The sequence below is a fragment of the Ornithodoros turicata genome, chromosome 1 (genome assembly GCF_037126465.1).
Source record: "Ornithodoros turicata isolate Travis chromosome 1, ASM3712646v1, whole genome shotgun sequence".
NCBI classification, from domain to species: domain Eukaryota; kingdom Metazoa; phylum Arthropoda; class Arachnida; order Ixodida; family Argasidae; genus Ornithodoros; species Ornithodoros turicata.
Genome location: NC_088201.1, coordinates 89,714,188 through 89,786,276, shown reverse-complemented (window position 1 = coordinate 89,786,276; position 72,089 = coordinate 89,714,188). Strand labels below are relative to the sequence as shown.

At 47.4% G+C, this 72,089-nt stretch overlaps 1 protein-coding gene and 2 long non-coding RNA genes across 4 annotated transcripts; 1 reads left to right on the top strand and 2 right to left on the bottom strand.

Moving 5' to 3' along the window:
* The first annotated feature begins 10,889 nt into the window (after window positions 1–10,889).
* LOC135366122 (uncharacterized) lies at window positions 10,890–13,113 on the top strand. The gene is made up of 3 exons (XR_010414101.1): window positions 10,890–11,030; window positions 11,903–12,059; window positions 12,662–13,113. It is a non-coding gene; the product is annotated as an uncharacterized LOC135366122 (long non-coding RNA).
* A 29,026-nt stretch (window positions 13,114–42,139) lies between these two features.
* LOC135378425 (uncharacterized) lies at window positions 42,140–43,542 on the bottom strand. The gene is made up of 3 exons (XM_064611457.1): window positions 43,435–43,542; window positions 43,243–43,372; window positions 42,140–43,035 (listed from the first exon to the last, which is right to left on the bottom strand). Exons 1-3 carry the CDS (start codon window positions 43,540–43,542, stop codon window positions 42,140–42,142), a joined length of 1,134 nt encoding a protein of 377 aa, XP_064467527.1.
* Window positions 43,543–47,632: 4,090 nt separating this feature from the next.
* On the bottom strand, window positions 47,633–48,440 carry LOC135366102 (uncharacterized). Of its 2 annotated transcripts, none has more exons than XR_010414098.1 (3): window positions 48,274–48,440; window positions 47,839–48,005; window positions 47,633–47,745 (listed from the first exon to the last, which is right to left on the bottom strand). It is a non-coding gene; the product is annotated as an uncharacterized LOC135366102 (long non-coding RNA). The 2 variants fall into 2 exon arrangements; XR_010414099.1 differs by having other exon boundaries at window positions 48,277–48,440.
* Window positions 48,441–72,089: the final 23,649 nt, after the last annotated feature.

Genomic DNA, 72,089 nt, shown 5'->3' with positions numbered 1-72,089 from the left:
AAGATATATATCCCTATATGTCTTAATAAACTCCCCTTTGTGTTTTCCTGTAAGCTCTTTGTCGTCTTCTGATTTTTCCTGCTTATTTCATTCTCGTGGTCAACCGCCCTCCTAAGCTTCTAATCTATATATATATATATATATATATATATAGATACTCATGGAACGATGCGGCAGCACCAGAGGACACGTGTTTCGCCGTGTTTGCGGCTCGTCGGCCCTGGGTAGCTGCGCATCGTTCCGAATTGGCAAACCAGGGGTCACTCAGCGGGCGATATACACCTGGGAGGGTGACTGAGCACTCCTCAATGCCACAGTGCAAGCCAGTGAATTATAATGCAGGGGAAAAAGCCATTAAAGGAACAAATAAATGATACTAGACGTGTTTGTAATTCAAACTTACAGATTATAACATGGCTTCTATGGCTGCACGCAGAAAAACAGATACGCAGCTACCCAGGGCCGACGAGCCGCAAACACGGCGAAACACGTGTCCTCTGGTGCTGCCGCACCGTTCCATGAGTATCTGTTTTTCTGCGTGCAGCCATAGAAGCCATGTTAATCTGTAAGTTTGAATTACAAACACGTCTAGTATCATTTATTTGTTCCTTTAATGGCTTTTTCCCCTGCATTATATATATATATATATATATATATATATATATATATACAGGGTGTCCACGCTAAATCTGAACAGGACTTCTCATAACTCGACCTGCCGCGGAAAAACTGATGCAGTTGCTTGAACACTTGTGTAAGAAACAGGTGCTGCATTGCAAGATCCATGTGTTTCTTATACAAGCTTCTCAGGAAACAGATCAGTTAGCCTATGAAAGCACATCTTGTTGGAGATCCTGTTCACATTTAGCGTGGACAGACTGTATATGTGTACCAAACCCTTGCAAACTTAATTCCTGGTGTACGCATGCTTATATCTCCGTGAGTGCGCCAAAGTGCTATAATGAGGCAAAATTCATACCACCGAATAATTGGCTCACTGATTCCTTCGCATCGAAGTCCGGTTTTTCGCTGTGCGGTCGGCCCCATCGCTGGCGTTCGTCGGTACACGATGGGTAGCCACCTTGACTGATGAGGAGGGCAACAGCGGCTGTATGTTTACACATTCCAGATGGGCCAATTTTACAACTGCATATTCCTCTGGTGATCCTCCTATCCTGGTTCAGTTGCAAAAAGGGACGCCAAGGTTGTCACGACCCGAAGCGTTCACACAAAACACGGATCTAGACATATCACACCATGTGGAATGTGAATGAAAGCGAGGCAATTAACGTTCTATTGCAAGTCTTCACTTACCTCAAGCTGTATCTCGTAGCTGTGACGCCTCACTTGCGAATGGCATTTCGCTGAAACCGTGGACCCTCCGTCAAAGAAAATTTCCTGGGCGCTGTACACATAACGCGCATGCACCAGTTTCCTGCCCTTCTTGAGGGATTCTCCGCGGAAGAACCTGTCTACTGATGTCAAAGGACTGAAGCCATGCCGCAACACGACTACCGGCATGCCGAAGCCAAACTTTGCGCAAAAACGCCACGCAAAACCGTAACCACCGCCCGCACGACTGCGGAAAACTAGCGGTGGGCCTCAGTGTTCCCACAATCCTACTACCCAGATTTTCCGGAGATGCCGATAGGGGGCAGGTGACGCTAGCGCCACCAAGCCACTGCAGGTGGCGGTGCAAAAACGGTACCTGTGCTGTTCTCATAGATTTCTCGTGAAAAAAACGGGGGGAGGGAGGAATATGTATAAAAAAATCCCTTTATATTAACGACGTTTTAAGAGACACTTCTGCGGAGATCACACGCGGATGACTGTTAACTGCTTGCAAATAGTAAGTCCCAAGTAGTTTTGCAACTATACATGAAAGATGCGAGCAAATTCACATTACCCCAGCGCATGTTATCAACGCAACCAAAACGTTTTACTATAGTTTACTATGTTTTCCTCACAGCCAGCATACAGCTACGAAAACCTCTCTTACAGTGCTGAGGGAACTTACATGCAAGCGTGAAGTGTGCCTTTTAAACAATAATCGTAGTAGCCTATACTACTATGTATGCACAAAGAAGAAATATTTCTTCATGCCGCACTGCCACACTTTATCAGCACCATTCAAATGTTACCATTCAAGGTTTTCTGATCAATGCAGCTCGGCTGTCAGGAGAAGTTTCTCATACATGTGCAATACACAGTGTTCATAGCCCTGAGATCAATGCTTCCAAAAAGAATCGATAGATTTGGACGGGGGGGGGGGGGATCATTTCACAGTCGTTTCAATCCTTGCTCTTGTACAGCTCGAAGCAGAGTTAACTGGAACGCCGCTTCGACCGGCGGAGCAAGAGGGGAGCCACCCTAGCGACCTTAAGCAGAAATAAAGGGAGATGGCGTTTCGACATTTCCATTCCAGTCGGAGGGGTGTTCGCTGTGGTGTGCCGAACAGTGCCCAATCAAGCTGGCGTTATCCAAGCTGCGCCTGTTTGTGTTTTGGGCGATTGTGTCTGAGATAATGCGGAGAATCGATGTCATGGCACACGCCTGGAAACAGGATGGCGCATGGGCACGCGTCATCGGAAACGCTCATTGCGTGATCGAATGAAATGAATAACAACTTCTCTCTTTCGAAAAATTTACTGTGCTCAGAATAGAGGATGCGAAGAGGCTTGAAATAATTAACGATGGTAATCGCTAAACCATCGTAATGAGTCTTTAAATAATAACAAAAGAATGCTTTCATGGTGTAGCATATCGCGTTTCTCGGGAGTTTCTCGGAAGAACAGCCAATTAGTACACACAAATTTTTTTTGTGTGCATGCTGTCACACAGTGCAGGGAGTCACCTTGAAGGTTTTCTATTACTGGTATAGTGAATGATGATCAGAGCTAGACAAATTCACCATGACCCTTGTCCTCACTTCAGTTTTCATCAGTAGAGGTTCGCCCCAAATTTGCCTCTCCCACCTTTCGTAAATCGCATGTTGATTTTTTTTTTTTGCCCCACAACAATCGCTTTTCTGAAAATTTTTCTCATCTGGATCGCTTCACCTTAATTTTAATTGTGGAAGTTTAAAAGAGATGAGAGACGACTGGTTCGCACATGCTAACCTGCCGCGCGCCATCTGGATATAATCGATTCTTCGCAATCCCTCAGTCAGTGTCGCCCAAAACAAACGCGCGCAGCGTTGATAACGCCAGCCTGATTGCGCACTCTTCGGCACGCCACAGCGAACACCCCTCCGACTAGAATGGAAATGTCAAAACCTCCTCGCCCTTTATTTCTACTAGACGCCGCCAGGGTGGCTCCCCCCTTGCTCCGCTGGTCGACGCGGCGTTCTAGTTAACTCTGCTGTAGTTTCAAGCTGTACCTAATATAAACACAGTGTATTCATAAGGGTGGTATTGGACGGTCACAGCCCAGTGTGCCGAATCCCAGTTCGCTGAATGCAAGTTAAGCGGATTATTTGTGAGGGGGAAGTTGAACCCTTTTCGTCGAGTTGGGTATGGCGGAAAATGACCTAGATAAGGAAACGCACGAAATGGACATCATCTTACAAGATAAGGGAATGCCCGATGAATCATAAAATCACTTACTGAACCACAACCGGAGAACTACAAACCCCAAGAACACACATGGTCCTCAACATGTCCGTACAGTGTCATCATATCCTCGACCTTCGATGTGTAGCGCAAGAACGTCCTGAGGATGACACTCACGCATTACCTGCGAAGAGTCCTTCAGCTACGTCCTGTGCTCGTACGTGTGGGTAGCTCTGATGAGAAATATTACTTTGTTCAGTTTAGTCACCTTGTTTTTGTGTGTTCCTTCTACGTTCCCCGGCCTGGGGTTTATTTTGTGACTAATTCCTGCCACCAGCTCGCTTGTTTTCTCACCCCTTTCAGTAAGAATGTGTGTGCTGTTTTCGAACAGTTTCAATAATGCCAAAAGGCCGAAAAACCATAACGCCGAACTGTCAGAAGGCCGAAAGGCAAAAGGCCGAAAAATCATAAGGCCGAAAGTCAAAAGGCCGAAAATCAGAAGGCCGAAAATGGAAAGGTCAAAGAGACAGAAGACCCTGAATGGGGCTGTTCTTGTCATAAGATTATAAAAAAGTTTCCTGGCTCTTGTATCAGAAATCGAATAATTGGAATGCGTAGCATTTGGTGCTCAGAAATAGACTGGCTAGAGGAAAAAAAAATCTACAACATGTTTACTACAAAAAGAAAGTGCCTCGTGGATGAATACCAGTGAATGACTTGTATCACCCACTGAATGATTGTAGAGGAGATGGTGTTTCTCTACATTTGGTGACCGGAACGTGATTTGAACAAGCAACCGTCTGAATCGCTTGCTATACAGAAATAACTCAAACCCAGTTAATGACCATCGTGAATTTTTCCCCTACATAGGATATCTATGACAAGATCTGTGGGATTTTTTTTTCTTTTTGCTTCGCCTAACTTCGCCTAATAACGGTCCCTTTAATAGTATGGAGTAACACTGGCTTGCATAACAAGTTGTAAAAAGAAGAAAAGCGTGAACGTTTCGACACCTATTCGGGCGTCATCATCAGCACAGGAAAATGAAACGGGGGCTTAAAACGGGAATCCTTTTAAACCCTTGTAACAGACTGGTAAGGGCCCCTTGTGACTGTTACAGGCATTTATCTCGCTATGAATGTGCCAAGATTCAAGGAATTTTCTCACCCCCCATCTGTGTTCAAAGGTCAATGTTGTCGCGTTGTCAAAATTGAAAGTATGTCCTGTTCTTAACACGTGATCGACAAGTTCGGTGCGTTGATTCTTTGCTGGTGGTTTTGTCAATTGTGCCTTGTGCTCCTTCATTCTGGTGACCTTCTTCCTCGCAGTTTCCCCTACATAGCACGTGTCGCATTGTTGACATTCCAGTTTGTATACAACCCCTGCTTTGTACATGTGGGGCACAGAGTCCTTGGGATGGCACAGAATGTTGCGTAATGTTTGACGGGGCTTGAAAGTGGTTACAATACCAAATGGCTTTAACAGCCTTCGTACTGACTCTGATAGGCCACGTACAACGCAATGACGTCATCCCATTTCATGCATTACTCAACAGTGTTCACCCCAACATCCAGTTTACCCTAGAGGAGGAGGAGAATTCACAGCTTCCTTTTCTTGATGTTTTAGTATCACGTAGTGACTCAGGTGCAATTAACACCAGTGTCTATCATAAACCCTGTGATAATGGATCGGTTTTAGATTTTTACTCTGACCATGCGCCCGAACACAAGCGTGCTGCCATCAGGTTCCTTTTTAATCGTTCTGACGCGATACCTAGCACGTATCAAGCTAAGAAATCTGAGCAGTTTTTAGCCACTAACATTCTATCTAAGTGTCATTACCCCGAGCGTTTCATCAAAGACACGGTCTCCAAAATGTGTTCCGTCTCAGATAACCGACCTGCCCCCGACAATATTGTATGCATTCCTTATGTACGTGGCCTATCAGAGTCAGTACGAAGGCTGTTAAAGCCATTTGGTATTGTAACCACTTTCAAGCCCCGTCAAACATTACGCAACATTCTGTGCCATCCCAAGGACTCTGTGCCCCACATGTACAAAGCAGGGGTTGTATACAAACTGGAATGTCAACAATGCGACACGTGCTATGTAGGGGAAACTGCGAGGAAGAAGGTCACCAGAATGAAGGAGCACAAGGCACAATTGACAAAACCACCAGCAAAGAATCAACGCACCGAACTTGTCGATCACGTGTTAAGAACAGGACATACTTTCAATTTTGACAACGCGACAACATTGACCTTTGAACACAGATGGGGGGTGAGAAAATTCCTTGAATCTTGGCACATTCATAGCGAGATAAATGCCTGTAACAGTCACAAGGGGCCCTTACCAGTCTGTTACAAGGGTTTAAAAGGATTCCCGTTTTAAGCCCCCGTTTCATTTTCCTGTGCTGATGATGACGCCCGAATAGGTGTCGAAACGTTCACGCTTTTCTTCTTTTTACAACTTGTTATGCAAGCCAGTGTTACTCCATACTATTAAAGAAACATGTCGCCTGGCTTTTGGTCCATCTTCAATAACGGTCCCGGAAAGAAGGGTCCCACTGGCAAAAGGCGGAAAAAAAGGTCCCGCAGGCATGGAATGGTTTTGCCATCGCTTGTGCACAAGAGCACATCTTTGGTGTGACAGATGATGCTCCTCAGACATAGATAGTTATTATGTTTTGTGAATACGGTGTTTTATTTGCTCTTTATTTTTTTTCTTGCTTTGAATTGCCTAGTTGTAGGACCTGACTACCCCGCTTGACTAAAATTCCTACCCCAAATACTCGGCAATAACTCGATCGGTAGCTGGCTTCGGGTAGTAGCTTCGGTTGGCGCTTACACTTGACGTCATTCTCTTTTCCGGCTTTGGCCGGAGTTCTTAGACCTAGGTCAGTGAACTTTTTGTCTGTGTAACCTACTCTAGCCTAAGCATGGTACTGGTGAAAAGCTTCATGTCCTTCCGTTAGCGCTTACACTTGACGTTATTCTCTTTTCCGGCTTTGGTCGGAGTTCTTTTTGTCTGTGTAATCTACACTATCCCAGGCGTGGTCAGGAGGAGGCCTCGAATAAAAGTATGCTGGTTATACCAATGGGGTGAGGGGTATATGTTTACTGAAAAAAAAAAAAACTAATAATGACAACTACAAGGAAAGGTCAGCCAGGTGCGAAGCCGGTTTGCTACTCCTTAAGCACAGAAAAGAACACGGGAGTGACAATAAAAAACTTGTTTCAGCACTAGTTCATACACTGTTCATCCACGGTATGCACGGATGTACTAAGAGTATTCAGAAGAATGTGCGGGAGAAATAAAATAACGGCTGGGTCCGGTACCATTTTTTCCTGTCTTACTATAGCAGTGTGACATGTAATTGCCCGCTGTTTTTGTTCTTGAATAAATCCAAGCGTATTTGTGCACTAATGTCATCTGTCCCGCACCGATCGAGTTACTGCCAACTTTGGGCTAGCAATTTTAATCAAGCGGGGGTAGTCATGTGCTACTACTACGCAATTCACTACGCAATCAATAATTTGTAATGTATTGAATGTCTAAATAAAGCACTTATCTATCTAAAAATTCAAAGCAAAAAAAGAAAGAGGAAAATAAAACACCGTGTTCACAAAATATAATACATATATCACTGTCACACCAAAGATGTGTGTTTAAGCGATGGCAAAGCTATATCGCCTGCCTGCGGGACCATTTTTTCCGCCTTGTGCCAGCAGGACCCTTCTTTCCGGGACCGTTTTTTCCGGATCCCGATTTCTTCCAGAATAGTCATCAGTTGTCCCAGGTCATTCACTCGGCTACTCACCCTACTTATCGAAAGGCCGAACAATTAGGTGCGGTTTTGAGTCAGAGCTGATGATAGGGAAGTGGTTTTAGGAATGACCGAGGTTGAAGCCGTTGTTGAAAATGGGATGAGAATGGGAAATGTCATCGCATAGCTCGTAATTTTTCATTTTAACTTATTGCCATTGTGTAAAATAAACACATACAATAACACAGTGGTTCATATGTCTACTTTTCCTTTTTGGTTTCCCCTAAGTGATCGAAAGTACGTTATTAACGCGAAGTTCGGTGAAATACTGTATTTGCTGTATTAACTCTCAACAAGTCTATCCTACTTAATTTGTAGAGCTAATTTTTTATCACAGTTGGAATAAAAGTTTTCGTATCCTGGGTTCCTTATATTTCGGCCTTTCGATAATTCGGTTTTCTGACTTTTCGACTTTCTGATAGTTCGGTTTTCTGAATTTTCGGCCTTCTGATTGTTCGGTGTTTTGATTTTTCGGTCTTCTGGTTTTCGGCCTTGTGATTGTTCGATGTTTTGATTTTTCGGCCTTTTGATTTTCGGCCTTCTGATAATTCCGCCTTATGAGTTTCGGCCTTATGATTGCCACCCCGTCAGCTCTACGTCACTGTCTTGGGAAGACCTACCGCAACGTTATGGTTGGCTATGAGGCCTCTACAGGGTGTTTCAGTTAAATCCCTGGGCTAAATTCGCGAACGGGTACACCAATCGAAGAACTTTACAATTTTTACAACTACCTGTCCGATACCATCTACAAGCTGCGCACCATGTGAATGAGTGGGAAGCGCTCATTATTTAAATAAAAAATCGAATGATTTTTGTGAAAAATAACTTCTAATGAAGGGCGCCGTCGGCATTAAAATAGGTACTACACCTTTTAGAGAAAAATCTGCCACCTAAGCGGGTCGTTTGTTGCAGTAATTAATTGGTTTCGGTTTATATATTTTTGTCGCAGCTGGTTGCGGCGAGGCGCAAAAGGTCGCTCCTCCACTCCCTTATCCACCAATGAATTACGTCCTGTTGGGATCCGGAATCCAATGGACCTTTTCCATATTCGCGTCGCCCCTGGCGGCGGAATGTCGAACGTCGTGTCTTTCCCCCCAATAGTGGTGACGCTTTACGAACTGCCACGTACGTTGCGTGGGAAAGTAGCAAGAGAAGATTGGAAAAAGAATACGGAAAGAGTGAAAGCGCATTGTACTCATTACCAGACCTCAAACGTCCGCGTAACCTTGAAACCGATTATCTCCCCACAATGAAGATGACAGTCGCCCGCAGGTGGGTCCATGGCGATGTTTTCCGCTCAAAAATGCCGGACTCAAGGGCTGGGCAGCGCATACGCGTTGTCGGAAATGGTCCATTGGTAGCGTAGCGGAGGTAGTCAGGCAGGGGTCCGTCTCCAACAACGACAACAGAGGTTTATTATATGTTCGATGTGTAGACGAGAATAGACAACTAGCTGCTGGAACCCAGCGCTTTTAAAGAAACAGACCGAAACTGATGTCACTTTTACATAATGACAGTCGCACTCGTGCGTCAGGTCCGGTTCACCATATCCTTGGGAAGAAGGCCACGTCTCTCTTGTTTCGGCTAGTTTCGGCTGCCAAGGTCTGTCTGGTCAGTGGGAAGAATGGGCGACTTATCGCCGTTCGTAGACATAATCCTCCCGGAATAAAGGGTGTGTCTAGACGATCACAAAGGGTATGTCTGGACGATGGTGCTCTGGAGTCGGGAAAGTCTGAGCTGCACGTGACAATGCAACCAGGTGGCTCACTGAGTCGCATCGCCGCGACCAGCCGGGATAAAAATATGTACATCGAAACCAATAAATTAGTGCAACAAATGACCCGCTTTAGTGGCAGATTTTTCTCTAAAAGGTGTCCACTGAAAGGAAGTACGGAAAACGGGTACTTCCCATTTTAATGCCGGCGCCACCCTGCTTTAGAAGATATGTTTTTTCGCGGAACTCGTTTGAATTCATGAACACCTCCCACTCTTTCACACAGCGTGCAGCTGTGCGCGTTACCGCTTCTCCGCGAGGTTCGTACACCTCTTATGCGCCTCCCTCTCAAAGGAAGGGGTGGATGACCATCTCTTCTCGTGTTGTGAGCTGTAAATCTGCCGTACATGAGGAGAGTAGACATGGGAAATCTACCTTTTTCACTCCATGAGAACACCTTTTCGAATAACAGCCTAAGAAGGCATGCCAACATTTGTCTTACAGCGTCTGAGGAAAAGCCAGGGGCAACACAACCAGGATTCGAACCCAGGTCACTGCTCAGTCTCGACGAGGAAGGATAGCACTGAGGTGCCCTCTTCTTTTTCTTTTTTGCTGTGGCATGTTCTGCAACAAATCAGCTGCTACGAAAGAGTGCCCTGCAGCGAGAGGGAGGCCTCTGTTCCGCACACCTTCAAAAATTATGCTGTTACCGAGACCCACTGTAGCTTGATCAACGAGTGCACACCGTTAAATGTAAACGATGACAATAATAAAACGTCAGCTCAATGGTTCCACTGACAGATGTATCAAAATCTAACGTTTCACCTTCTTATTGTTTCGCCAATAAACGATACAGCAGAAATACCAAAAACATGACATCGTCAACGGCAAAGACAAGGAAAACAGGCGGCGATCAACAGGAATTCGGAAACTAATGCTGGAAAGAGCTATATGTGGAAACCGCGTGATGTGGGCAAGCTTACGCTTGTCCCATCCTACAGTTGGCAATACAAAACAGCTATATACAAAGTCTATACACAAAGGAGAGCAGTTATGTACAAAATCTATACACAAAGGAGAGCAGCTATATACAAAGCATACCATATTGTATGCCACATTTTTTTTTTGCGATGCCATTTTCCACTTTTACTGTGGAGTAGGGCGGCGCAAATATTTTGGCTCTCAGCAGTTGATTGGGCCACCTTAAGGTACCTAGAGTCGTTGCCGGTCGCACGCGCAGAGCGGAAGGAACTAGCATGATTTCGGAAATTAACTGCCAAATTTGGATTCGCGGTGCCGGCTGTCCTTTGGGGGCCCAGATGTTGCGAGCATGGCTATTTCTCAGGCAGTGAGAGCCGGGCTGCGTGCACACATCGTCCGTGAGCAGTCATTATTTGGGTCCGTGGAGTGCTGTCGCCGCTGGCTTACAGCGACTCGGCTCTTTGATCATGATCAAGGTGAGTGGCATATCAAGTTCTAGTAAGCCCACTTGGACTGTACTGCTCCCCCGTAGCGACTCTTCCGGAGTTTCAGGATTGTTCGCAGGGTATGTCACGTACAAAAAGCAATCTTCCTTTGGAGCGTTGTTATCTGGTATGTAAAATAGAGTTTGTGTAAAAGAGGCTACCTCCATAGGTAGTTATCTTGCTTGATGACAATACACACATATCTCATACTGTTACCCGGGCCACCGTACGCTTCCTAAAACCGTTGCACTCAGCGTAAACAATTGGTTTTGTTGATTACGGAGATATGCTTTCAAATTTGGATCCGTTGTTGCCGGCTGGCTTTCGGTGGCCCAGACTTCGGAGACGCAGCTATATTTCAGGCTGTCAGGGCAAGTCTTCGTAGCCGCATCGCCTGTGAAGAAGCCCTGTACGGCATTCTGGAGTGCTCTCGCCGCTGGCTGACGTCTACTCAACTTTTCCGTCACGTTCAGGGTGTGTGGCAAGTCATGTTCTAGCCAGCTTGCTTGGACTGTACTGTCCTCCGTAGCGACTTTCCCGTGTCTGGATTGTTCGGATGGTATGGGCAGTACGAAAAGCAAGCTCTCCTAGAGAGTCTTGTTATCTAGCTTGTGGGATTATAACTTGCAGTGTAGTGCAGTATAGTGTCAGTGCAAAGTGGACTACCTCCATAGGTAGTTTCAGAGGCTCAGAGGCTTGGTGCTCCCTATCACGTGTCGAGCCCGTCTCGCCGTCTCATATGGTTTTTCAGCAAGTAATGGTACCATGGCAGTGTCGCTATTCTCTCTCGTCAGATCTTGATGTCGGTGACCCGCACCGCTTTTCGTTTCATCTGGGGTGGCAGTCTAGAATGGGTGTAGCGTGCCCGCATGTGCCTGCGGCGGGAGGACGTGGCCTTTGGGTTCCACATATGGAGACCAAAAGTGTCTTGCCCTTGGTCTTGTAGGTATTTTCGATGTACTCATGGAGCCATTCTACCCTGCGCATGATCCATTGCAGTACCTCCTGGGTCCTGATATCAGGTTTTTTCGCTGCTTTTTCGCAGAGTAGGCCTCGATCTGAGTTTGTCACACCTCACCTTAGAGAATATGTCTCCCCCATGCGACACCGGTGTGAGTCCTACCCTAGTGAATGCATTTCTACGTGGTCTGTCAAGCGCCTGTACAAGTCGCTCTTGGAGCTACTTCCCATGCCTCCGGCTACTGTGGGTCTTGCTGTGCCCTGGATTCGGTGGAGTGTCATTCAACTGATCTTCCAGCCCCCCATCCTGCATCGCGATAGGAAATAGTTCCTTCTGCTGGCAGTTGAGATCGATTACCAGGTGCAGATTTCTCGCTACATTGCAGCACAAGGTGGCCGCGTCCGTACTGTGGCAGAAGTGCTAAATCTTGTTCGAGCAAGGATTCACTGAGCCCTTCGTAGAGAGAGAGAGACCTGCGCTGGGAGCTGTGCACTTCGCAAGGCGGTGGCAGACGTCTTCGGTCCTCTTTGAAGATGACAGAGGTACGTATGTGCTTCACTTTTGGGTGGCTATGTAGATTGTGCCGTTGTCACAAACGCAACCTTCCGCGAGTTTTCGATCGTTGCATGGTGACGTCCAGCACACATATTATAGTCTTTGACATGCAGTGATCTGCTCTATAGTTGGCATCTACGTAGTACTGTTGGCATCTACGTAGTCCAGTCATGTAAGCTCAGTGACGAGAAGACTAGGACGTGGAGAAGAAAGGACGTGGCGCAATGGATGCTTGCGTTGCGTAGTCTGGTCAACAAAGCATGGTTGCTGTGAAGTGGTTTGACAACCGACCTGTCACGCTTCTTTCTAACTGTGTTGGTGTAGAACCCCTAACTCAAGTGAAGAGATGGGACAAGAAGGAATAATGTAACGTTATGGTGGAGTGTCCAGCCATCATACGTGAATACAAGAGGTCTATGGGTGGGGTAGACCTGCTGGATAAAATATGCTACAGTTACAGGTTCCCCATTCGCTCAGAAAGGTGGTACATTTATATCTTCTGGCACAGTGTGAAAATTGCTGCAGTGAATGCCTGGTTTCTCTACAAACGACATATGCAACAACAAAAGTTGTCTTCTATGCAACACAGTGCCTTCCTCGAGGAACTTTCTGCCAGCTTGGTCCTCTACAGGAAAAGACCTGGTCGTTCGTCACAGGAGAACCTCCCCATCCGACGGCCCCTGAAGATGGCGCAGCTCCCCATGCGACGGCCCCTGAAGATGGCACAAGATGTACCACGGGACGTGAGAACTGATGCCACACAACATTGGCCCATTTGGGGGGAAAAGAGAAACAGGTGTAAGGCATGCACATTTACACCTAGGCTACACGTACATTTCATGCTCAAAGTGCACCTTGCGCCTGTGTATCAACAAAGATCGAAATTGTTTTATAAGCTTCCACGGACTTTAGATAGCTTTCCCACTTCTATTCCCCAGCTTTTCATGTACTTTTGACACAGTTGTCTCACCGCACTGACTTATGCATTATTCATTTACTGCCCACCGTTGCAGATGTGCAACGACCTGTAATAAAATATCGCAAACACGTGTGTATTCTTTTAGTTTTTCTGCACTTGTAAGCATGCTACAAGCTGTTATTCCAAAAATATTTGTTTTGCTAGTGCTTTTTGTTGTACTGGGAACTACTGGGTAAAGGGAACCAGTCAGTGTGACTGGTCGTCTGCTCCGGTTCCAATACATGTGTGTCTTCTGGCTGTGTAGAGCCCTTCCGCAGCTTTGAACTGTATAAACGCAATACGTTTCATGATGCTGCCATTTCGCTGTGGGATGATGCGCTTCGTAGAATCATTAGAGCTCCCGCGAGGCGAGTCTTCTCTCAGGGGGGTCAAGTATGTTTTAAAAGTCTGTCAGTCCGGCGAAATTAGGTTGCTAAACCTAGCCCATATAGGGATAGCAGAACAAGTGACAGTTGTTGAAATTGGGAGAGGGGAGGCATGATTCCAGCAGAAGCCGGATGCGATTTAAGCCATGCCTGTCTTATCTCTTTCTACTATCCATGTGTGGGCTGAGTTTAGTCACCTCGATATCCTTCCGTCGGACTGACAACAAGGCCGTGCAAAAAGTCGTGGAGCGTTAGGCTGTTTACACTCCGAAACGCATGGTGTTCGGTTATTTTTTCCGATGGGATAGCTCCTCAATATTCGTGTCAATTATCAGGAACTTAAGTAAATTCGGCACACGCTTCACATTGGTTGGGTAAAAAAAGTGACTTTTGGCAAATTTCCGAGTTCACTTCGCAAAAATTTACATACTTAAACTTAGGTTATATGACATGCACACCAGGAGGTGGCAAACACCTAGTAAGAACAAATGCAGTTGACCGCATGATTCTAGGTGGCGTAGTTTTGTTATTGGAAATCAATGACACGTTTTCTGGGACACCCTGTATATCCCAGTGCATGGGCGTACTGAGAATTTCAAAGTCGCTTGTGAAAATAGTGCGCTCTTTAGTAATAGGTCGTAATGATTATTCTCAGATATCATGATAGGAACCTCTGATTACCCGCACAGTGCACAACGTCCCGCCTCCAGAAAAGGATTTTTGCCCTTGCAAAAAAATCCTGGGAGCGCCTATGTCCCAGTGCAATCAAAAGTCACACCAAGAATTTTGACGTCTGGTCTCCCTGGAACCCAGAAGGAGCCCCGCAGGAAGGCTGGAGGTTCAAAAACAGTGCTGCACTTTTTGATCTATTTAGTTTTGCCCCCGAAACAGCTCCGCAATTTTGAAACGCCTTCAGGTTATGTCCTAGGGAACACTCGCGAGAAAGGATCACAGCGATATCGTCCGCGAACGCAAAAACAGGTGGAGGGCACCCATTGCGCAGTGCCAATGTAACAAGGGGCCCTATTCCGAGGTGCCTCGCTCGCGCAATCGAGTCGTTTGCAAGCGACGGCACGTGGTGCGTGATGTCATCGAATGACAGCGCCGAGAATTTGGTATTCCAGTGCTCCCAGACGAGCCGCGCGTGAACGATCCTGTCGTTTGACCGATGCGCACGCTTGTTCAGCGGGGAGAGCTCAGCAGAAGGGAACGTGAAAAAGAGCAACTTTCAACACGAACCACCAGAAGGCGACTTACGCCTGGTTCTGACCCTCATAAGCTAGCAACGTGTGTAATGATTTTTTTTTCTACATTCTATAGCGGCTTCCCGCTCTAGCAAATGTTTCCACGGCTGACAGTGAATACATGCAGTGAAAAGCAGTCGGAGGTGCGAAAGGCAAAGGCAAAGGAACCACTGACAACCTCCCAATCCGTTGAGCAGCTACCACATGTAGTTCCGGACCACCGATGGTGTCGGTAGGCGAAGCGATCGAGGCGGCGGGAACGATACCTGTCACTTGTGGTATTTCGGGTTACGTCTAACGATCGAGCGCTTGGGTTATTTACTATCGTTCAGCCCGTCGAGGTGTTCAACGTCACTGTCACGCGCATCCCAGATGACGACGACAAAGCGATTGCACGAGCGCGTTCGCAAATATAACTTTGTGCATTTGAGATAAAAGCAAACATAGACAATAAAAGACGACGCAAAAAAAAAAAGCGGTGCTTGTTTTTCTTTTTTTTTTTCGTATAATTTCCTCTATCTGCGATGGATTCATTCACCGGTACGCGCTTCACGTCCCACCTCAGAGCAGTTTCACATTGTGCTCGACTATGTGGGGGAGCACCGTAATCTCTTTACGGGTGGGCTGTCCGCTGGCTACACATCGCAAGACAGAAATAGGGAGCGGTGCGAGCTGGCTACACGTTTGAACGCCAGCGGTGGTGCAGTGAAACCCGTTGAGAGGTGGAGAAAGGTGCGTAAATTAGCATCAGATACGAAACACCAACAAAAATCTCAAAATTCGCGGCAGCAGTGACGACTGCAATATCCCCGTGATCGGCCCTTGCGACACCGCAGCCCACTCCAGGGCGACCTTACGTCATGTAGTTGGCTCTTTTGAGGCGACAGGCCTAAGGAACTCATTATGACCCCACCAGCGCTCTCGGACATTTCCACCATCACGATCACGTTCATCATCGCCATCGCCGCTCCGATCATTCCCGTCATCTCTCATTGTCATCACTCATCATTGTCACCACTCATATCAGAACCCCTAGCTATGGGGTAGCTTTCCACTCATAGAGTGGAAAACCGCCCCCCTGCATCATCAGAATATATATGTTGTTTTTGTTGCAATATCCCACTACTTGATTGAAGTTGTGTTCAATGGGAACTTTTAGACGTGGACCAACTGGAAAAGCGCCACCAAAGCCAAGGCAGCTCGCATCTCACATCACACGCGGGAGACGGGAGGAGGTCCCCCACCGAAAGAGAATCGCTCTCTGAGCTATAGGAGCGGCTCGCCTCTGTGATTGGGCAAGTGGCGACGACCGGGATGCAGGAGACTCGGGATACGGGCACTGCCGACCTCGGAGTCCGCATCAACGATCATTTATATTGCACCGCCCGAGGCAGCTTCTGCCTCACAGAGTGATGAAGGCAGGTCGACTTGCACATAAGTTCCGACCGTGTTGGCCTCGATAGCAGCCACGCGAAGTAACTTGCAGCCATCTCCGTTGAATGCTCTGGCTACTCGACAGGCCAAACGACTGGGTCCGAGAAACCGCTCGTGCACCGACACTCAGCCGATAGCATCGTTCACAAGCGACACGTTTAGAAGGCAAGGAAATACCAAATGCTCGATGCCGTCGATACGTGACATCACGCATCACGTGCCATCGGTTGCAAACAGCTCGATTGCTCGAGCGGTGCACCTCGCGATTCAATCACGCTATCGTTAGACGCGCCGTCGGAATATCAAAAGTTGCATGGGTCGTTCCCACAAGGTCGATCGAGAGCGAGCGATCCTCGCCTACCGACAGTGTCGGTCACGCGCAATCGGTAGCTCGGAATAGGGCCCCAGAAGCGAGCACAGTCTCTCGAGTAGAGGATTCATGGCGACGGCGTACAAGGCGGGAGAGAGAGGACATCCTTGATGGACACCACAGGTTACATCGAAGGGGGACGACAGGCCGCCAGCAACAGAGACAACGCTTCTTGCGCCTCTATACAACGTTTCCACATACCTGACCCAACCAATGGCGAACCCGTATGCCCTCAGCCAAGACAACAGGCATGTGTGTCGCACACGATCAAATGCCTTGGATTGATCGAAGGATCCCAGTACAGCGAGATGTATTGGCATCAGAATGGAAGACTAACCGCAGGACCAGCACAGCGGAGGCATGGCCCATCCCCATCAACTCCGTGGCTATCTGCGCTAGGCGCCCAGCCAGCACGGATGTGCACAGGATTTTCATCTTGAGAGGTGTGTGGACGCATCTGCTGGTATTTCTGGCTTTTTTTTTCTTTTTTCGATACTGCCACAGCGATTTCCCGAGACCAGTGCAGTGCGTCTGTCCTGTGTCGTCCTTATTTGTTTTGAGCACTGTTTTAGCGATTTTATTCCCGTTCTTTTGAAATGAGGAATGTAACGTTTCACGGACCTCCCGCCGTAATCTGGATGGGAGGTCCGACGTCTGTATGACCCTTCCTACAGGTCAACAGGTCCCCGCCAGCCCTGCCAAACGACAACGGGTGGAGAGCCCTTGCTCGGGTGATGCCGACAACCCACAAGTCGTGAATGTTCCCGATAACACCATGGGCACTTCGGTACCGGCCGCTTCGCAGCAGAGAGATGAGACAAACGATGCCAACACTGCCACTTCTCTTCATGACCCGTTCACCACTGTCACCTACAGGAAGGACCGAGCCGGTGGTATTCCCGTACTGTTTCGACCAGCAAATAGTGGCAACTCCTTCTGGAAGGTCAACCCTAATGTAGTCGCCAGCGAAATACGCCTGCTAGCCCAACAACAGGTTATGCACCACCGTTTCCACCGAGATGGATCTCTCTTCGTCTCCGTCCAGTCTGAAGCGGCTGCCAGCAACCTTTTATCAGCTCAGTGTTTAGCTGGAAACCCTGTATCACCTACAGTACCTCAATCGTACGCCAGAAATATGGGCAAGATTTATGCTGCACCTAAAGACTACTCCAATGACGATCTCGTTCTCTACCTGAAAGACGCAGGGGTTATATCTGCAAGGCGACAGGTTCGGCACTGCATGGCAGAAGATGGCGGAGATGTGTTCACTCCGTTACGCAGCGTCATCCTAACTTTTCAACCCACAATACCTCTTCCACACCGAACTGCCCTCGGGTTTCAGACCTTCATCGTTCACGAATACATAGAAGGCCCCATGCAGTGCTATAACTGTCAACGCTTTGACGATATTGCTCGAAATTGCAGAGGAGCTACTAGGTGTGGCATATGCACTGGGCCTCACCGCCAATCAGACTGCAACAATAAGAGAGAGCCAAATTGTGCTAATTGGAAATCCGGCCATCCTGCATCATTCTCTTTATGTCCCGTGAAGACCGCCGCCACTAAAAGACATCAAGATCGGATATTACGCCTTCCTTCTGACGCTCCCAGCCATGTCCAGCCAGCTCCAATGCCACCGTCACGCCTCGTAGGAATGAACACGACTTTCCTACACTCTCACCCCAGTCTACACAAAGCGAACGAAAGTTGCAGAACGCCACCGCGAAGAAGCTCATTACAACCAGCCACCCGACACACCCGGGCCCATCAAGGCAGATTACACGCACTTACGCCGGTGTAACAGACCCATCAGACATGAGAAGACAGTTAGCACCATCAACCACCGAAGCTGTCCCTTCTCTGACACTCTTCTCTGCTGTACTCACGGCAGTCAAGGCAATTGTCTCTGCCTTTGCTGGTGTGTCGCAACTTCCCGAGGTTCAGGCGCTTTTGGCATTGGAGGCATTATCTTTATCTCCGCATGATGGAAATGTATAGAATGGCCATCGCGATGCAGTGAAATCCTCGCAGCCTACGTAACAAGCTCCCTGACTTAAAATCTCATCTCTATCAGTACAAGTTTCCTTTCATAGCTGTATGCGAACATGGCATGGATGTGTACATCGCATTAATGGTTATAAAATCTATCGATCTCATCAATCTTCTGAGAGCAGAACAGCGTTATACATTCGTAATGACATCGTTGCTGCACCCATAGGGTCAGTTTGTCATCGCTCTTATGATTATGTCTCGTGCAAGATCCGCCTTGGGCACGTGCTGTTAACAGTCGTCAGCATCTATCTACGTCCCGCGGTACAGGTTCCGTGGACTGACCTCCAACGCTTATTCAGTTCACTGGAATCCCCAGCTCTTGTACTGGGTGACTTCAATGTTCAACCATCATACGACCTGGGGAAGCCGTAGAACGGACGGACGGGGGAGGAGATTGTTGGAAGCAATAGAGACTGCTCACATGTGCCTCCTTAACGACCGACAGCCAACTTATATGCGATCACCAAAGTCACTCGATGTCCTGGATCTTTCCTGATGCTCAGCGCACATAATTCGGCACATGTCGTGCGCTACCGACATCGACACCCGAGGTAGTGACCACTTTCCCATCTACATTTCGCACGAAAGAATGCCTCTGTCACCCACTACTGGATTGATCCCTTTCACGAACTAGGGACTCTTTCGTGCTGGCCTCCCAACATATGTGCACACCGACATGTCCCCAGAAGGCCTCTCGCAAGGCATTCGTTCCGCCATGCAGGACGCGGTGGGCCTGTCTAAACGGGTCACAGGTCACGTCGGTCATTCTCCAGCAATTAACCACCTGAGAGCATTACGTCACCGAGCAGAGAGAACGGGTTGCTGAACTGGGCAACTTTCTGACATTGTGGCATACGGCCGGATGAAAGCTAAGGTAATACCCCTGTCACACGGCAAATTGAATGTCATTCCCAGCTAATGATATTCGCACTGAATGACATTCGTTTCGTGTCACACGGGGAAATCAAATGGCAATACATGCGAATGATAGTCGCCCAGCGAATGAGTTCGGGGAACTCATTCGCTTTTCCCTCTCGCACCGACAGCGTACCCTCGCAGTAGATAGGTGTAAAAAAAAACAACAACGATAAAGCGTTCCAAGAAATGAAAGACGAATGAAAAGTTGTGCTCCAATATTGTATCACGAATTTGATTACTTTTGCCGCGAAGGAAGGAAAGCTAGATAACTGTTTCGTGAACGAGGATAGTTTTCGGATAACTACCCTCGTTCCCAGTCGTCACGTTGCCAATTGCGGTGCAGATAGGCTTCTTAGTTGTCTTTGCTTGTGGTACTTAGTGAATTAGATGTCTTTGAAAAGGCAACGATTCTGTGAAATAATCTAATGTTTCGCTTCTTTCGAGCAAAAGAAATAAACATATAACTAATATACCTCTATAATGCTTCAGATGTTCGGCCCTGGTGTCTTAATTATCGACACTGACATCATTTGCGAGTGACATTCCGTTTCTTCGTGTAGCTCGATGTAAGACAAACGCATGGCATTCGATGCGATTGTCATTCGCTGGGGTTTTCATTCGGCTTGCCGTGTGACAAGGGTATAACACGAGCACTTAAGAAAGAAGACCGGAAGCGTTGGCGTAAGTTTTATCAACACATTTCACCGTTTGACCCCGCCACAAAGATATAAAGGACAATTCGAGCTCTGAAGGATGCGCCCAAACAAAAGAATCCTCGCGGCATTGGCTATCGTTAAGGGTGTAGAAGAAATCACGCTAGCGACAGATTTCTCCGTCATCCTAACGACACCAGCGGCTGCCTAAACGTCTGCAGTACACAACAGTTTTGTCCAGAGCTTGAAGGCAGAAATCCACCAAGACTGGCCCCGTCCACCAGAGGTTATGGACCGCAACTTTACTCTAATCGAGCTGAAGACTGCGTTGAAACTCGTGAATGTGCGATCGTCCCCAGGGCCAGATAAAATCACCTATGCCGCACTTCGAAACCTTGACAAGCCGGCACTCCAAGCTCTCCTTCATGTTTATAATACCTCTTGGCGACAGGAATCCGTACCTGGAAGGAGGCATTAGTTGTTCCCATCCTGAAACCGGGCAAACCCACAAATGCCCTATCCTCCTTTCGCACTGTGAGCCTGACAAGCTGTATAGGAAAACTGATGGAGAGAATGGTTTTCCATCGCCTCGACTGGTGGCTCGAAAAACAAGGTGCGTTCCCTCGAGAAATGGCTGGATTTCGTCGCCACCGAAGCTCTATGGATCCAGTTCTCGATCTAGTCTCTACAGTCCAACATGCTCGTGCTCATCGGCGGATCGTTGTATCGGTCTTTGTGGACATTAAGCACGCCTATGATATCGTCTCGCACATCTGTGTGCTCCACTGGTTGCGGTCTTTTGGAGTATCTTGTCGACTTTTCAGCTGGATCCACGATTTCTATACGGGCCGAACTGCGTCGTCGCTGTCTCGTTCCTGTCTTTTGTTGCCTGGCCAACGGATATGTACCAACCGGCCCCATGCGCTATGTGCCGGCCGGCCCCATACACTATGTGTGAACTGTTGGCGTCCGCACATCCCACGGCCAAAGCCCCAAGCACCCTGTTCATCATGGCGTACCCCAAGGAAGCATTCTCAGTCCTACACTTTTGAACCTGGTAATGGAAGGACTAAAATCGATAGTTCCTCGCAAGGTAGCATTCTCCGTGTATGCCGATGATGTTGCCCTTTGGACAGTAGGCAAGTCATGACCAGTCATTCAGCGCCGTTTGCAACAAGCCTTAAACAATGTTAATCTCTACCTTACGCGACTTGGAATGGACCTGTAGGAAGAGGACCAGGTTTCCCAACAAATCTTTAATGCAGAAGAGCTGCAATGTCGTCGAACAATCAACTAGAACAACAACCTAACAATAAACTAACGATACGCGCATGCCTCATGCAGGTGTTCCTTCTTCCTCTTTCTTACATAAGCTCCGGGCCGCGGGTAAGCGTGGCATAGTACAGGACCACGCACTGGTGTTTTCGGGTCCAGTGGTTTCCACATCACATGGCCAGACGATGCCGCTATCTTCTGTCCTCGCAGCGTAGAAGTAGCCTCAACGCGGACTGCCTGGCTGTATAGGCGAAAGCTCATCGAGACCCTACAGTCGCTCTTTGCATGCTTATGGAAAAAATGAACGGTGAACGATATGTCTGGGTCAATCGAGACAGGCGTCAGTCGCTGTCTAGGCGTAAGGCCGTCAACGGAAGACGTAGCCAGACAATGAACCTCGTCTGGAGGTGTTCTGCAGAACTCAGGTTGATGGTCTTCTTCTACTTTGCTGTAACCAGTAGTAGGAAGGAAGGTGTGACAGTAACCGTGTTCCACATTAAGATCTGAGGATTGTGGTGCAACAGAATCCTCCACGGGCTGAAGAGAGTGGATATCGTCATCAGACGGAACAAACGGAGCGAATTCATCCTTGTGGTGGGATGGTGAGTTCACGAAGGTCTCTTGCATAACGTGCACAGTTTCCTTCAGCTCGCAATCGAATGTCCTTCTCAGAAATTGCTGCTTCTTCTCGATCTGACTCTTTGTTCCCTGCAGCTACAGCTCCAGTAAGCAATGGGAATAGATTGCTCACAGTGTCTACTACCATAGGTTCGTCATGCAGGTGCATGCTTTGTAACGGAGCAGAATCCCGTGTCGCTGTGAAATCTTGGGACGAGGCACAGGTTTTAATATGTGTTGTCGGAATATCCATCCTTTCATTATGCGTTGTGTCTGTATGTTCCAGAGCACCACACGTGCTTGTCGAAAATGTTTGATCCAAGCTTTGGTCGATTATTCCTGATTTGGTCTCGCATGTATCTTGTTCGTTCACTCCTGACTCTGCAGCGTTGAACTCCTCAAACTGGTTCTTTCCGGATCCTGCTTTCTCGTGTATTCCGGACGCAGAGTGATCAGTGATCACGTAATGAGTGCTGCGACGACAATTCTTCAGAAATCCTTCGGTATATGCAATTTTAGCAGCTTCGGAACGGTTACGTGTTCCTGTGAATACCTTGTTCCAGAAGTTTCACGGTAACCGTCAGGAGTCGCTGACAGGTGTCTTGAGAGGTACCGGTTGGCACTTAGCGTAGCTCGGACTATAATTTCCAGGTATTCGTCGCAGGTCTCCGCTTCCACGTCTACCTTGTCATCTTCAATGATGGCTGCAATTTCGCAGTCCATGTCCGCCAGGAGAGACGCTTTCGAAGTGAGCTGAGAAAGCTTGAGCTGCAGTTCTTTCATGGACAGAGATGCTCGACGCAATGCATCATGAATGTCCTCTGCAATCTTCGTTATACTGGGACGAACTGGGGGTCGAAGCTTCTTGAGTCGTTCCATGTTCCTGTTCTGTCCCTAAAGTCATTTCGTAAGTAGTCCGTATGAGGCGACGCCTCCCGGGTTTCGGCAACAGAAAATGTAGGAAAAGGACCAGGGGCGGATTACTGGCCACATGTCGGTGCGTAGCGCGTCGTCGTCTCCATAGTAACGCGTGCTGCACGTGACCCGTTTCGTCGTCAGAAGGAAGAAGTGACCTTACTCGCAGTATGGTGGGCTAGAAAGACCATATTATATACAAAATGAAAAAAATAGCCGGAGCTCTTTGGCTGCACGTATAGCATATGTTTGTAGCTCAAACATCGCCATGCCAGTACTGGACAGCTGTTTCGGCCTTGTTGGGCCTCATCAACAGTACGCAGGCAGGCGAAGTTTGAGTGGATGGCGTCAGAAGGTCACGTAACACGTGATTCCTCCCGTCAGGGTGAGATAACTCACTCACTGAAAACCCAGTGCAAAGCCAGTGAAGTATAAAATGAAAAAAATAGCCGGAGCTCTTTGGCTGCACGTATAGCATATGTTTGTAGCTCAAACATCGCCATGCCAGTACTGGACAGCTGTTTCGGCCTTGTTGGGCCTCATCAACAGTACGCAGGCAGGCAAAGTTTGAGTGGATGGCGTCAGAAGGTCACGTAAAACGTGATTCCTCCCGTCAGGGTGAGATAACTCACTCACTGAAAACCCAGTGCAAAGCCAGTGAAGTATAAAATGAAAAAAATAGCCGGAGCTCTTTGGCTGCACGTATAGCATATGTTTGTAGCTCAAACATCGCCATGCCAGTACTGGACAGCTGTTTCGGCCTTGTTGGGCCTCATCAACAGTACGCAGGCAGGCAAAGTTTGAGTGGATGGCGTCAGAAGGTCACGTAAAACGTGATTCCTCCCGTCAGGGTGAGATAACTCACTCACTGAAAACCCAGTGCAAAGCCAGTGAAGTATAAAATGAAAAAAATAGCCGGAGCTCTTTGGCTGCACGTATAGCATATGTTTGTAGCTCAAACATCGCCATGCCAGTACTGGACAGCTGTTTCGGCCTTGTTGGGCCTCATCAACAGTACGCAGGCAGGCAAAGTTTGAGTGGATGGCGTCAGAAGGTCACGTAACACGTGATTCCTCCCGTCAGGGTGAGATAACTCACTCACTGAAAACCCAGCGCAAAGCCAGTGAAGTATAAAATGAAAAAAATAGCCGGAGCTCTTTGGCTGCACGTATAGCATATGTTTGTAGCTCAAACATCGCCATGCCAGTACTGGACAGCTGTTTCGGCCTTGTTGGGCCTCATCAACAGTACGCAGGCAGGCAAAGTTTGAGTGGATGGCGTCAGAAGGTCACGTAACGTGACCTTCTGACGCCATCCACTCAAACTTTGCCTGCCTGCGTACTGTTGATGAGGCCCAACAAGGCCGAAACAGCTGTCCAGTACTGGCATGGCGATGTTTGAGCTACAAACATATTATATACAGGGTGTTTCAGTTAAATCCCCGGGCGAAATAATTCGCGAACCGGTGCACCAATCGAATAACTTTCTTTTTTACAAGTATCTGTCCAATACCGCCTACAAGATGCGCACCGCGTGAATGAGCGGGAGGCGCTCATTATTTAAATAAAAATGCAAATGAGTTTCGTAAAAAAGCGTAACTTCTAAAGCAGGGCGCTGTCGGTATTAAAATGGGTACTACCCCTTTTGGGACCTTCAGTGGACACCTTTCAGAAAAAAATCTGCCACCGAAGCGGGTCATTTGTTGCAGTAATTAATTGGTTTCGGTTTACGTATTTTTGTCGCGGCTGGTCGCGGCGAAGCGCAAAAAGACGCTCTTTCACTCCCTTATCCATCAATGAATTACGTCCTTACACCAATGAATTACATCAATGAATTACACCAATGAATTACGTCCTTTTGCGCTTCGCCGCGACCAGCCGCGACAAAAATACGTAAACCGAAACCAATTAATTACTGCAACAAATGACCCGCTTCGGTGGCAGATTTTTCTCTGAAAGGTGTCCACTGAAGGTCCCAAAAGGGGTAGTACCCATTTTAATACCGACAGCGCCCTGCTTTAGAAGTTACGCTTTTTTACGAAACTCATTTGCATTTTTATTTAAATAATGAGCGCCTCCCGCTCATTCACGCGGTGCGCATCTTGTAGGCGGTATTGGACAGATACTTGTAAAAAAGAAAGTTATTCGATTGGTGCACCGGTTCGCGAATTATTTAGCCCGGGGATTTAACTGAAACACCCTGTATATATAGAAAGCCATATTCAATACATGGAGTGCGCGATGCCCTGTTTTGAAGCCAAGCTCCTGAGCTCCGGCGCTATGCGCTCGCTGCGACCCATGCGGGTTCTCGTCCAACATATCCGGTGCATGTTTGTGTGACTATTTTTACAGAGAACAGAATTTGACCAGCAGTATATTGGTTTGGATGCTGAACATTTACTAGCATCCACAGTTTTTTGTAATGAAACCACGTGACATTTGCTGTCGTCATACCAGCATAGTCGACGATCTCCGCTCGCGAAAGGTATCGGAATGCTGTGAGGCACGTGTCCGCACGGTTCTTATCTTCGTGTGTGGGTGACGCAGACGAAAACAAAGAAAGAAACGAAATAAAGTCTGGTTATCGTTGGGGGCCTGTCTCATGCACGTTTTCTTCCTGTCCACTCCGTCTTTGCTTCCAACGTAGATTATCGAGTACATGTTATCTTTCATATTTTCCCCCTTGGTCTTCAGCAGCTTATGGGGTTCTACTCCCAAATAAACGCAGAGAATCGGCAGAATTGCTAACAGAGACCACATGTTGCCGTTTTTGCTTTGCTCCCATGTGTGATGCCATGGCAGATGCCAAATATAGGTCGACAGCAAAAAAGTGTTTTGTGTGTAGCTGCAATGCATCTCGCAAGCAGAGTAACATGGTTACCCTTTTCCGGGTTCCTCGCGACCCGCACATACTGGAAGTATGGAAAAAATTCATTCCTGAGCATGAAGGTGTGCTGCAAGACAACAGTGCGCTATGTGAGAGACACTTCGAGGACAGGTGGGCATCTCCAATACGACGCAATACTCGAAATTACTCTGCACCATACCGTTTGATGAGAAAACTCCTCAGAGTCATCATTAGTAGCTTCGGTAATGCTTTTGGCACGTGCAAGTTCGAGGACAGTTCAATGTGCACGAAGAACTAGTGAACTACCAGAGCTGCTGAGGGTCGGGCTGAGGAATTTTCTCAACGTTGTTACAAGTGGGCTCACGTTTTATATCTCACTCTCTACCTTGACCAGTTCTTTCTTGTAAGACGGGAACGACGGATAAATAAATTTAGTCGATTTTCATGTCAGTCCGTTCCGATGTTAAGGGTTGCCCGTCAAGTGTTGATAAGCGTTCAATTTCCACAAACAAAAAATATTCTGCAGGTATCAGTACGCGCACCGTGTTTTTATATGTAATAGGAACTTCTATTCCAGGTACATCAGCCGCCACTACACCCACGTAATAAATGGTGAGATTGTGTTGGTGCCGAGGGGTCGACCATTTTTACATAACGACGCGGTGCCTACAATCCTTGTGGCCAATGAGGCTACGAAGAGGAGCGCCAGTCCTGTTGGCGAAGAACCAAGAAGTAAACTTTGCTGCACATACCAACTGAATGACTCGCCCTCACGTAGCGCGCCACTAGATTTCGACGTCAGCCCGTGCAATGAACGGTCGGCTCTCGGCACAGGGAAGGCAGGCCATTTCGTACATGAACTCCAGTGCCCGTCGTCCGCATGGACCTGTATAAGTCCGAGAAACTCGAGCGACATTGCGGTGTTCGCCACCTTTCTCAGTTGCACCGACGTGTCTTTCCCGATCGAATTTGAAAAATGTGCAGTCTTCTCTGTTGTGGGGAGTAGTGCCACATGCAAGACTTTCTTTGGCACAACATTTCACAAGGAGACGCTTGTACATACAAGAATTGCAGCTGCCGAATTACTAAGGGAGCTCGATGCCATCGTGGCTTGTCGAGGTGCAGGTGCCTTCACGGATTTCACCGGAATCAGGCTCAGTCTGTCTAAGGTCAGGACCTCTGGCGGAAGGATCTCCTCGGAACGGTGTAGCGGTTTCGTCGCAGGTAAGCATTACCCATGTCTCTACCGATGTGTCTGATGTTGTTACATGCGTTGTCAGGTACGTTATAAAGCATAGCTCAACACTGGGTGTCAAAGTGTCATGTTACAGAGAAATTGCTGCCTGGTAAATGCTAAGGCGGGAGAGATCCACTGTCATCGTCTAACAATGAAGGCCCGCTTTGCGGATTTTCCTTCTTTTTATATCAACGAGTTCAGCACAGCTTTACAGATACCATCAACATGGTTTAGTTCCTAATTTATTTCATGATATTAATGTAGCTTTGTAATTTAGTTAAGTACGATCTGCAAGACACAGGCTTCAGAATTTTCTTTTTTTTTCTTTTTTGCCTTGGACACGAGCCGTTAGAGTGCGACAATCTACCATTTAGAAATATTAGTCGGCAAAAAAAAAAAAAAAAAAGAAGAAGAAGAAGAAAAAGAAAGGAAAATGTGGAGATGTTGACCCACATTTAGAAGGAACCACATCATTTAGGTTGGTATGAGACAACGGTTAGGTTGGTTGGTACGGAATCATGTTTAGGCAGACGATCCCCAAGCTGTATGCAATGTAACATTCCAGCGGGGGCAGAACTGCAAACCCGGAAAATAGAGGGGTCTCGTACATCATTCATGACCTCCTCAGGGTAAAGTTGCGTTTTCGTAGTGACACTGTATTGCTAGTATAGAAATGTGCCCCTTGCAGGAAAGGTTGTTATTGTAGCGCATTTCTCTTGCAATATGTTCAGGCAATGCAGACACAAGGTGCGTATCCTGCAAATACATGCGCAAGATGCTCCTTCAGTCCGTGCGCCGGTCCCGGGTTCCAAAGCGGCACAGCATCAGCCTCGAAGAGCGCTTGCGTGCTAAACAGCGCGCACTAAGAATGCAAGCCAAGAAGCTGCTGCAGCTGAAGGAGACCCTTGAAGAGATGCGCAAGAAAAATCAAAAGATTCAGGACGAGGTCTTGGAGCAAAGGGTATGCCGCACTTTAAGAAACTGTGTCGTGCCCCGGTCCCGGAAGGCAGGTGTGATACACAGTTCCAATGTATCTTCTCCAACAGATCACAGCGCTCAGTCCTAAACAACAGGAGAATGTGCGACACTGCTTCGGTGCCGCCAAGCGCAAATCTCTTAAAGGGTACAAGTACAGCCAGGAGTGAATCTTGGAATGCATCGTTCTGTACATGAAGGGGGCACGGTTGTACAGGCACCTACGGTGCAATAAGATCATGGTGCTGCCAAGTCGATCGTGCTTGAAGCGTTACATTAGCGTGAGTTAACTTTAGTCGTGCGTGCTCATAAAGCGCTAGGGGAGTAACAAAAACTGCCGAAATGAACAAATTTTATTTCGTCTAGAACATTGAAAGAAACAAAAAGCCTAATCGGTACTCACATTCCTAACACCCCCCCTTTGATGGCTGCCATGCTATCAAGCAGGGTTTTGCATTTCCTGCGGTTAGAGTACTTGCCTCATCGTCAGTTGTTTACGAATTGTTGTTTCAATGCCACACATAGATACATTTTGCCCTGTTTTTGCAACCACGCAGGTGCTGGCTTGGCTTTGATTTGAAGAAAGAATTAGCAAGCTGACTAGAGCACGTACAGTGCTGGGCAAAAGTTTACGGAACACTCTCCTGTACATTCCTTGCTCAGAATGACAGGCTAGCTGAGAATGGGACTTTGCGGACTTACAGACATGTGCTTAGGTAGTTCAGTCAGCTGTTTAGAAGCCCATACGGTACAATTCGTTCCTAGCGTGTCACTCTGAGGAACAAATGCGCCAAAGCATGTTCAGTAAACGTCTGTCCTGCACTGTATCATGAAATCATTATCAAACAGATAACTATACAAGGGGACATTGTTTCCGTGCACACAAGTAGAAACAATTTTCGAGTGAATGATGACTGTCGAAGAAAAGGCACCAGCAGTACGGCAGGTTCTGAATTTCTTCAACTGCTATCATTCAAGTGAAGTATGTAGCTGTGCGTAGCTAGCTTGTGTTTGTCCTTGTATGTTTAATTTCCGCATCTACTACAACGAAACAATTTTCCTCGCTCTTTTTTCCCACAGAACTTCAAAAGCAGCTTCGGGTTCAATGAGAACGTATTCAGCGCCATAAAAGCTAAGGCCAGCACTATGGATGAGTATAAGAGACACGGTGGCTTGGTGCTGGACGAAATGAAACTGTCTGAGCATCTGTCCAGTGCAGCGTCAGGCGAGGTGCAAAGCTTTGTGGATCTGGGTCCATTTACGCCAGATGAAGCACGTCAGACGACTGCTGACCACGGGCTGGTGGTTATGTTCCAACCCTTCGTGGGTAAATGGACGCAGATCATAGGTATCGCACGTTCGTTATAGACATGTCACCACTACCTTCCAATATTGTCTAGCAATATACAATGCGCCCATGACAGTCTGTGCTCATTTGCAGTATTTTATTCAATTGTACTCCACGGCAACCACCCTCTAGAATATAACTGCTATATTACAAAGTACAAGCAACATGTGACACCTTCTGTAGTGCTACAACAGGAATTTGAGCACTTGAAGAGTAGTTTTCAGAACCACATTGAAATTTATACAGATGAGTCCAAAACAAGCACAGGTGTTTCTTGTACCATGGTATCAGGTTCATGTACAAAGTCGCACCGCTTAAAGAGCGTCACGTCCATCTTCACCGCAGAAGTTTATGCCATCATATGAGCACTGAACTTCATTTTAGACAGTAGCATCGAATCATCTGTCATATATGCAGATTCTCTTAGTGCTTTACAATCGATATGTAATACTCAATCCCAGAACCTCCTCGACTCAGTTCCCCGCAGGGGGCACCGGCTTCGGCTGGTGTTTGGTGAGTGGCGCCACCACAGACCCCAGCCCCCAGTCCTAAGGTGTTATCCGTACCGTGCCGAGGGGATGAAAGGCGAAGGGTAGAAGCCTTGAACGGTGGCGGTCGGGGTCTTGGTCAAACCCCGGCCGATGGGTTTTTCCTTAAAACTCCGGGACCTTCCCACATGTATGAATGTGAAGTGTGGGTGACCAATGGGAACATTCATTTCCTTAACCTCTTACGGTAAAACATTCTTCTCCTTCCTTGATCGCGGGCGGAAAGCGCCCGCGGACCGAAGTTTTCAAACAGGTGTTCGACACCTTCCAAGCTAAATACATAGTTGTCAGTAGTGTGAGCACTGATACTGAGAAAAGAACTCCACTAGGGAGAATGTCGCCGTTCTTCATTGAGAAGGCGGTGGCATCCCTGTCAAAGAATGTGACCGAAATCAAGCGCCTTAGATCGGGTGACTTGCTTCTGAAATGCACCTCGGAAGCCGACTGTGAGCGCATACTGAATACACAGCAAATGCTCGGAGTCAACATTACATCAACCTTGCACAGGACTCTTAATACTTGCCGTGGTGTGGTGTCGCTAGTAGAACTCATAGACGTTCCTTCAGAAGAGATTCTGGAAAATCTAAAAAACCAGAAGGAGATTGATGTAAAGAAAATAAAAATCAGGAAAAACAATGAATATATAACGACACGCAACACAATTCTCACGTTCGACTGCCCGACTCTACCAGAAAGACTGAAGGTAGGATATCTGACTGCAGAAGTGCGGCCATATATTCCTAACCCACTTAGATGTTTTAAATGTAACCGCTTTGGCCATCCTTCCGATGCGTGCAGAGGGTCTGCATGCTGTGCTCGCTGCAGCAAACAGGACCACAACTCCAAAGAGTGCGGAGGGCCTGATCACTGCGTTAACTGCTCAGGTGACCACCCTTCGTACTCTAGGTCTTGCTCAAAGTGGAAGTTTGAGAAAGAGGTTATGCACATCAAAGTTACACAGAAACTAAGCTATCCGGAAGCCAGGAAGAAGGCATCTCCCTTCCTGTTCCAGAAATCCTTTTCATCTGTCGTTAAAGAAAAACCAAGGATGATTTCATGTGCAACACAGACAGAAAAGTCAACACAAAGTGAAGAAACACATACACCTCTTTCTCAAACACCACCTCCCGTAACAGTAACAAAAGTTTCGCAATCCTCTTCCGTGGCGTCATTTTCACAGACGCCGCTTTCGTCATCGCAACCTGTGGAGGCAAGCTCCATGGAATGCGATGACGACACGAGCTCGCAAGGCTCTTTTACGAGCGTGAGCTCACAAACACAAAGGAAGCCTAAGAGCAGTATGTCTGGGAGCGGCTCACTCCCCGATATATCACCTAAGGAACTTGCGGCTGCTCGGAAGAAAACTCCGAGGCAGCCCATAATGCCCCCAAAGAAGAAATAATGAAAGGTTCTTTACACAGTACACTCTTTCCAATGACGAAGACGCCTCTTTTGCACACCTTTTTCATTTTCTATACTATGGCGATCCTTCAGTGGAATTGTCGAGGGCTTCTCACTAATCTTGATGATGTCAATGATCTTTCGGACAGGTGTGATACACTCTGTTTTGCACTACAAGAGACTTATCTTAAACCACAACAGATACATACACTCCGGAGATGGAACCTGTTCCGAAACGATCGGGTTGATGCAACACGTACATCTGGAGGTGTTGCTATCCTTACACCAAAAACCCTCCCTACAAAGCACCTTCCACTGAAAACAGCACTTGAGGCAGTTGCCGTTCAAATATGTCTTCAGGGGGTCATAACTGTATGTTCCTTATACCTACCACCATCAGCTGTGGTAGACCAGAACACACTCGAAACTTTAATTGACGAGCTCCCACCGCCTTTCCTCTTACTGGGAGATTTTAATGCCCATGGGGTTTATGGGGTAGCTCGAGAGTCGACAGGCGAGGAAAAATGTTGGAAAAGATATTACTTTCTAGAGCTATCTGTCTTCTTAACAAAGGAAGTCCCACTTATGTAAGTAGCGCTAGTCAGCCTTTCTCCGCTATCGACCTCTCTTTGTGCAGCCCATCAGTGTTTCAAAGCATTGACTGGGCAGTTGACCAGAATCCTCGGGGTAGCGATCATTTTCCTGTAGTTCTGAAAGTGCATAATGCCCCAACCACCCTAGGTACACGTCCACGTCGGTGGAAACTGTCACAGGCTGATTGGAATCTCTTCAAGGAAGAAGCCAATCTCCTAACACCACCTTTCCAAGGGTTAAGTATAGAAGATGTCAATAATCTTATTACGGACACCATTATAAATGCTGCTCAACAGTCCATCCCACAAACATCCGGTCGCCTCCCTAAGCGCTCCAAGCATTGGTGGACAAGCGACTACGAGACTACACGCAAAGAACAAAATCGGGCGTGGGGTGTGTTTCGAAGGCACCCCACCACACCAAACTTAGTCGCATTCAGGAAGGCACGTGTAAAAGCACGCTGGACACGAAGACAGGCAAAACAAGAATCTTGGAAAAGTTTTGTATCTTCTTTGAATTGTAACACTCCTTCAAAACTTATATGGGACAGGCTAAGGAAAATCAAAGGAGACTACACAAGTTTCTCTGTCCCATTACTGCAGGTAAATGGCGTAGTTTGTCAGAATTTGGAAGAGCAGGCCGATGCCCTTGGGGAACATATGCAACATGTATCCAGCTCAGCTCACTATAGCAGGGATTTTTTGAAAATAAAATCATCTGCTGAGAAACAGACTGTTCCAAGTGAGGGCGGTGACAAGTACCCATACAATCCACTCTTTACAATGTCTGAGCTACAAAGGGCTCTGTCATCCAGTAAAGTTACAGCCCCAGGTCCTGATCGCATTACCTACTCCATGATCCAGCATTTATCATCCACATCTTTAGAATCCCTTCTTGATTTCTTTAATCTTGTCTGGCGAGAGGGTTGTCTTCCGTCTGGCTGGAAGGTGGCAACCGTTGTCCCATTGTTAAAACCTGGAAAAGACTGCACAAACCCCTCCAGTTATCGACCCATAGCACTCACAAGTTGCCTAGGGAAAACTTTTGAGCGCATGGTTAATGATCGCCTGATGTATTTCCTTGAGGAAAATAAATGCCTAGATAAATTCCAGAGTGGCTCGACAACAGATCATCTGTTGCGGCTAGAGACTGCCATTAGGGAAGCATTTGTCCGAAGAGAGAGAGAGAAATACATGATGACGATGATATGGGGATGACTTCCGCTCATTGAGCGGAATGCTACCCCATTGCTATTGGGGGAAAATGAGAGGATGGTGATGAGGATGATGCTGACGACGCTGACAGAGTTTTAGAGAGAGTCGATCAGGCCGGTAGTTTGCAGGAATTTGATGAAGGGTCCTAAGACGGACATCTGCTTTCGTGTGTCCCATGGTCCCAAAATGAGTCTGAGGTCAAGGGGTCGGCTGTCAATCCGCGCAAGGTCGTTTGCCAACAAGTGACGCTCCCTCCTATAAGTGGCACATGCGATGATCACATGGTCCGCGGTCGCTGGCACACCACACTCCGGGCACAAGGGACTACTGGCACACCCTATCTGGTAACAGTAGTACGGCGAAAAGGCAACATTCAGCCGTAAGCGATGTAGGAGGGACTTAATGACGCGCGGTAGAGATGTCGGTAAGCGACACGAGAATGTTGGGTCTACAATTCCCATTTGTCCGAAGGCAGCATTGTGTGTCCGTATTTTTCGACATTGAAAAGGCCTATGATACCGCCTGGAGGTATGGTATTCTGCAGGATCTGCACACTCTGGGAATAAGCGGCCGCATGTTTCGCTGTATTGCCAATTTCCTTCAAGGACGATTATTCCGGGTCCAGGTTGGATCGACACTTTCTCGCCCATTCATACAAGAGAACGGTGTACCTCAAGGATCCGTCCTAAGTGTAACTCTATTCATTGTAAAGATGAACTCCATAACAAGTGCCATTCCTCCTTCAGTCAGGTATTCACTGTATGTAGATGACGTTCAAATTTCTTGTTCTTAAATTCAAGTTAAGTTCATAAATTCCTTGGACTTATATTTGACCGGAAATTGACTTTTCTTCCTCACCTCAAACACCTCAAGGTAAAGGCCATTAAATCTCTAAATCTTCTGAAGGTGCTTTCTCACCGGTCCTGGGGAGCAGATCGTGACACACTCAAGAAGATTTATGTCTCCACTGTTCTTTCCAAATTGGATTGTGGATGTGGTGTGTACGGCTCAGCACGGCCATCTACACTCAAAATCCTCGATCCAATTCACCACCAAGGACTGCGTTTAGTACTCGGAGCATTCAGAACTTCTCCGATACAAAGTCTATACATAGAAGCGAATCAGTGGTCTTTAGAGAGACGTAGGTTTTACCTTGCTGCTTCATATGCACTTAGAATCAGGGGCCACCCCGAGAACCCAGCATATCAATGTGTGAAAGATACACAATTCAGACAGCACTTCTTGAACAGACCTTCAGCCGTGCCTTCTTTTAGCGTTAGAATGTCACAAGCAGTCGAACACTATGGCTTTCCGGAATACAACTCTATGATTCTTGAGACAACTAAGAAAATCTCTCCATGGCAGCCCCCTCCAAAATGCAACACGTCCCTTTCCAGATATAACAAACGTGATACTGCTAACACCGTGCTGCAGCAGGAATTTGAGGTGTTAAAGGATAGCTTTGGTAGCCATGTAGAGTTGTACACTGATGGCTCAAAGACCGTTTCTGGGGTATCGTGCGCTATGGTCACTGGCACAGTTACAAGGTCACATCGCTTGAAAGTCACCATGTCTGTTTTCACAGCGGAAGTGTATGCCATTATTTTAGCCCTCAACTATATTTTGCAAAATCACATCAAATCGTCAGTCATATACACAGATTCTTTGAGTTCCTTACAGACTATCTGTAGCATTCGTTGCACAAAAGACCCAATTGTTCATCGTGCAAGGAGCTTAGCAAGCACTATAGCTAACAGGGCTTATCGCTTACTGTTCTGCTGGGTACCCAGCCATATAGGGATACCCGGAAACGAAAAGGCCTATCGAGCAGCTGCTGCTGCCCTAACAAATGACATAACGCTCCTCGACATTCCATCAAAAGATCTCAGGTTATGTTTAAAAACCAGCATTAACAGGCACTGGCAAAGCTCTTGGGACCAACAGACAAGCAACAAATTACACACTACAAAACCAAAGATAGGCCCTTCTCCGTCTGCATCAAATCGACTGTATGAGGTGCTGTCCTGTTGGCTCCGCTTGGGACACACATATTTAACACATGGATATCTCTTACGGGAAGAAGACCCTCCTGAATGCAGTCACTGTGGGGAACAGCTCTCAGTCCTTCATATCCTCATTGTATGCCCAGCATATCAGCATCTTCGTGAACGTCATTTTGTTTTATTCTACAGAAACTTCTTACCCCTCCACCCGGCGCTTTTGCTGGGCGATGAAAGTTTCGTACCCTTTGAAAAGATCTACATGTTTTTTAAAGATACCGGGTTTTTAAATGATCTGTGATTTTAACTACTAACCCTGCACTTAACACTGTTTTAGTAAACACAAATTTTACGTAGATAAAACTTATAGTAGTATTTGGCGCATTATGGCCTGAGTAGCTAGTGCGCCACAAAAACCCAAATCAAATCAAATCAAATCCTCGACTCAGTTCTCGCGCGACGTAAACCCCCAATTATATTATTATTATAACCTCCTCGTACAGCGAACATAGTACATGGCAAGCAGAATAAGCAAAGGTCTCTCTCTCATCATCTGCTGGGTGCCCAGCCACAGAGAAATAGCAGGTAACGGGTTTGCAGACACAGCTGCCGCAGCTGCACTCTCGGCCAGAGTTGTACACGTTACTCGAAAAAAGTAATTGATTGCAATTACTGTTACTACTGCGCGCAAAGTAATTCTTTACCATTACAAATTAACTCATCAAAAATTTAATACGTTACCGATTAAAAATGTAACGCGTTACTTTTCCCGTTACTTTTAAATTGTCTCGCCTCCTGTCCCAGATGAGGAGGACCGTAAAGGCGTCGAAACACCCCCTTCGTTTTGTTACTATTGTTATGTTCAGCCCGCACAATTTATAAATACAGTCACCTAAGTTACTGTTGCTCCAGTAGGTCGCGGTTGAAAGGGATTATCATATTACTCTGGTCTGCATGGAACACGTGTGGACTAGAGACGGCCGTCACAGTGACCTCTGCGGCACTGCTTCAGTTGAACTCGTGGTGGAACAGAAGAACAAACTGTCTTGCTGAAAAGTGTTGCCATTGTTGACAGGAGGTTCAAAAAGTAATCGATTACTCAGTAATTGATTACCGAAAACTGTAATCAGATTACTTGTAAAATTACTTGCGCACGTTACTGAAAAAGTAATTGATTACTAGTAACACAATTACTAGTAACGCGTTACGTACAACTCTGCTCTCGGCTGATGTGACACCGTTTGACCTGGCTTTTCAGGACTTGAAGCCTCCCATCTTAAGAAAACATAAACAAAAGATGGCAGGAATTCTGGGACACACAGACAAACGATAAACTTCACCTGGTCAAAAACAGCATAGGACACCCCATACAGAGTTTAGAGAAGAGAGCACACGAAGTTACACGTACACGGCTGAGACTTGGACATACTCACCTCACCCATAGTTTTATTATTCGCAGAAAGGAGCCACCCGAGTGCACGCACTGTGGGGGACCCCTTTCTGTACTGCACATCTTTATTTCTTGCCCGTTGTATGAACATGTTCGTCATCATCACTTCCGCGAGTTTTATAGAAATCACCTACCGCTCCACCCAGCCCTACTGCTGGGTGATGAAGCTCTTTTACCCTTTAGTAGAGTCTATAATTTTATTACAGACATCGGTTTTTTGAAGTGCCTTGCAATTTTAAGGAAGACTTTTTAAAGAAAACAGAATACTTAGGTTAATTTCTATCGTGCATTGGTTTTAACCTTATCATTCCATTTCTAACTAGTGACACTTTTAACAACGTTTTGGGGCTCTATAGCCTTCGTCGCTGCTGCACCACAAAAATACTAGTCATCATCATCATCATTATTTGTAATGTTTATTACTGTCTGTGCGTCTGATGATTTAGCAGCGCTTGCCTATGCCGCAATATAAAGCTGGTAATCCGCATAAGAAGGTGGTGGTTAGAAGCTTCTTTGATGCGAAATTTCCTAATTTACCTTTAGTTCCGTAGCTCGATCGCAGCAAATACGTATTAATCGACAGTTAAACAGTTATTTTCTTTCCTCCTAGGTGTGTTTGCTTCCCGCGGCAATGTGAAAGCCCACCTTCTTATTAAGATATTCACTGAAGCCATCATTCTGTGCAAACAAGCCGGCCTGCTTGTCGATTATTTGTGTTGCGACGGTTCGTCTTGGAACCGTTCTATGTGGTACATGCTCGGAATTCAGGCCACGGACAGGAATCACGTCTGCTGCAAGACATCGCACCCCGTAGATTCCAAAAGGTTCCTACGCTTCGTGTCTGACTTTCCGCACCTGATAAAGTGTGTACGAAATGCTTTGCAAAAGGCTGGCTTCGATACACACAGAGGGAAGGTGAGTGCATGCCGTACACAGCATGCTTTTTGCCGTGTCTTGCCTCAGCAAATAGTTTTAAAGAAGAGTTATTGCTAAAAGTCTGTTACATGTATTATTCTGACAGGTCCTCTGGGAGCATCTAAAGGCTGCCTGGAAATGCGACAAAGGGAACATAGCATTTAAAGCTATGCCGAAGATTACGGCCACTCACATCTGTCCCGGCCCATTCGACAAAGTGCGCGTCGGTCTAGCAATGCGAGTTTTCAGTGATGATGTCCTCCGGGGACTCCGTTGATATTCCGACGACATCCAGCCACAGTACGGTTTCAGCAAGTCGACAGAGGAGTTCATCAGACTCATGAAATCGCTTATTTCTACTATGACATCGCGGTTTCCCTTAGAGGCACTAAGGTGAGAAATATATTTTTTTCCTTCTAGTGACGTTGTAACACCTAATAATTTCTTTAGACCAGGTTCCGACCAAGCTAAGTGCATGGACGACACGTTGCAGTACCTGGATGACTGGGAGGCACACGCGGGCCCTCAAGGCTTATTGAGCCGAAGTACTGCTGAAGGACTGCGCGTCAGCCTTACAAGTGTGAAGGAGCTCCTGGAGTACCTGACGAGAGACCTTGGGTACAGGTACCTAATGACGTCGCGCCTTAGCCAGGACTGTATCGAGCGGCTGTTTGGCATTATCAGGCAGTCACTCGGGTGCAATGAGCACCCGTCGGCGGGGCAGTTTCTCGCTGTCGTAAACTGCCTTAGCTTTTACAACCTGGCAAGGGCACCGAAAGATGGAAATGTGGGCGGTGGAGTTGTGTCTGCGCTGTTAAGTCCTCAAGCAGCGAACATGTCATCGCAGCGGCTGCGGCAACGGATCGACGAACTCGTAGATACAGGCAGCATTGCTGCTGCTGAATGTGCGCTAGACCATTTGCCGTACGTAACTGAGAAGAGTGACGCCAGACTCATATTTTACATTGCAGGATATGCCTCACGTAAGTGTATTTTCAAGGAGTCTTGTGTGGAGTGCCGGAGACTCTGTTTCGAGGATGCCGCACCCGCCGAGAGCGAGCTACCTAGTGACGTCACCTTGCAGTTTGATAACGGAGGGTTGCTGTACCCAACTCCTACGTTTTACGGCCTCGTACTAGCCCTTGAAAATGCGGTGACTGCGTGCCTCAGCACCACTCAACCCCACACCGAATTAATCCTGGACATCATATCATCAGTGTACAAACGTCAGCTCCCACTTGTAGGGTGCAACAGACACTGTCTTGAGGTAACGAAGAACGTTGTCAAATTTTACTGCTTGGTGCGACTGCATTTTTTCATTAGAGGCCTCAACCGCAACAGACATGACTGTGAAAAAAGGCGCCACCTCAAGAAAATGTCTAAATCCTAATGCCCTGGCCCCTTAATTGCTGTGATATATTCATGATACGAGTGCTACAGAATGTGTGCAGAAGTAATCAGCGCTGAAGTGTAGATGTCAGAAGGCGGCAAGATCTCCCTAATGGTGCACGTTCACACGCAGCCGTGCACAGCTCAAAGACCCCAAATGTTAGTGCTTATATAAAGTTTCAGCCCGCGATCGTAACAATTCTAAGCCCTGCAGGCGTTTTAAGGTGGTGGATGTGCTCTGACTGTCATTTCATTGTGACAACATGCGAGGTATGTGACACGCGACCGCTGTTTCATTTTCACTCCTCATCTATCATTTTCAACTCAACTGTTCACTTCATTTAAGTGAACTGGAGTAGCCTCCTCTCTTCACGAGTGCCACGTTCTCCATGTTATTTTCTTTATACAAAACCAAACTAACCATCAAAGGCCCCGAGCAGTGCAGAAACACTGTCACAGATCCTTTGTTCTTGCATTCGATAGAAAGCTTTGACAAGGTTACTCTCCTTTAGGATGAGTGCCTGCCTGGCACTCGGCGTGCTTGGCCTTGGTTGACAACAACGGCGACTTTATTGCGGAATGATGAATGGGGCGTTTCATCGCAAGGGGTGATACTCTACTCCTGTTACTGTAACGGGTGTTGTTGACTTTGCTTCTATAGTTTATTACTCATGTGTCTTGATGTTTGTTAATTAGTCCTCCTTCATTCATTACCTCACTTCTTTTGCGTGTGCGGGCGGATCTGCTCAATCAGCTGTGACGGCCTTAATGTATTTGGACGCTCTGGACTTATCCACTACAGTATGTTTCTTGTCTGTCATAGTACTGTGCTTTCGGTTGCTGTGTACAGAAAGCTGGGGACATTTCATCGCGAAACATAGGCGGGTTGTACATTGTGCAACTAAATTATCGTTTGGCTAAACTACGGTGCAATCTGTACAGTGTTCCTCGCTGGACGGATTACGTGTTATAGGCCTGTTCGGCTGCCCAGGGGGCACCTCCGTTTGTTGCATGCCAGCGCCGCCTGTGGCAGCTACGTAAATCTTCTCGCGCACGGAGTGCAGGCTCCCACTTGTCAGCTGCACGGCCGGCGGGATGTTGAAGCTATATTGCGCGTTCAGGAAAGTTAGGAACTTAGAGAATTTCTTTTCCGAAGCTAACCTGACGAAGGGAACGCGTCTTCGATCCCATGTTTACGGAGTTGAACAGGAGATATCATCGGATAGGTTGGCGGTTCAGGGCAAATGCGTGTCGCAGGTGAAAGACAGCGTGGTGTACGACATACGCATACTAGTAAGTGGCAGATTTTCCTTGTACTATATTTTATAGGTTAGTGTGTAATCTGTAAATTAGTACACTCTATGCACTTTTTGTAGCCTGCTAATGACCTGTTTCTTCCTTTTTTTTCTGTTTGTAGCTGGATACCGCGACACAGGCGATCGCGTCTGCTAACTGCACTTGCAAAGCGGGTATCGCTGGCAAATGTAAACACGTGGCCGCGCTCTGCGTATACGTGAACATCGCAGAAGACATATCGTGCACAGCCCAACCGCAACGATGGGGAAAACCGACGGGAAAGCCCCAGCGGCCGCTGGATAGGTCCATCGGCGATTTTTTCCCAGGTAGGCACCCCGCTTCTTGATCGGAACGCTTCTCAAGTTGCATTTATGATCATTAGTGAGGCTACCTGTTTATTAACTTCAAGGATGCCGTTGTTGCTTCTTAACGCATACTGTTTTCGCTTGCAGCTGGTCCTAGCGCAGGCAACTGCCCGCGACCAAAGCCACTGCATGTTGTCCTCCGAGGTTATCCCGATTTCAACTGCACAATAGCAGGTGTTCTAAAATCAATGCAGAAGTTGGAAGTGGAGCGAGCTCGCAAGGCAGTGCTGACTAATATAGTCAACCAGGTACATGAAGGCATTGAAGAGGAGGCCCTGTCTCAAGCCCCGAGTAGAATGGAAACTAGAGCAACTGTGTGGAGGTTCATGGAGAGAAAGGAATTGGCTGGTCCACTGCATACTGTGCTGGTTCACAAAAACTTTGTCGGTGAACTGGATCAGCAGCAGCTGCAATTTTACAAAAAAGCAGTTGAACTCCAGGTTTCATCATGCCAGCTGGCACTGGCTACTCGAGGACAGGCACAGAATCCACGGTAAAATTTCGAGCTAATTGTCTTAATTGCTGATCGAATGATGGTGCTTCAAGGCACTAATTGACAAGTACAACATTCTATGTTGCCCCTGATTCTGTGACTTCAGGTGGCACGAAGAACGAAAGCCCAGGATCTCCAGCACCAGTGCTCACCAGATAAAGACAAGACAAGGAAACTTCATGGCACTGGCACTCAGAATGGCACAGAACAAAAAATTTAGCACAGAAGCAACGCGCTATGGTAAGTTCATGTGTGGGCACTACGTTTTCTTGTCCTCTTGTAGCTGTTAATACAGGCATCAAGATGTGTGATGCATCTTAGGTGGTGCAACATAGTGTGTTTGTTCAGCATTATTCTACTGTGTATAAATAACGCTATCGTCAATAAGGGATCGCCAATGAGGACCGTGCCCGAGAAGCCTTCCAGAGTGAGTATGGTACAACAATTCTTCAGGTGCGTTTCAGAGGTTGCCTGTTTTGGAGGATACAAGGCCAGTGCTTTGAGGATGTCATGTGCATTTGTGCAGCATAATTTATTTGAGGTGACCTGCTTTCCAGACAGGTCTCGTTGTCATGGGAGAGCAGCCGTGGCTGTGCTGCAGTCCGGATGGTCTGCTGAACCTTGATGGAGACAGCCTCCTCATCGAGATCAAGTGCCCATACCGATGTAAAGAGATGCCAATCGTGGACGACGAGACAGGAATGTGCTTCGTGGACTACCTCCATTTCGTAGACGGAGAACTTTGTCTTAAGACTACGCACCCCTACTACACACAGCTGCAATTACAACTTTACGTCCTCAATTTGACGAGGGCAATTTTCTTTGTATATAGCTCAAAACAAACCAAGTCAATTCTTGTAACCCGGAGCGACGCATTTTTAGCAGAGGTGATCCCAAAGTTGGAGTTTTTCTATTTCACCTACTTCCTTGAGGTACTCTCTGAAATTAGGAAGTGAGATAAGAGAGGCGTCACATTTCAACGTCTGTGATTATTTATTTAAGAGTCGTGCAAGTGCAGTAAAATATTTGTGAGAGACTAACAAGCAACTTTTCTATCTTCACATTACTAAGACAGCCAATGTGAAATACTGCCACAAAAGAAGTACTTCTATACAATAAATGCAGCGTCAAATGTGCAATGCACAACCCATTCGCTATCCTCCATAAGATAGTTACGAGTTTATAATTGGAGCTTGGAAGTTCACCAGGCATGCACAGATATGCATCATCTTTCCCATATGCGGTATAAGTGTGAGTGACACACGATTGTTGAGGATGTTGAACAATTTCAATCTCTGTATGGTGCGTTCAACATGTACTCTGACCTGAGCAATAACAAAAGTGGTCTCCATATCTTCTACTGAAAGTTGTCGCCCTCCCGTGTTAAACGGTGGCATGACAAGCACGGCACCTTTGTCATCAAATGTGGTCTTAATGGCCGGGAATCCCTTGTCACTAAGTACGACGTCTCCAGGCAGCACATGCGCCAGAAACCCAGAGTCACGTGTGATGAAAGAATCAGAATGTCTTCCCCCATACGGCTTAGAAAGAAATGCAACTGCCCCATTTGGTATGATCCCTACAAGCCACTTCAACGTGTAGCCCCCCTTATAGTGCGAATAGAGGTAATGTTGTTCAGGGCCAGAAGGAGTCTCTGTCGTGACCTCTGTATAATCAATTATAAATGTACAGTCTGGATAGTGGCGTTGAAAGCATGGTGGCAGTGTCTCTTTGATTGTTTCACGCGGTGGCACGAAGATCCACTCTCTGGTCACTGCGCTGAGCTGGTCCAATGTTGTGTGGAAGACACGGCATGCTGTCGATTTAGTCACACCAAAGAGTGCTGCTATTGCCGTTAAGCTTACTCCAAGCTTCAGTTTCATGAGGAGTATAGCCAGTCTGTCTTCGCGAGAGACATCAGAGGCCCTCTGGCGTTGTTCGGGAAGGAGGTTCAGAAGAATGGAAAACACTGTCATGGTGACACCGCAGAGATCCTGCAGGGCCTTCTCTGAACTGGTGAGCGTTCGATAGCCTTCAAAGCCGCACTTCCTTTTCCATGACCCAACTGGTGTCACCTTAAAGAAGAAAAAGAGGAACATTTTGTATGGCAGTAATTACACAGGTCACAGAGAAGCACATCTCAGGGCCTGGTCCTTAGCAGAGAGCCGAGGCATGATCTGCAGGCGTAAATTCATTATATCACAAACCTGTTCAGCTCCACAGGGATCATTTTCCTCAGTATCACAACGGTCGTGGCTTTCTGAAGTATGTGTGCTTGAAGTTCTGGCAGTATGCTCATCAGCGTGCTCAACCTGTGTTTCACCATGCTGACCGTCACATATCGAGAGAAACAGCTGCAGGACTCCAGGCGTCTCTGTTTCTTTCAATGCTTCTGTCTGTGTTGCCTGCAATTAAAAAAATGCATTAATCGTCCTTGCCAGAGCTAGTTAGCACTATATTTACGCACTGCATCAGCATGTGTTGGTAGCTTTGAAGCCCCAGCTGCAAGGCCAGCAAGGAGAGCAAGTTCAAAATTGTCTTCAGGCATGGGCTGTTCAGTAACATCACCTGCCATTCCCGAGGCACAACTGCTTCTAACACAAGATACACTATCTGGCACTTTGTTCCCCACCGTCATGTTTTCTTTCATCGCCTGGCGCTTTTGCCACCTGCGTTGAACGTACAATATTTTAAGTTCCATAAAAAAGTCACGAACAGCAACTCGATCTTGCCACTCATCAATGTAGTACATATGGTATTTACGTATATCAAAACATTGTAGTGGTGGTGGCTAAAGAAACAAAGAAAAAATTTGAGACTTATATCAAAACGAGCGCTGCCTGTTACTTTCTCGTAGCATCTGGTGTTTTCTTCCTGTACACTTCAGGAAAGATAGTTGGCGTGTACGAGGGGCTCGACTGGATGTTGCTCACATGATTTCCAGCGAAGTGGCGACTGCAAATGACGGTCCTCTTGGTTGGTTGCCATGGGGTACCGTCCGGACTTGAAAACAAACAAGGAAAATTGACAATGAAAAAATAGCTAGGAAGCAAGCGAGCTGGTGAAGATGATGCATAATGTAAAACCCCGAGACTAGAGAACACGAAAGGACAGACACAAACACGAAGTCTCAAAAAGAGACTTCGTGTTTGTGTCTCTCCTTTCGTGTTCCCTAGTCTCGGGGTTTTACATTATGCAAGGAAAATTGGCAAGTTGTTCACGGTTGTCAAAGCAGTGATGTCTGCTTTCACAGCCGTACTTACTTTACACGACGAACCGCGACTATCCACGCTTGCCTCCTGTCCTTCTCGTACCATTTGCCAGGAAAGGAATGGAATGTCACTGGAGGGCTCAGTCCTACCGTATTCTTCACACTGTTGCTACAGTTTACGACACAGCAGTAAGCCGATCCGGGCCTATGCTGTGATTTCTGAGCTTTCGACATAGGCCAGCGCGTTTGCACATACACGAACAGCCGTAAACGATACGTACCGTCCCGCCAATGTGCTCGAGAGAGGTTTGGACGCCCACCGCCAGGGGAGAAACACGGCGCTGGTATCGCCCCGACAAACTCCAACCAAACAGGCCTATATGGCTCTTTTGCTCTTCATGTAGCTCGTGTATAAAACATGGTGTACTGCCGCGACAAGGAATGACATTTTAATGTATGCTGGTGTCGCCGCGGCATTCGCGTATGCAGACTTGCTCAGACATTCAAAATGTCTTGCTTTTACCTGTAGCACAGCTGTAGTACTGTGTACCCATACTTTTTCTGTGGGTCAGTGTGCATTATTTATAACTGGCAAGCTGCTAGCTATAGTAGTCATAGAAAAACCGAGGCATATTACACGAACAAGAAAGAAGGGGAAGAAAGGGTAGTCAGGTTAGTCTTGAATTGAATTGATGCAATGCTACAGCCGTTCGAACGCCATGTTAATGCATGTTATCCAGTACCTGAAGGGCCTAATATGGTCTAAGAGCGCGCGTTGCGTGACTGGTCCAAGGCATATAATTTCAAGTTGAATGTTATATAAAGAAAAACAATGTACAAGTTTCCGGCGATGCAGAATCAAAAATAACAAAGACGGTTAAGAGCATCAACTGTTTACTATATACATTAAAAACAAGACTTTCGTGCAGTAGGCTGCACTTCTTCAGGTTTGAGGACCTGTTAAAAGTGGTGAAGCATATATCAAAAACCAAGTCACATGGTACAAGAGAAAAGGGTAAGGGTGAAGAGAACTAAAAACGCAATACAAATATCAACAAAAAGGAAAAACAAAACGCAATAAATAGGAGGTGGCTGGACAAGGTCAGACAGACATACAGACGAGTCGGAGTTGTACGTGGAGGAAACCAATGAACATCACATGAATAGGCACAGCAACCAGTTCGCACAAAGAGCTTCAGAATGCGTACGGGGAATTAGGGCTCAAGGGCGAAGGATTGAGGACACGCAGCACCTTGATGGCTAAGAGCTTCCAGACTCCGGGAAAGTGAATACTTCCCAAGGTACATATAAATGGTAGCGAAGCTTGCATTGGCCACCACGTCTTCAAGGGCGGCCATGATAAAGACCGTCAGCGCCATCCATCCGTTGCGGGGCATACTACAAATTTCATCATAATGACGTCACATGGACGTCACGTGGTACGTCACCGTTACGTATAGCACGGGGCGTGCCAGGCGCTCGCGCTGCGCGTTCCTTCCACCGCGATGCCGAGCCGCAGAATGTCACAATCGCTGTTGACAGCAAATCCAAGAGCAAAAGCTCATGAACAATTTGTGAACAGAGATGAATTAACACTAGCGACATGCGTGCAACAAAGGACACAGGAGACCAGGTGGGGGCTTGCTTTCTTTTATCACAGGTAAATTCGCCATGGCATTGTAAACAGTATAAATACAGTATAAGCAGTATTATGTAGTCCGTCCAACTCCAGTATAAACACCCACGACAGAATAATGTGCAATAACCAGTATGACAGCCTATGTAGTGAATAAGCACAAAAAGATAATGTACAAATTCCAGCAAACATAGATAGGGCCCAGGACTATTGCTGTCCCCATGCACATCTGGAGCTTTCCACATATCTCTCGTACCAAGAAGGCGGAAGTGAACATATTTGCACTTTTGGGTCACATTATATGATACTTGCATGCTGTGTGGTGCTATGTCTCCCAACAGTTTTTGGCATTCGTAATGAATGCTATGGAGGAATTAGAAGGCACAAGTCCATTAGCTCAGTTTAGAAGTCTGTGATACTTTATCTTGCAAAACAGCCACAATAATATCAGCTTCCAGCAATGACAACCTTGTTCAGAGCATACACACTGTTCATGACTACTACTTTGATTACAACAGCATTTTTGTATTAAAGGCATGTCAAAGCATTGACAATGTTTTCTGCTTCTGCTATTTTGTGCACATTTTGCCACGTGGTGTAGGTTTTCAAGCTGCACAAAGTGCTTAGCCCTGCACATAACTGCACGTACATACTGGCAGTTGTGCACACAACTATTGAACTCAGCACAGGATCCAAAATATAAAATTACGTACTAGGGATCTATGTAGACAGATATACACTAAATGCATATCAAAGAGAGGGCAAACTGCTGATGATCCAAAATAGATAATCCATGCTAGGAATCTATATACAAGGGGAAGCAAACAACAACTTTATTATGGGATGATGGCTGGGGCTTCCACAGGGATACACCTAATACGTATCAAATAATAGCAAACTGCTGAAGATTCAAAATAGAAAATGTATGCTAGGTATCTATGAACACAGGTGTACGTACACTAAACATATAAATAGGCACACACTACTGAACTCTGCATGGCTGTCAAAATACAAACAACACAGTAAGGAACTATGTGTAAAAGTGCACTATGACAATCGTACGCTACACAGGAATAAAAGAATCACAAGAGATCATGTGCAATCTAGGTTACAACTGAAAGCACTGGATAGACAACAGAACCATGCATATGCTTTTGCATGGAAAGAAAATAACTTCTGGTTACATCAAAACAACGTGCACAGATTATGAACTTAGTCTCACTGCCTGCTGCAGTGCCTTTTGACGTAACGTACTATTTCGTACTTCCTCATTCCTATGTCGTGCAAACCAGAACAGTCGCACCCTGAGAAAAAAGTGAAATAAATCATCATACACTGATGAAGAACATAAACTCAATGTCTTTGGCACAAGTGTGTCCAACACTTCACACAGCTTGGACCCGACCCCTTGGGAGGTGAAGTATGTCTTGACGTTTGCTTTGAAGGCCTCCTCGCACGCACCCACAAAAGTCGCAAAGGCAGGAAGAGGAACTGACAGCTTTCCAAAGTCAGTATTGTCCACATTCTTTACACTCAAATAAAGTAATAGCTGGGTACTGTCCTGAAATGTGGCATTGTCTTCCAGCAGTTTGCATTTCTGCTCAGAGGGGCAAGTGTGAGCAGCGAGAAATTTTGCACCAAGCCACCCTGCAAAGAATGTTGTGCTGTTGGACCCTAGCGGTGATGGCGACTCACTGGGTGCCACGATGACATCGTCAGTAATGTGCGTGGCAGCAGAACATCCAAGTCTGCTCATGTAGTTAGGACCAATAGGTATTGCCGCCAGGAGGGAGTCCAAGGATGACTCATCTGGTGAAGGTGTATTGCTCCTGTACTGTCGTCATCGCAGGCTACCACAGCTTGCACACGTTCCTCCGTTGAAGGCCCACTGCTTTCAAGTCTGCTCTGATTGGCGTAGGCACTACTTCCTCCTGTAAACCAAAAGTAGCACTCGCAATAATTGCCTCTAGAGTTACAACGTTTTCATGTGATAACTTGAGCATACCGACTTGTATTATACTTACCAACGCCATGCAGTGTGCGCTTCAATGTAGGAACTGCATCCCACCGAAGCCTTCCTGTGCGCAAATAAGCAACTGGTGCGAAGTGCTGGGAGCACAGGACCTTAGAGCGAATGGAAATTAGACTCGTATCCGCCTCCAGGTTGCAAAACTCCAGCCACGCCTTGTACCTGCGAAGCAGTTTTTATTGTTGAAGAATTATGCAAAGCTGTGCCACGAAAACATGCACTAGCTACAGCAGCCTGACCCTGTATGCCCTACATTCAGAGCTAAAAAAAAAGAAAAAATCAGCAAGCAAAGCAAGCCATCAACATGCTAGCATTGGGTACATGTAAGCACATGCAGCACAGCCCTTTGTGTCCCGTACATGCAAACCGTTGCAAAACTCCTCGTTGAAAGCAGCCCAGCAGCCACATGTTTAAATATTTACATGTTTACCACCTCACTGTGGAAGGATGACCTATCCAGGGAGTGTCCATACAGTCTGAAAGCTGGAAAACAGGTGATACCATTGAAACGCTATTAATCTTATGTAACTTGCACTATGTTCACTTCACCGCTCTCAATAAATCTCGGGGGGAGAGGTACGCATTGTACTTCAGCAAACACTGCACGTCCTCAACCAAGTGACTCAGCTCCGTTCTCGGCCGTAGACACTTATACTATATAGGAACTCACTTCAAGGGGTCCCGAGGAAAACGGTGGAAACTTATACCGCCCATAGTGTCATCGGCGTCACAGTTTCCTTTCTCCTTCAGGAGGCACCGCTTATGTACGCGCCTCGACATGGTGCGTCTCCCGGTAGAGCCTGCAGGAACAGGTTTACCGGCGTTCTGTTGTGTTTTACCATTGTTCGTGTGTGCCTACCTTACCTTAGTTCTCCGAGAAGTGACCCTGTTTGACTTTGTGGTTTGAAATTGAAAAGACGACGATGAAGAAGAAAACGGCTATCAACAGTCACAAAGTGCGCAGTCAACGTACGGCAAACTCGTAGCTAACAACATGCTGAGGGACAGGAACCGGAAGCGTACTCGGCTCTGTCTATAATCTTACGTATTACTGGCAGACCGGGCGAATTGCTATATTAAAAATATGCATATTGGATTAATACACACATTATTCGCGCCTCCGATCAAATTATTTTTGTTTACGTTCGTAGTTTGCCCCTCAACAACCACGCTCGCATGTGTATCATGAAGGGCGCAGGGTTGCTAACACAGGTTTGGTATTTTTTCTCGCCTTCGCTACCATTTATATGTACCTTGTACTTCCTTTGTTGTCGTTTGCGTCTTTCGAATTTCTTCCTTGCACAGACTGCTCATATGCAGATTAAAATCAGCTATTCGTTTCCGTTGACAAAAGCTGCCATTAACATATAAGTATCTCGCGCTTATAGATCAACAGCGACCTAACCATTCATATAGCAAACCCTGTCACCCAGAACTCGCAACCTAGAGGGTAAAGAGCACTAAAATACAGGGAAGTAACAGCACGGCGTGACTACACAAAAGCAAAGCCACAGTCCCGGCGCCCGAACAAGTCTTTATCGTTATCAGGGGCCCGATGTCTCGTGATCCGAGTGCTGATCTGGACGCGCGAACGCATATCAGAGCTGATATCTAAGTGCGCCATTCGTTTGCGCTGCTCTATGTGACACTCGAGATGCGCCTTGCACGCAGAGCGAACAAAAGGCACGCTCATGGGTTAACGGCGGTTGAGGAATCACGTGACGAGTAGGACAGTAATAAGACGCTAGAGGCGATCAGATCGCATAGCGCTGAAATACGCTCTGCGCCATCTCTCGGCAGGAACATCGGCGGGTACCTATGACAACCGGCGTTCAGCACACCAGTCTTTCTAGCCCACCATACTCGCAGCCTGCCACCGTCGCCGAGCGTGTGGCGTTCGTAGCCATTGGGCGAGGAGGTCAGCCGACGCAAAACGCTGCGATGTTCGTCGTTGAAAATGGCGCTTGTGTGCGCGTTTCTAGTGGTACAAGGAGCCGCTTCAGTGAAGTCAACGAGGACATTTCGTGTTCACAGGGATGTCTTCACGTGGTTGTCGGAAGAGCAGTTTGTTTCCTTCTTCCGACTGTCCAAAGCCTCGTGTATACACATACAGGATGTATATGGAAACATGGACATGACATCGAGTGTTTCCCATATAGGGAATGTTATCACCCGCATAAGATGAGTTAGTGTGTTTGTAACCCACCATTGTGAAGTTAACTTGGTCTTGCATAAACATGACATTCCTTTATTTATGAAATATTTGGACACTGCAATAAAAAAAAAACTAGCAATACTTGCGCTATTCATTTGTGTGCTTTTTCTGGAGAAGCTTGTGCGCAAAATATTGTGATATTGGAACCAGTTCCTACGGGAATGAGCCAGCACATATTTTATTGTCTGTATTGTTAGTAACTCTGACTGGCATACCTAGTATAGGCGGTCCATGCTTCCTGCGGTCCGCCGTTCTTGTTCCACCATTCTCCTTCGTTCTTCAAGGAGTTGGTGCGATATTGATGGTGGCACCTGCCTCCTCCTCCGTCGACATGTGCCTCCGCTCCGCACATTATGACCTTGGCTGCTTCCTGTAGCCGGCAACACTCTGGAAGCCTCAGCAGGCTGTGTGTCGCCTTGAGCTCTTACCCGAATAACTGCTTAGTTTAGTTATACAACTAAAAAGGAGGAGGGGGTCACTCGAAAAGCTCAGCAAGCACACCGTAAGTCCACCAAATAACTTTATCGTCAGTATAGCAATTTTCCACGCGGCGTATAGTGCACAGATCACCGTCCTCGTCTTGTACGACTGTAATGCTAAAATAAAACACGCAATTAATCCTCGACACATGTTTCGCGTGAAAAGAAAAAGAGACAGCTCCGAGCACCGAAGGATTCTCTTCGAGCCGATGACGGCAGCAGACGACATTGCACTGCATTCGCATTGGCTGATTCGCGTCTTACGTGATCATTTAGTGAAGTATGATCAGTGGCGTAGCCAGACCTCCAAGGTAGGGGGGGGGGCTCGATACGAAAACTCGCCCCCCCCCCGCTGATCCTGTGTCGACAACACAGACATACTTGTGCACACTGCTGAACTAAGGATTAAAAAAAGGAACGAAAATAGTTGATTTAGACGTTCACAGCACGATTACATGTATAGGCTGTCATGACCAATGAGGTGGTGTCACGAGATTGGAAGTATTTTGAAAAGCTCATACTTTCAAAAAAACCATTCAAGAGTACTTCTTAGATAGACGCCATGAACTGCAAGAACTTTCGCGATCGTCACACTGGTCCCCCCCCCCCCCCCTTACATCTATTATGTTCTCGGATTTGCTCGATTTGTGTGGGTCGGTCCGTGGCAGGTAGGCTACGCCACTGAGTATGATCAAGAAGGTTTCTTTCCACACGGTAAGAAAATTTATATTTCTTAGAGGTAAATACAAAGTAAGTTAATGTCGTCAAATTTAGGCTTTTCGCTTGACAGACTTGCGTCTGCCATCGAGAGTAGCGTCGTTGCTCCTCGCGCTGGCGAAGCTCGCCTACCCTACCCAGCGGACGACGGTGGCCTTACTGACCACTTCAGACCGTGCGTCGGCAGCACGCGCTTCCCCGACGGTGGGCGTTGCCACGTTAGGCCGACGCACCGATGCAATGGCCAGTAATCCGCCCAAGGTTTCCCAACACAGCGTTAATGCAGAAGAGCTGCAATGTCGTCGAACAATCGACTGGAACAACAACCTAACAATAAACTAACGATAGCACATGCCTCATGCAGGTGTCCCTTCTTCCTCTTTCTCTTTCTTACAGGACCTTTCGCCCGAAAAGTGCGTCGAGCTCCCTTTCACTCACAAGGCTATGAGTAATTTCACTCTTTGGGTGGTGCAGAGAAGCTCGAGCTTGTGCGTTCCCATCACTTCCTTGGTGTGGTTCTGGACCCGAGCCTGCGCTGGGCTCGCCACTTTAAGCACATTGAAACCAAAGTGCAGCGATGACTTCCTGCAATTCAACATCTTTCTGGCTTAGGCTAGAGCTGTGATCAACGCTCCCTCCTAGCCGTTCACACGGCTTTGATGAGGGCGACTGTGCTTTACAGCCTTCCAGTCTTGCACAGGGTTTCTACAACATCGTTAAATACCCTTTAGACTTCGCCCGAAGCCTTCGTCGCTGCCTTGGCCTTCCAAAAATGGCTGAAACACGGCAAGTCCTGGTTGAAGCTGGTCAACTCCCGGAGGAGGTCCTCCGTGAGCGGGAAACGGCTCGACATTTCCTACGTTTGCGTGCGCACGTTTCCCGTCACCCACTCCTCAGGAAAATTCGATACCATCCTGAAAGTGATTTCCATCGCGTAGCGCAGAGGACACGCCAGGCTCTCACTGGCTTCACACCTAAGACCGTCACACCGCCGAACGCCCCCTGGTCTCTGCCTGTGCCACCCACCTTCGCACGTCTTCCTGACCTCCAGGACCGCAGAGATCAGGTTCCCCCTCAAGTCCTTGGAGCCAATTTTTATGCTCTCGTAGACCCGAAGTTTTCTACCTCTTACGCCGCTTACACCGATGGCGCATCTCGAAATGGCAATTCTGCGTCGGCATTCGTCATCCCCACCGAAGGCGTAGTTCAGGGACGTCGCCTTTGGCATCATACCTCATCCACAGCTGCGGAACTCTACGCCATATCTTTCTTTCTGCAGCACATCGTTCCCTTCACCCCACGGAATTGGGTGGTCCTTACTGGTTCAACGTCTGCGCTGCAAGCAATTGAAAATTCTGGCATACGAGGCTCCTCCGCACCGTTGGTTATGGATGTGTTAACGGCATACAAGCTTGTCTACGACGCAGGGCATAGGCTCGTTCTCCAATGGGTTCCAGCCCAATGTGGTGTCAAAGGCAATGAACTGGCTGACAGCACCGCCGAAGCAGCTCTCTCGTCTCGGAGACGGACACGCGTATTGCACTGCTGAGAGGAGATCGGCGGTCCATACTTCGACGCCTCGTGACTGCTCTGGCTGCCCGCCAACGGACCGCTGACATGCTACCCCTCGCCATGTTAAGCAGAGTTGACCCAGTGCTCGCTTTTCGCATGCGAGCACATATCTCTCGTCAAGATGCCGCATTAGTTCATCGAATGCGCCTCGACGTGGCCTTCACAGCACAGTGGCGCTACCGCTTGAGACAAGTTGCCTCTCCCTACTGCAGCCACTGCGGTGGTGTTGAAGACCTCGAGCACATTCTTCTCCATTGCCCACACTACCAATCTTCCCGATCCGTACTCTCCGCATCCCTCAACGAGCTAGACTGCCGCCTCCTCTCTCTCACAAAATTGCTTGGTCCGTCGCCGCATCCAGCACACCACCGCTCTGCCATCAAGCTCTGTTCACCTTTCTGGACGCCACAGGACTTCGATCCTTATTCTGACGGGACTCAATATTTCATTCCCCGCCTCAACTCCAGCAATGGGGCAGAGTATCGCCCCCGGCGATGAAACTCCCCACCCATCATCCCGAAATAAAGTTGTTTTGTAGTTATTCCCGAGCTTTCCCGTTAACAGCTATCGCTGTAAAAGGTTCATGAAATTATGCCGTTACCGAGACCCACTGTAGCTTGATCAACGAGCTATGATCAAAGAGTGCATGCACACCGTCAAATGTGAACGATGACGAATATAAAACGTCAGCTTATTGGTTCCACTGAAAGATGTGTCAAAATCTAACGTTTTGCCTTGTTATCTCGTGTGCCCAAATATTAAACGAATAACGAATAAACGATACAGCGGAAATACCAAAACCTTACCCAAATATTTCAGCTCCCAAATATTTTGGCTCCCAGCAGTTGATTGGGCCACCATGAGGTACCTCGAGCCGCTGCCGGTCTCACGCGCAGAGCGGAAGCAACTAGCATTGCTGATTTCGGAAATGAACTTCCAAATTTGGATTCGCCGGTGCCGGCTGTCCTTTGGTGACCCAGATGTTGGGAGCATGGGTATTTTTCAGGCAGTGAGAGCCGGGCTGCGTGCACATATCATCCGTGAGCAGTCATTATTTGGGTCTGTGGAGTGCTGTCGCCGCTGGCTTAGAGCGACTCGGCTCATGATCAAGGTGAGTGGCATATCAAGTTCTAGTAAGCCCACTAGGTCTGTACTGCTCCCCCGTAGCGACTCTTCTGGAGTTTCAGGATTGTTCGCAGGGTATGGCACGTACAAAAGCAGTCTCCCTTTGGAGCGTTGTTATCTGGTATGTAAGATAGAGTTTGTGTAAAAGAGGCTACCTCCACAGGTAGTTATCTTGCTTGATGACAATACACCCAAAGATTTCGGCTGTCGACTATAGCCTGGGCCACTGTATAGTTCCTGGAACCGTTGCCTGTTCCATGCGCTCAGTGTAAACAATTGGCTTTATTATAATTACCGAGATAAACTTTCAAATTTGGATCCGTCGTTGCCGGCTGGATTTCGGTGGCCCAGACTTCGGAGACGCAGGTATATTTCAGGCTGTCAGGGCAGGGCTTCGTAGCCACATTGTCCGTGAGGAAGAGCACAGTATGGTCTTGCGGAGTGCTCTAGCCACTGGCTGACATCTACTCGTCTTTCCCGCCACGTTCAGGGTGAGTGGCAAATCATGCTCTAGCTAGCTCGCTAGGACTGTACTGTACTCCGCAACGACCCTCCCGTGTTTGGATTGTTCGCTTGGTATAGTCAGTACGAAAAGTAAACTCTCCAAGAGAGTGATGTTACCTACACTCTAAATCAGGTAACGCATATGTAACGGTTAAGTACCGCTTGGCCAAGAGGTACATTTTTTAAAAAATGTACCTCTTAAAATTAAGAGGTACATGCGCCCTCACATGCGGTACATGTAACGGATAGCGCGCAGCGATTTAGGCCTACCCGTCGGGGTGGTTCCCCTCCTCCACGATATATTAACAGCCCCAGGAAGCTACGCTGCACGATAAATATAACAAACAAATACCTTTATTCGAAAATTATATCCATTTCAGGATTGATGCTTGTCCATCGCGAGCGTGCATTGTCATGATGCACAAACGCCCAACACACGGGGCACACCGTATATGGATGAACGGTGACCACTGCGTCTCTCCTTCACCACTGCAGCTGCTCTGTGGTCACGCTTCTTTATCTCTTCCACACCTTTGGATAGCTGTTCTTCCCCAACTTCCGTTTCTTCCGCAGAACGTAACACCAACCACAGTAGACGATTGACTCACCCATTTACGACATCGCTTGACGTAACCTAGGAACGAAAATACAATGTAAAAAAAAAATCCAACAACCGAAATAGCTTGCCTGAAAAACATGCCTACTTGCTTGTGTAATCCAGGTGTAAAATGCACTCTCGGCTCCTCTAATTCACGCATCAACGTTCGTGCATGAAGCACAAAGTTCGTTTTCTCCGTCCCTCAATCGTTGTGTCCAGCATGCCGGTGATCAGGACCACTGCGAATCAGAGCGAAGATGAACGAAAATGCGTCGTGAAGACGAATAATTACTTCAGAGATATAATACGCACCTTAAATGACTTCAATCTTGAAAGCGTCGAACGAATTTCTTCGAAGACCGAGCAGACTCGTCCTCGCTCCCCGACGTTTCAAAACAAACTGATTTGCAGCGGTTGCAAGAAACGAATTCTTCCCAAACATGCGATCCCTCACGGTCATGGGTTCTAGTTATTGCACTTCTTTGACAGAATGATAGTGCTCATCCATTACGGCACTGCTGCACAAGGGAATTTATAGACTGGTATTCGGAATCACACGAAATATTTTTGCAGCGCATGGATATCGTGAGAAGGCGTTCGTACTCATGCGCCGGAAACACGCGGTACACATGAGGTACAGCTGCTATAGATCGCGCTTAAAAGGTACCTAGCCGGTACGGATGGGTCTCGGAGCCCTTGTACCGTTTGAATTTCGCAGTGGTCGCGGACTGTACCTGCTGGTTGAGGACTGCACCTCATGTGTACCGCCTGGCCCAGGTGCGGGTCCTCTTTCATGCGGTACATATCGGGTGTCGGATTTAGAGTGTAGCTTGTAGGACTGTAACATGAAGTTAGTGTCTGTTCAAAGGGGACTACCTCCATAGGTAGCTCTCCTGCTTGATGACAATACACAGCTCTGGCCGACCTTCCATTTCATGCCAATACACTCGTGTCTGTCCTGCAGCAGCATAAGTTCGTCGGTTTGGTCATCACTTTTCGCGCTCGCCTGCTAGTGGCCTAGTACTACAGTCGCTTGTGGTTCCTAGGAGTCGTTGCCACGTCGCCACCACTAATCCGTACTGCCATCACTAGGCACGCGTTCCGTTTTCTCTGGGGCGGTTCGGTGGAGTGGGTCGCGAGATCCCGCTTCCACCATACAGGTGACCAGGGCGGCTTAGCCTTGCCGGTGGTGCTCGACAAGCGCCTTGCACTTCAGTCGCGCGTTTATTTCGAGGCACTGCACACTCCCGAACACCCAGCGTGCGCATTAGTGCAGTATTCTCTGGGATGCGCCACTAGGTGGTTCATTGAGAGCCCTAGGTTTCGGCCTAGGTCCGAAGTCCTGTCTCATCAATACAGTGACTGTGTTGATATTGTGAGACCTTTACGACTCCATCTTCCTGACGCTGACATCCAGTTATGGGTTGTCAGCGATTTTTAGACAGCTCTTAGGGAGGTGGAGTCCGGCCTCCAGTCCCTTCGGTGCCGACGAAGCTGTCTTCGCGTCGAATCACTGCGGGATGGCTAGATGCCCGCCACCCCAGTCTTCAGTGGAAGCTAGCCCACGATGTTCTTCCTCTTCGCGAGCGATTGCGCCGTTTTCACATTTCTCGTTCTGACGGTTGCGCGTCCTGCGGGATGTGTGAAACGGCCGAGCACTGTTTTAGGCGTTGTCACGTTTTGCTGTGGCACAGGTTAACACAAGTATTTCAACTCCTCGACTGTCTCCTGGGCCACCGTAGTGTTCCTAGAACCGTTGCCGGTTCCGCGCACTCAGCGTGAACAATTGGTTTGTTGACTACGCAGATAAGCTTTCAAATTTGGATCCGTTGTTGCCGGCTAGCTTTCGGTGGCCCAGACTTCGGAGACGCAGCTATATTTCAGGCTGTCAGGGCAAGTCTTCATAGCCACATCGCCCGTGAAGAAGCACTGTACGGCCTTCTGGAGTGCTCTGCCGCAGGCTGACGTCTACTAAACTTTTCCGTCACGTTCAGGGTGAGTGGCAAGTCATGTTCTAGCCAGCTTGCTTGGACTGTACTGTCCTCTGCAGTGACTTTCCCGTGTTTGGATTGTTCGCATGGTATGGGCAGTAGTCGCAAGGAAAGCAAATTCTTCTAGAGAGTGTTGTTATTTAGCTTGTGGGATTGTAACGTGCAGTTAGTGTCAGTGCAAAGGGGACTACCTCCACAGGTAGTTCGCCTGCTTGATGACAATACACACACCCTGTTCTCGCTGATCTCCGAGGTTTGGTGCTCCCTATCACGTGTCTCGCCGTCTGATATGGTTTTTCAGCAAGTACTGGTACCATGGCAGTGTCGCTATTCCCCCTCGTCAGATCTTGATGGCTGCGACCCGCACTGCATCTGAGGTGGCAGTGTAGAATGGGTGTCGCGTGCCCGCATGTGCCTGCGGCGGGAGGACGTGGCCTCTGGGTTCCACATATGAAGACCAAGTGTCTTGCCCTTGGTCTTAAAGGTATTTTCGATGCACTCATAGAGCCGGACCACCCTGCGCATGATCTTTTGCAGTACCTCCTGGGTCCTGTTTTCAGGTTTTTTTTGCTGCTTTGTCGCTGACTAGGCCTCCATCTGAGTTTGTCGCACCTCACCTTAGAGAATATGTCTCCCCCATGCGACACCAGCGTGAGTCCTATCCTGGTGAATGCATTTATACGTGGTCTGTCAACCGCCTGTGCAAGTCCCTCTTGCAGCTACTCCCCATGCCTCCGGCGGCTGTGGGTCTTGCTGTGCCCCGGCAGGTTGCTTGGCGTCTTGTCACCGCGGGCTCGCTGGACAACCGTCGAGCTAGCCTGGAATGGCGCCTGGCATACGGCGTTTTACCTCTTAGGGACCGTCTGTCGCGGTTCGGAGTTGCTCCTTTCTGTCCATTCTGCTCTTGTCGTCAGACTGCGGAGCATGCGTTTCATCACTGCCTTGTTCCTGTTGCACAGATACGCTGTTGCACAGAGTTGAGGTCCTGTTCGGCGTGCCCTGGATTCGGTGGAGTGTCATTCAATTGATCTTCCAGCCTCCCATCCCGCATCGCGATAGGAAATAGCTCCTTCTGCTGGCAGTTGTGATCGATTACCAGGTGCGGATTTCTCGCTACATTGCAGCACAGGGTGACCGCGTCCGTACTGTGGCAGAAGTGCTAAATCTTGTGCGAGCAGGGATTCGCCAAGCCCTTCGTAGAGAGAGAGAGACCTGCGCTGGGAGCTGTGCACTTCGCAAGGCGGTGGAAGACGTCTTCGGTCCTCTTTGAAGATGACAGAGGTACGTATGTGCTTCACTTTTAGGTGGCTATGTAGATTGTGCCGTTGTCACAAACGCAACCTTCCACGAGTCTTCGATCGTTGCATGGTGACATCCAGCACACATATTATAATCTTTGACATGCAGTGATCTGCTCTAGAGTTGGCATCTACGTAGTACTGTTGGCATCTACGTAGTCCAGTCATGTAAGCTCAGTGACGAGAAGACTATGAAGAGAAAGGACGTGGCGCAATGGATGCTTGCGTTGCGTCATGTGGTCAACAAAGCATGGCTGCTGTGAAGTGGTTTGACAACCGACCTGTCACGCTTCTTTCTAACTGTGTTGGTGTAGAAGCCCTAACTCAAGTGAAGAGATGGGACAAGAAGGAGAAATGTCACGTCATGGTGGAGTGTCCAGCCATCATACGTGAATACAAGAGGTCTATGGGTGGGGTAGACCTGCTGGACAAAATGTGCTACAGTTACAGGTTCCCCATTCGCTCAGAAAGGTGGTACATTTATATCTTCTGGCACAGTGTGAAAATTGCTGCAGTGAATGCCTGGTTTCTCCACAAACGACATATGCAACAACAAAAGTTGTCTTGTATGCAACTCAGTGCCTTCCTCGAGGAACTTTCTGCCAGCTTGGTCCTCTACAGGAAAAGACCTGGTCGTTCGTCACAGGAGAACCTCCCCATCCGACGGTCCCTGAAGATGGCACAAGATGTACCACGGGACGTGAGAACTGATGCCACACAACATTGGCCCATTTGGGGGAAAAGAGAAACAGGTGTAAGGCATGCACATTTACACCTAGGCTACACGTACATTTCATGCTCAAAGTGCACCTTGCACCGGTGTATCAACAAAGATCGAAATTGGTTTATAAGCTTCCACGGAGTTTAGATAGCTTTCCCACTTTTATTCCCCAGCTTTTCATGTACTTTTGACACAGTTGTCTCACCGCACTGACTTATGCTTTATTCATTTACTGCCCACCGTTGCAGATGTGCAACGGCCTGTAATAAAATATTGGAATCTCGTGTCACATTGGAAAAACTCTGTCAGCCCGGCGAAATGAGGTTGCTAAACATAGCTTATATAGGGATAGCAGAAAAAGTGACAGTTGTTGAAATTGGGAGAGGAAAGGCATGATTCCAGCAGAAGCCGGATGCGATTTAAGCCATGCCTGTCTTATCTCTTTCTACTATTCATGTGTGGGCTGAGTTTAGCCACCTCGAAATCCTTCCGTCGGACTGACAACAAGGCAGCACAAAAAGTCGTCCAGCGCTAGGCTGTTTACGCTCCGAAACGCATAGTGTTCGGTTATTTTTTCCGATGGGATAGCTCCTCAATATCGGTGTCAATTATCAGGAACTTGAGTAAATTCGGCACACGCTTCACATTGGTTGAGTAAAAAAAGCGACCTTTACTTGGGAAATTTTCGAGTTCAGTTCTTCAAAACATAACATAACAACAAACTTAACATAATCAAACATCTTACATTGAATTCGCATCAGGAGGTAGCAAAAACCCAGAAAGAACAAATCCCGTTGACTGGATGTTTCTAGGTGGCGCAGATTGTTTATTATACTTCAATGACACGTTTTCTGGGACATCCTGTTGATAATTCTTTCAGAACAGGAACCATTTTGCTGATGAATAGTTCAGAAAGATTTTAGCCCGCTTTTCGTCTTAATGGTAAGAGCGATGCCATTCTTTTAACGGATACTGCCGCACATTTCATTCTAGCCCCCTCAGTCTTCGATAGAAATAGCAGAGTGTCCCTTTTTCTGAGATTCATCACTCTTTGTCAGGTATGTGTACAGCATGCTACATTTCCGCCCAAGCAGCACAATGTACTAAAAGTCGGGTGCAATATGGGTGAACGGGTACGTGGAAGGCCTTGAAGAGACTCTTGAAACTATGAAACATCGATAAGACACATACCGCTCACCCCTATTGCACTCGACTTTCAGTACATTGTGCTGCTTGGGCGAGCATCGCGTGATGCGACTTATTGGGCAGATGGGAATCAGTTTGTAGCATATCGTCAGCATCAACAATGACGAAGATAGCGCAGAGCGCGTGATCGATAGCAACCTAGGCGATACAGTCGAATAAACTAGTTAGTTGTTGTCACCAGGGCTGTTCGAAGGGGAGCAGTTCCTTTCGCTGCTCCGCTGAGTTGATGAGCGGACGGCCAGGTTCTTTTCTTATCGGATGACACCATTGATCATACGACGAGCTTGATTCCCGAGCAACTTGCCAGGAGGTAGTTCTGCCTAGAGCCTCTGGACTTTGCCTGCAGCATCCAATGGAACTGGGGACACAGCAGCGGGAAGCAACGACAGAACAAACACACCAATCCGAACTCCCGCACGAGAAGTGATCCACATCTCATCGCTCAAACTATACACCAGACTCTGAAAACCTATTTTACAAATGTGCACTCCATCTCCCTTAGTCGTGATATACTCATGGAATCATACTAACATCACACTCAAAGCAGATGTAGGAATCATAAATCACTCTTACGAGAAATCCTACCTTTACAACATTAGGGAACAACCATAATTTACAACAATTTACAGTCCATGCGATCAGATGAGCCCACTCAGTCGATCAGGGCACAAGTCGTCAGCACTGTCTTTTTGATGCTACTTTTTTTTACAAGATTTCCCATTCGCTGGCAAGTGGTACATGACCCGACTTATAGGTCAACGTCTTCTAAGCACCCGGGCCAATAATACTTTTGCGTCAGACGTAGCTTAGTCCTTCGAACCCCAAACTGCCGTGGGTCCGCATTACAGTGAGCTATACGTAGTTGCTCAGTCCGGTAATTTTGCGGGAGAACAAGCTGATCAAATGTAATCCCTTTTCTGCTTTGTTAACGCCTGTAGAGCAGACCAGATTCTACGCGAAACACGATGTTTCCCTCTGCTAACCCGTTGCTGATGCTACTGCGCCAACCTCTAAGCGAAGGATCGCTCATCTGCTCCGACACCAACGTCTCTCTAGCTACACCTTGAAAACTTTGCTCATCTTGAGAATTCGGGAAAAGTACACTGTTCTCATTATACTGTGGATTTAATCCGGTCGCGCCATTTCTCTGTTCCCGACCGAAGCTCTGCTCTACTTTTCCCGCATCAGTCGTGCTGCCACTCGCCTTGTTCGCGGCACCCAATCCTTCTCTACTTTCCAATGTCACCAGGTTGCGTGAAATTCGTTGATTATTGCGACATTTCGGTTTCCTCCGCCGCCGTGCTTTTAATGGCGTCTCCACCTTGTCCCATTTCCCCCAAAAAACATCGAGCTCGTTTTCTTAACTGCTGCTATGATTCGTTAGAAAATATGTATCTCTAATATCTAAGGAAGATTTTCAGACACCACCACTTCAGTGCTGAGTTCACCAAACGGACCTTTTATGGTTACCCTTGCAATAGGAAGGCGTACACAGCGCTTTTCTGCCACTTGCTTAATGCTAGCGCTTCGACCCGTGTAATCCCTTCCAGATACACAATCTGGCTGAACCATAAGGCTCCGTGCAGTCGTAATTCTGGCCGACGCGCGCGCGCCCCTAGCGACCGCCTCGTCATTTCTCCAGTGAAAGACCGTCGGGATGTATTGCACTTCGCTATAAGTAACCGTAAGGGAAACACGAATTGCTGCGTGATTGGCTGCACTAATAGGTACGGCAATGCGCCTGGGGTCAAGTTCTATGTGTTTCCCAACAAGCCCTATGAAAAAGAGCGAAAAGAATGCTGGATACGACTAGGACGCCGTCAGAAGTAAGTGCAGGATGTCCACGACGTACGGGTCGAAAGGGTTGTCTCCACAGTGCAGACGGACCCGACTGGAGGCCTGCCCCACATTCTACGATATGCATTGCTCACTTTGTGAGAAATGCAAAATCCAACGAGAATCAACAGTCCGTGGGAGAAGCCGGGGCGCGTCGACTTCGTCGTCCAGGAAAGCCGGTCGAGCGAGACCGTTTCCGTGCGGTTGGCTATTTGGACGGTGAAGCGCTTGGGGCCACGGGACACGACCAGAAAGGGTCCGTCGTACGGCGCCTGGAGGGGCTTGCGCACCCCGTCGTGCCTGACAAAGACGTGGGTAGCCGTCTGCAGGAGAGGGTGCTGGTAACACGGGCGGGCGCTAGATCGGGGGGGGGGGGGGGCGGGGCCGGAGGTCGGCATGGCAGGACCGTAGTCGCTCGACATATGAAGTTATGTCGAATGAACTGGTCGGGGCAGAAGGTGGGATGAAGGCGCCAGGAATACGGAGTGTGGTCCTGCAGACAAGTTCAGCAGGGGTATATTGGAGGTCCTGCTTGACGGTTGTTCGTAGCGACAGCAGTATGAGAGGTAGTACTTCTGTCCAAGGGCATGTGGTAGCGGCCTTGAGGGAAGTCTTAAGGCTTCGGTGGAGGCGCTCTACCATTCTGTTAGCTTGGGGGTGGTATGCCGTGGTACGGGTCTTGTGTCCGCCCAGCAGGGCGGCGAGCTCGGCAAAAGACGGGACTCGAAATGCCTGACTCGATCCGTTGTAATGGTAGCGGGCGCGCCGAATCGGGCGACCCATGTCTGGACGAAGGCAGCTGCTACCGTAGTAGCGGAGATGTCAACAATAGGCGTGGCTTCCGGCCATCGAGAGAACCTGTCGATCATCGTGAGGACATAGCGGAATCCGCTTGATGGAGGCAGAGGGCCGACGATGTCGAGATGTATGTGCGCGAAACGGATGTCCGGTTCAAGGAATCGAGCAGGGTTCGAAGTCGTGTGCCGGGTGACTTTGGACCTCGGGCAAGCCTGGCGGAGCGAACCCAGACGTAACGGGAAGAAATTAGCTGTTGGCCCGGATACCAGGGTGCGCCACGAATGGAGGTGATCAAACACCGAGCGGCGTACTGCAGGGGGTAGGAAAGGTCGAGTAGTGCCACGGGAAACGTCGCAGCAGATTGGGGCACGAGCTTCGGAGAAGGTTACGTCCTCAAGAATCAAGCTTGTCGACGCCGCCGACCGCAGAGACTTCAGTTCTTCGTCTTGAGCTTGAAGTTCGGCTAGCTGGTCAAGCGCAGGCGGCGCGGACGCAAGGGTGGAGAGTTTTATGTCAACGCGGCTGAGGGCGTCGGCGACGGGGTTGAGGTGGCCGGAGATGTGGCGGATGTCTGAGGTGAACTCGGCGATGAAGGCAAGATGTCGTTGCTCACGACTGCAGTAGGTGGCTCCGGAAGAACGGAATGCGTAGACGAGCGGTTTGTGGTCCGTGAAGATTGAAAAAGCACGGCCTTCGAGGAAATGTCTGAAGTGCTTGACGCTAAGGTAAATTGCGAGTAGCTCCTGAGTGAAGGTGCTATAGCGCGTTTCCGGTGGGCGCAACGTGCGGGAGAAGAATCCCAGGGTCTACCATGAACCAGAATCGCCTGATGTCCTCTGCTGGAGGACCGCTCCTACGGCTGTGGGGGAAACGTTCACCATGAGGGCGGTTGGTGCGCCACGTACCGGGTGCACCAGCATGGTGGCTTTAGCAAGAGCTTCCTTGATGTTGGCGAATGCGGCAGAGGTGTCTGAGGTCCAAGACAGAGACGAGGTGGTGGAGCGCTTGATAGACAGGAACAGGAGGAACGATTCGAGTGGTCTTAATATCTCCGCACAGTGAGGGATGAAGCGGCGGTAGAAGTTTGTTATGCCCAAAAATGTCCGTTGGCGGATTGCGGGAAATCGAGGATCGCTTGGACTTTGGACGGTAGAGGAGAAATGCCAGCCGAGGAAATGTGACGGCATAGGAAGTCTAATTCGGGAACTCCGAACTCCAGTTGCGTGTTCGAATCACGTCCGGGTCACCAGTTGTTGGAACTCAAGCACAGACAAAGAGGACCGGCGGGTTTGACGGCGAGAGCCCGACTGATCTATTTTCCGCGGCTACGCGGGCGCGAGATGATGAACGAGTATGATGATGGCACCGCTGGGGCTGCTACATGGTCTTTGATTTTGAACTGGTCTCTCTCTCCATTTCTTGACACGGGACGACTGACTCCTTCTCTTTCAAGTTTCAACCTTTCCAACTCGATGCCGCGAGAGGATTCTTTTGTGAGGGCGCATCCTTCAGAGCTCGAATTGTCATCCAGATGCTTGTGGCGGGGTCAAACGGTGAAAGGTGTTGGCAAAACTTACGCCAACGCTTCCGGTCTTTTTTCTTAAGTTCTCGTGTTACCTTAGCTTTCATCCGGCGGTATGCCACAATGTCAGGAAGTTGTCCAGTTCGGCGTCCTCTCTGCTCGGCGACGTAATGCTCTCAGGTGGTTAATTGCCGGAGAATGACCGACGTGACCTGTGACCCGTTTAGACAAGACCACCGCGTCCTGCATGGCGTAACGATTGCCTTGCGAGAGGGCCTCTAGGGGCATGCCGGTGTGCACAGATGTTCGGAGGCCAGCACGAAACAGTCCCCAGTTCGTGAAAGGGATCAGTCCAGTAGTGGGTGACAGAGGCATTCTTTCGTGCGAAATATAGATGGGAAAGTGCTCACTACCTCGGGGTCGACGTCGGTAGCGCACGACATGTGGCGAATTATGTCTGCTGAGCACCAAGAAAGATCCAGGACATCGAGTGACGTTGGTGATCGCATATAAGTTGGCTGTCGGTTGTTAAGGAGGCACATGTGAGCAGTCTCCATTGCTTCCAGCAATCTCCTCCCCCGTCCGTCAGTTCTACGACTTCCCCAGGCCGTATGATGACTGAGCATTGAAGTCACCCAGTACAAGAGCTGGGGATTCCAGTGAACTGAATAAGCGCTGGAGGTCAGTCCACGGAACCTGTACCGCGGGACGTAGATAGATATTGACGACTGGTAACAGCATGTGCCCAAGGCGAATCTTGCAGGAGACATAATCGTAAGAGCGATGACAAACTGACCCTATGGGTGCAGCAACGAGGTCATTACGAATGTATAACGCTGTTCTGCTCTCAGAGGATTGATGAGATCGATAGATTGTATAACCATTAACGCGATGTGCAACATCCATGCCATGTTCGCATACAGCTATGAAAGGAAACTTGTACTGATAGAGATGTGATTTAAAATCAAGGAGCTTGTTACGTAGGCTGCGAGCATTCCACTGCATCGCGATGGCCTTTCTATACATTTCCATCATGCGGAGATAAAGATAATTGCCCGTATTCACCAGTCCCACTTAGCCACTGGTTTAGTGACGTCTGGTTTAAGTTGATCACGTGATCTCTCCGGCTCTGAAGCCGTTTGACCACAACGCATGCGCATTATTCACATTGTCACGAGATGGTTGAGGGGAGGGCGAAATTAGCAGACGACGGAAGAGCCGCGAAGAGGAAGACCCCCGTTTTATATATATATATATTTTTTTTTTGTTATGAGGTTGACAAAGCAAAGTTCAGGCGGCGCTTTCTGGCGCTGCTACAGGTGGTTGCGGGATGGTGTGTGGGTGGCCGGCGGTTAAGCCTGCCTTTGTGTTTGTTAATATGATAGGTAAAACAATGTACAAAGAGCGCGTTTGCCATGTTATTGAAGAGGCAGGAGTACGTATTCTCGTGGAGGCGATCGTTGTACTTTTGTCAGTGTTCGGTCGTCGATTGTGGTTGCGTATAATAACTGCACCTCCATGGACCACCGCTTGTTTATCGTTTGTTGTGCGGCCTGTGTGGTGAATTGCAACGATCAAGATAGCCTTTCGATCGCTGGGGCATGTCAGCAGCGTGCTTTTACGCTTTCAAGTCTGGTGTCATGTGCGCAGCGTGTGTGCAGGCGCATCATCACGGTAGGCTGCCTGTAAGTAAACAGCAATAACATTGATGCAAGGGTGGCCATATCCTGCATCGGACTCCCACAGGCATAACTTTTATAGTGTTATGGTTTCAAGAAATTGACGTGGTACTTTACAAGGTGTCACAAATCTGCAACGCGTTAAAGCATCGCTTTGCTGGCTGCGTTTGTTCGGGCGCACGACTGAAAACGAACTGTGCAGTCCTGTTTACATCCGCGTCCTGTGTGTGTGTGCGTGTTAGCGCTGTTTTCGTTATGTTACCCAGGGTGCCCCTGCCTGTGAGTTGTGCGGAAGTTGCCAGTGTCGTGACCGCCTGTCGTTCTATCAGTGCGGTGCTATGATTAATTGTGACCTCCTTTATCTCCGTATCTCTGCATATAACATTCTTGTAAAAAATCATCAAGCACTGATTTATTCTGTTCAGCTAACAAAGACTGTCAGTTGCTGGAACTTAATGGAATGGGAATGTACACACTTGTCCTACAGTCATATATTAAGCGCACTTGACATCACAGACGCCATATGTGCAAAAATAAAAGGGCACACTTTAGTGTCGTTACAATAAATCCGAACCCATTCAGTTTGTTGTTTATTGAGACCACATACACAAAATACAAACAATCTTCTCTTTGCTGTTAAAATTGATCAAATATCTCATACAGAAGGTCTTACTTGTCTCAATAATGGTGTTTCAAGGGCGGAGCAAACATACAATGGACACAGGCAAACACATACAACAACAGCTGCAACATCAGCTGCAAGCAAATCCGTGCAGTTCTTTACATTGTGCTTGCTTGTTCAGAGTCATATATTATTGAGGAAACACTTACATACCTGGTCAGGGTCTTTTTCTGCGCTCATTCTTTATAAGCTCCTCTCTTGACTTCATACTGGCATTGTAAACAATCTCACTTCCATTATCATTGCACCATTACATGTCAAACAATCACCACCACCACCAATGCCTAAAAACTCCCCACAGCTGATGCCATGCTATAATATGCCAGCTGAGGCTTTTGATTTAGACTTTTTGTTCAGAAAGAATTTCTATGGTGATGCAGTTGCATTTACCACTTCAATCTGACACAGATAGCTCAACTTTGACAGTAATATCACATGAGAGGCCTGTGTGACCTCTGCTTCTCCTTTGGCAAGGCTGCTCTGAGAACTGCCACTGTCCAATTGTGCAAATTAAGGTATTGCACGATTACATCAGCAGCTCTATACAGCGTTCTTGAGAATTTTCTTTTTTAGCTTTTAAGTCTTGCTATAGTTCTCTGACTGTTCCCAGTTTTCTACACTGTCCTGTATTTCAGACAACCTGAAATACAGATGGTAAAGCTCTGAAAAATTTGTGCATTTGCCCCATGCATTTGTGCACTGCGTAGTTACGCAGTTATAAACTGCACAGCTGTGTGCTGAGAGATTGTGCTATTTCTTGAGAAACAACACCGTGAAATATGAAAGCAAACAGCAGCACTGATCATTGTCTGCTAGCTTTCTGCATTGATATGTAATGGAAGGCTGCAATGGACAAATGAATGCAATGCAAATAAGCTCATATAAAGAAAAGAATGAAACTTGAAATCAGATGCATCTTATCTACAATGTGCTGCTATTATTTTTTAGGAAATACAGGATTGTATATCTTTCTTCCACATTTTCTGTTATCTTTTGAGACACTTTGGCAGTTCTAACTTTGCAAAAGCCGACATATTCATTCAGCTGTGTCAGCACAAAGCTACACAACCAGACAGTATAATAGGGTAGTGAACGCGGTGTACCGCATCATCAAGGACAAAGTCTGGGAGCAGAAATGTGTGACATTGCTTAATATGCAGAAAAATAACATAGATGTTTTTGCATGGCTGACCACCTAACTTCAATAGCCAGTGATGAACATGTGATGTCTTCAGCTGGTATGTATTCTGGAAATTAATAGGTGACGTATGGGGAGGGGGGGGATGGTTTGCAAGTTAACAGCACCCAACAGCAGCAACAGTTTCACAGATTTGGGGCAAACACATCTATGTTGGCACACATGAAGGGCATATAGTTATTTCATTACACTTTATTGAACTTTATGTACCCATAAGGGTGCATTACAAAAAAATGTGGGAGGGGGCAGGGTTACAAAAAGAAACAGAGGTAGAGGTAGTGCAAAACTCCTCTTTAGAAGAAAGGAAAAATTCTGCATACACAACCACAATATTCCTGAAGCAATGGTTTCTACTCTTACAATTACATGTTTTTCATGCATTTAAGCAGGGTTAGTCACGTTCCAGCCACATATCTGTACGACAATTAGTTTTCTTCACGTATTGCATTGAAGAACTGCTTTCCTGAAACAAACTAAATAAGAAGGTGTAACATATGTCACAGGCATTTTGTGCCGGTTATGCAGTAAAACTAGTATGCTTGAGGCGCCACACATTCTCCTGGTGATGATGTGAAGGAATGAAGCTTCAATCTTTCGAAATGTAAATGAGTGCCGTAGTGTCTTGCATTGTAACAGTATCTAGGCACTCTTTCCTGTGGGCTTTCGAGTGACAGATTCATACATATTAGAATCATTTGTAATGATGCTGATAACAACACCCTTAATTACATCAGAATTTTGTGACGGTAGTATGCCCATATTGCGTTCATCCTTCATTCACTGCTGTGCATTTAGGGGTGGAGTGTGAGTCAAGGCAGAGGTGAGCTAGTACGCAATGGGAGTACCTGTTCCTATCAGGTAATATACAGGACATGTCAAAATGTCAGGACATGTCAAAAGAACCGTGGGCACTTAGCACGTACCTGTACTGGTGTAAGGAGAACGAAGTTACAACATAATTGAAAGTACAGTGAAGTGAAGTGTATATTAGGAGTGGCCATTGGTTTGGTTCATGCAGTATTGCTACAATTTTTACTATTCTATACTTATTGCTCGAACTCAGCTATTTAGAACACATTGAAGACAGACACAACAGAACGAAATTACAGACATTTGGGCATTCATGATAAATAGAGGCATGGTTGCAATGTGGATGTGAATGCAGATGTATAGAATAAATCTTGTGGCCTGATTACACAGGGGCGTGTTTTTCTATTCTTAAGATTTGCGCCTTACAGCATATGAGACTACACAACAAGTGCACAGATCACACCAGTGTAAAGCTGGAGTGTCGTTGACATCCGTGTCGCCACCATGTCATGACAGCTGTCAACAATGCATAGCATGTGAGATTTGCCAGGAAATCTTGCAAAAAATTAGCATGCCTGTGTTCTCAGATCACATGATCTGTCATACATCTGCAGTCACATCATAGTGATACCCATGATTTAGCATAGATGATACAAATGTCAATCTGCCACGTGGTGACTGTCCTCAGCATAGCTGCGTTTCAGACAGATCAATGTACTTGTGCGCCGCAGTCCAAGGTGGAAAAACAGCATTACCAATAACAACAGGTCCCTGTGATCTACATATATTTCACGGTACTGGTAATTGTGTTACTGGTTCTCTTTGCATTGGCTCAGACACACCCTACATGTCCTTTCATCACAGTTCCCTTTTTCATGATCTCTATTTGTTCGTTATGTGTAACAGATAGCACTTCCGATATTCAGTCATTCTTCATGTCCAATGTACAGCAGTAATTTCAACTGTTCAGTGTTGGTACTTCCTGTGCAGTAAGAGTGTCAGCTAGTGGTTCTGCTTTTCATGCTAAACTGCCCAATAGAATTTCGCTCTGTTGCACTATCAATGCATTGAAGTTGTGTCTCCATGCACAATGTAGTAAATATTTCTTTTTTCCATAGCATGTGGCATGGGACAAACATCTGTACTTCACAACTAATAGTTAATATCCTTAATAATAATAATCCTTGTGGAAATGCATAACAAGTTTTATTGATTTAAAGGGACTATCGCATCCGTCCCGGTCGATTCCGAAACTGTAGTGCTTTTTTACTCCGCGTTCATCACTGATAATAACGCCGAAAACCCGACGCGAATTGACAGCGTTGTTCCTGTGTAGTTTGATATAAAACTTCGCAAGAGCAGACGACGCATTCCTGGATTCTCTCTCTGGAAACGTCACACGGACGAGGCCAATCACTGCGCGCCCTTTGACATGGAGAATACCAATCACGGAGCGGCCGGAGGGACCTTGGTAGCCTTGGCAACCGACCGACAGGCGGGCGGGCGAGGCGGAATGCTAGGGGACGGCGTCTTCTCTGTTACCGGCTCGCGGAATGTTGTTTCTGGTTAACGTTGAACGTGTTCGTACAGCAAGGAGCGTAACGCCGTGTTTCACGTAACATGGTTACGTCTGCACTCACACTGGTAAGCGAGAGTCAGCGTATTTACCGAGGACTTTTCACTCAGTATATTGCGATGCGAACGACAAGCAGACGATCTCGAATACGATCGCCTGCGCTGCGCTCCAATTCGTGCGCCTGGCTTACGTCATCATCGTCGCGGCTGCAGATGGAATGCGGACCTTTAGAACTCGTTTACTTAATATGTAAGCTGTTTTCGGAAGAGGAATTTGGCAAAGTTGACTCTGAAGTTGTGAGGAACATTACCCTTTCGGTATCGTACATACTTTCCCGGATGCGATAGTCCCTTTAATGCAAAGAATCAACTCAAAAGCATGAGGTACAGGCATAGCTGTGCCCATAACAGATAATTTGGAAGAAAAGAAACAAAGTGTTGGGCATACATAGTGCTGCTCACACAATGAAGGGGAACACTGTGTGAATCATGGTCATGCGAGTGTATTGGCAGTAATCGCATCCCAGAAATATGTTGCTTTGATAAAGTCTGCAGCCACGTCACTTTTGTTTTGTCTCTTGCGATGACAGTCTACAAAGCCACATCTACTGTTAGCAGATGATAAATGTGAGCATAAAAGCAAGTAGCTGTCACACTGAATATTTTCTAATATTACGGTACATCATCATTGCAGAAATGTTGGTTGTTGGCATATTTGCCCTCCCCGTCTGGTGTGGTGTGCTGGAAGCGGTAGAGCACACATTTTAGCTACACATGTACTTACATGTGCGTCCTTATAAAATTTTGAGACCTTCACTTCTCTGTAGATTTTCTCCTGAACCGGCAAGGTGAAACCTGCTCACAATTTTGCACGCAGCATCTGCACACACCTGACAGTGGTATCGACATCATGAGTACATGGGCTGCTTGACACTCTAGTGTTGTGTTTATATGCCCCCGTGAAGGCTCTCATTTGTCCATACAAATTCGTCGACACAAAACACTGCTCACAGTATTTCCTTGTGCAGGATATTTCTACCTGTACTTTTATCGAATAACCAAGTCTGATATCCTAAAGACACGCTTTTTTGTCAAAATTTCTCCCAGTGGACATATACAGCAGCACCCTGCATTGAAGCCGATAAGCATAACCAGATCTCACCAGCACAAAATTGTGCCAAGAAACATGCTCATAGTGATTTCCAAAAAACATTAGTGCTTTCATAATGACAGGACACAATAGTGTTTTGCTATAGGGCTTGCATCTTTATGGGCAAGCAAATCAAGCTTCCAAGGGGATATAGAGCTTCCTCCATATGGTGCCCTTCCCAGAGTCAGATCTGAAATATTGTACCTTGTTAATGCACTGGGACATCCAACATATAACTCCAGGTACGCTCTCAATGCTACTATTTTGGAATGTCACTCATAGCATTTCAAAGGCGATCTACGTGCTTGATATTTGTGCCTTTACATGCTGGGTAACATGTACCATACTCCGCTGTATAGCTGTAAGGCACATGGAGGTATAACTGCTTCATGGAACCTCCCCTCCCTCTTGTGACCTCCGTTTAGTTTAGAAGACAAACATGATGGATGCATTTTTAACAGGAAACACTTAACAGTAATCTAGGCACAGAAAGCTCGTTCACAAGTACCGGCGATCACTGTAGTGTGCAGCAAGTCGTTAAATGTATCAATCAGAACCAGCAACGGCAGC

Excerpts from the sequence above, each read along its gene's own strand:
- LOC135378425 (XM_064611457.1), bottom strand. The coding sequence starts at position 43,542 with ATGGCAGGTGATGTTACTGAACAGCCCATGCCTGAAGACAATTTTGAA. Across the intron at positions 43,373-43,434 it reads TACCAACACATGCTGATGCA|GCAACACAGACAGAAGCATT; the intron begins GTGCGTAAATAT and ends TTTTAATTGCAG. Across the intron at positions 43,036-43,242 it reads GCATACTGCCAGAACTTCAA|CAGTTGGGTCATGGAAAAGG; the intron begins GCACACATACTT and ends TTAAGGTGACAC.